The sequence below is a fragment of the Anomaloglossus baeobatrachus genome, chromosome 9 (assembly GCF_048569485.1).
Source record: "Anomaloglossus baeobatrachus isolate aAnoBae1 chromosome 9, aAnoBae1.hap1, whole genome shotgun sequence".
In the NCBI taxonomy this organism is placed as follows: domain Eukaryota; kingdom Metazoa; phylum Chordata; class Amphibia; order Anura; family Aromobatidae; genus Anomaloglossus; species Anomaloglossus baeobatrachus.
In genome coordinates, this window is record NC_134361.1 from 149,198,413 (window position 1) to 149,270,501 (window position 72,089).

Sequence of the window (72,089 nt, forward strand, 5' to 3'; positions counted from 1 at the left end):
TGTGTCCATACTGCAAGCACAGAAAGCATTGAATGCTCCCTGTCCTTTCCCATGGCGGAGCCGTGGTGCATACGTTCATCTTGCGATTTAACGTGTACAGGCACATGCTGCCTAATTTTGATGGACTTTTTATTGTGCAGTAGATCTTGTCTACACTGCTCAATAATCATGGTTGCATCCGTGAGCGATGGTTCCCTCGCTGCACTCAGCCGAATTGCGGTATCAAGGTATGGGAATTTCTCCACAAACATGCGGATCATGCCTTGTGGTATCCCGATTCCTTGATCCATTGTGACTTTCCTGTACATGGCTTCAAACCGACTACACAGAGGCAAAGGCTCATCGTTTATAGTTGGCTTGAACTTTGTCAGGATATCCGGAGTAACGTCCTGGTGTCCCGTAGTCAGTGTCATAAGTAAGGAAAGACGCTCTTCCTCATCATGGAACTGACCATTTCTGGGATGCGTTCTCCACGTTGCCTCATACCTCTGATTGAGATGTGTAGGCAACCACAATTTAAACAACTCCATGCGATATTCAGGGGACACCGAATATTTATTGCAATGACCCTCAAAGATATCGCATGAGGTAAACGGATCTACATTGGGATCGTATTTTGGGATCTCCTTGCAAATCCGTAACAGGAAGTTTATCCTTTCCATACTTTTATGGTTTGGATAAAGTTCCTCCTGTCTTTCAGAACGATTTGGCAGATTGGAAGTGGTGTGATTTGCATCCCACCTACTTACACATCTCCAACTGTCGTCCTGACCCTGGAATTGGCTGCTACGTCTGTCCTCCATTGATGTTGAAGTAAACTTGCTTGTTTGTGGGTCTTTCCGTCTTAAGTCTGGATTTGAGCAAGTGAAATGCATGCTCAATTGTGTTAAGATCTGGTGATTGACTTGGCCATTGCAGAATGTTCCACTTTTTTGCACTCATGAACTCCTGGGTAGCTTTGGCTGTATGTTTGGGGTCATTGTCCATCTGTACTATGAAGCGCCGTCCGATCAACTTTGCGGCATTTGGCTGAATCTGGGCTGAAAGTATATCCCGGTACACTTCAGAATTCATCCGGCTACTCTTGTCTGCTGTTATGTCATCAAGAAACACAAGTGACCCAGTGCCATTGAAAGCCATGCATGCCCATGCCATCACGTTGCCTCCACCATGTTTTACAGAGGATGTGGTGTGCCTTGGATCATGTGCCGTTCCCTTTCTTCTCCAAACTTTTTTCTTCCCATCATTCTGGTGCAGGTTGATCTTTGTCTCATCTGTCCATAGAATACTTTTCCAGAACTGAGCTGGCTTCATGAGGTGTTTTTCAGCAAATTTAACTCTGGCCTGTCTATTTTTGGAATTGATGAATGGTTTGCATCTAGATGTGAACCCTTTGTATTTACTTTCATGGAGTCTTCTCTTTACAGTTGACTTAAAGACAGATACACCTACTTTACTGAGAGTGTTCTGGACTTCAGTTGATGTTGTGAACGGGTTCTTCTTCACCAAAGAAAGTATGCGGCGATCATCCACCACTGTTGTCATCCGTGGACGCCCAGGCCTTTTTGAGTTCCCAAGCTCACCAGTCAATTCCCTTTTTCTCAGAATGTACCTGACTGTTGATTTTGCTACTCCAAGCATGTCTGCTATCTCTCTGATGGTTTTTTTCTTTTTTTTCAGCCTCAGGATGTTCTGCTTCACCTCAATTGAGAGTTCCTTAGACCGCATGTTGTCTGGTCACAGCAACAGCTTCCAAATGCAAAAGTCATTCACCAGATCTTAACCCAATTGAGCATGCATTTCACTTGCTCAAATCCAGACTTAAGACGGAAAGACCCACAAACAAGCAAGACCTGAAGGCTGCGGCTGTAAAGGCCTGGCAAAGCATTAAGAAGGAGGAAACCCAGCGTTCGGTGATGTCCATGGGTTCCAGACTTAAGGCAGTGATTGCCTCCAAAGGATTCGCAACAAAATATTGAAAATAAAAATATTTTGTTTGGGTTTGGTTTATTTGTCCAATTACTTTTGACCTCCTAAAATGTGGAGTGTTTGTAAAGAAATGTGTACAATTCCTACAATTTCTATCAGATATATGCACTTGAATTCTGTTGTAGAGGTTTCATTTCAAATCCAATGTGGTGGCATGCAGAGCCCAACTCGCGAAAATTGTGTCACTGTCCAAATATTTCTGGACCTAACTGTATATATATATATATAATGTATATATATATTTATATATTCAATACCGCTGTACATATAGTTATGTTCTTGTACATAGGGGCAGTATTATAGTAGTTATGTTGTTGTATAAAGGAGCAGTATTATAGTCTTTATATTATTGTAAATAGGAGCAGTATTATAGTAGTTATATTCTTGTACATCGGAGCAGTATTATAGTAGTTATATTCTTGTATATAGGGGGCAGTATTATAGTAGTTATATTCTTGTACATAGGGGCAGTATTATAGTAGTTATATTCTTGTACATAGGAGCAGTATTATAGTAGTTGTATTCTTGTTCTTGATGGTGGAGCAGGTGGAGGTGGGGGATCCGCATCAGATGCTGCACCAGGAGATGGTGGAGCAGGTGGAGGTGCCTGTGCAGCTGGAGGTGGTCCTAGGTATAGGAGAAAACTTTTATTGAGCGCATAACTCCAGGCCTCCATGGCTTACGCCTGCTTTAGACCAAACAATTCTGCAAGTTAAATTTGTTGACCGTGTCGCACCTATGCTTTGTTCCTGTCACAAGTACTTACCCTTCCATACGACCATCCATACGGAAGAAGCGGGATGCAGGTAAGTTGCAGTTCATCGTTCCCGGGGTGTCACACACTGCGATGTGTGCTGCCTCGGGAACATTGAACAACCAGATGTTCCCTTTTTAGTAATTGAAAGACGTGTATGCGATGAACGGTTATTCGTTCAATCGTAGTCGCATGTAGGTTTCACACACTACAATATCTGTAACGATGCCGGATGTGCATCACTTATAACGTGACCCCGCCGACACATCCGTAGATATATTGTAGCATGTAAAGCCCGTGTAAAGCCAGCTTTTTTATGTATGTTTGACAAACCTTTTTCTCGGGGTACCAGACACATGGGGACCACTTGCCTCAAAGCAGCAGACATGCTGCATTCATTGAAAAAACAAGGCACAAAAATCAATCACTTAAATTCTTCTATTTTATACTGTTCGGTAAATAGTACAACATATGGCTTGTACTCAAGGCTTCTAATGTCACTCTGATATGCACCGAGATAACAATGATAATCAGGTCAATGGACAATACTCCAAACGCGGTTACCCAGCATGGTTTGTTGCAAAATGGTTTTTGCAAAGACTTGCACAGTGTTGATCAAATGCTAATATATGCAAAGAGAAAATAATCCCATTATACCCCAGAAGCATTGAAGTTTTTAGGTATCCAAAATTTACGTATAATCAAGTTTGCATACCATTACAAAGGATAATTAGCTTTTTTTCGCCACCTTATCCCTCTCAAATGCACACTAGATATCTTGGTATAATGTGATTATTTTCTTTGGAATATATTGCATTTGAACTACACTGTGCTTTCCAAACAACCTTGCTCTAATCGCGTTTGGAGCGTTGTCCAGTCATCTGACTATCCTTCTTATCTCAGTGCATATCTGAGTGAGCAAGTTTAGAAGCCATATGTGTGTGTATATTTCTAGTGCATATCTTTCAGAAATAAACCCCCTCTCCTTTGGGTCCTCGCCAAACTACCTCATATTTTACACAATTGTATTATTATTGTTTGTACTTTTTTATATAAATTAAGAATTTTTTTTTTTATTTTAGTGATTGGTCATTGGCATTTTGTGCCATGTTTTTCAATTGTAATCACTGGGTCACCAGTGTCGGGGATGAATATCCCAGGTAATGTCCATGTTATGAAAGTTTGCATGCTGCATTCATTGCTGCATTTATGCATACGTGGGGAGTGGGTGACAGGTCCTCATTAACTCGTTCAGCACCCATGCGTTCTATTTTTTTTGTTTTCCTGTTTTTTTTTAATACCTTGAATTTTTACACCAGACAGAACGTTTCAGATTTTTCAGTCAATGTTCCCATATATTTTCTGCGGGAACCTCACACCACTTTTTATTGCTGTAAGCTGCGTCCAACACCATTAAGGCCAAAAAAGGGTGATCCTACAATATCCTACAATATATTTTTGGGGATATTATATTTAACATGTTCACTAAATGGTCGTGGGTGGAACCCTATTACAACCGCGACTACACATGTTAATTGTTGAAATTAGAGTATAAGGCTATGTGCGCACGTTGCGTAAATACATGCAGTTACGCTGCGCTTTGTAGCGCAGCGTAACTGCATGCGTCCTGCGTCCCCTGCACAGTCTATGGAGATTGTGCAGGGGCCGTGCGCACGTGGCGTCTTAGAGCGCAGCGCTTCGGCTGCTGCCCGAAGCGCTGTGTTCTAAGAAGTGACATGTCACTTCTACCGTGCGCTTTGCCGGCAGCTCCTGCTTTGTCTATGGCAGTAGCTGCAGTCAGAGCGCATGGAATCGGCTTTTTTTTTTTCTCTACGGACATTTTCTGCAGCGATTAGAAGCGCACGTGTGCTCTTCAGATCGCTGCAGAAATTTCTGCAGGGCTAGTACGCAACGTTACTGTATGGATCGCCACGTCATGCCCATGGCAGGAGATGGCGATTAAGCAAACAAGATCCATGACCATGATCCATAAAGTCATGGGTTGTTCATGGGTAAACAAAACCGAACCGGGCCAAAGCCGCTAAACAGCACTCACCACGACGCCTCTTGATGTCTGCTCGGATGCTGGCGAGGAGGTCACTGGACTTGTAGCGCAGGTCTGCCAGTTTCTTCCGGATTTGGGTTGTGGATCGCTCCACCCCAAATCTACGGGCCAGGCCTCTGCTAATTATCCTCAGCACAGCCTGCTTGTGAAGCATGGGATGCTCATGCTCTGCCTCACAAAAATAATCTTTTTTTAGCATCATCCGTATTAGATAATGCACCTCAACAGGCCCCCAGGGAGAACAGCGCCTCCTGGCCGCCATGTTCCCGCCTCTGAGCATAACAGAAGATCTACGCCGCCCAACAGACTTCAAAGGCGGCGTGAGCAATGTCATCACGTTGCATTATGAACAACGTCGCAGTAGCGATCCCGCTAGCGTTCTCATTGTCAACTAGCTAGAACCGCGTCACAGTAGCGTTCCCATTCGTGAAACTAGCGGTCTGAATATCACTTAACCCGCTTGCACAGAGACACAGTAGCGTTCCCGTCTGCGATCACGGCTGTAACCGAGTCACACAGCAAAAGGCATAACACCTAAATCATTGATTTATGTTTGTTTATTGGATTTTTTTGTTATGGAATTTGTGGTTGATATGCAGTCCCATATCATTATAGACTGTGGACTGTTCTATTTTTAAATGCCATTGTAATGACACCAAATAAAAGTTCCAGCATCATCACTTTTAACAATGTAGAGTGCATTGCTGAATTCTAAAAGCTCTATTTTTTTTTCATTTTAATGGGACTGTTTTATATATTCAATACAGCTGTGCATGCATACATGTTTGTACATAATAGTAGTTATATTCTTGTACATAGGGGCAGTATTATAGGAGTTAAATTCTTGTACATAGGGGCAGTATTATAGGAGTTACATTCTTGTACATAGGGGCAGTATTATAGTAGTTTTATTCTTGTACATAGGGGCAGTATTATTCCGCAGACATGTGGAATAAAAAGGGGGGCGTAGATGAACGGGCTAGGCCGTATTAAATTTGTGACGCCACGCAGGATGTGTAGTCCGGTGGGACACCACCGCTGCTGTTGTGGGGCACCCAGGGGAGAGGTAGTGGCAGCTGGATGTTAACCCCTCCGTGGGTAGGGATGGTTGTCCCCGGGCCCAATGCCTTTGTGCAGGGTATAGCGATGGCATAAAATGTCAGTGGTACCATTTTGATTTACAAATCTATTATGGGAAGGAGAGTAGAGCGGACATGAGATTATACTCGATGGGGTATCGGTACAGAGGACCTAAATGGTTGTTGGTACAAATGACAGTCAATATAATAAAAGTCATCAACCATAATAGTATATATCAAATTTTATTGAACAAATGCAAACATTATAATATTCCGAAAGATTAAAATAAAACGGAAAACAAAAATATATTATTAAAAAAACAGTATAGACAGCAAAGCGCTCAGTAGGCCTCTATAACATCTGTTGCTGCCAAGTTACAGCACCAGGACCGTTAAAATATCGGCAGTAGTTTTCTCGGCAGGCCTTCGCATCATCCTTGTTTCTGCCATGTATGACCGGTTGAAGGCCTGCGATTGCGGGAGTGTTAGCACGCCACTCACCAAGAACCACTTCCCCATTTGTTGGTTCCACAGAGTCCACGAAACCAGGCGGACTGTACGCATTTACATCTTGCCGACGAAGGAAGTTGTGCAGCGTGTAACAGGCCAAAACAACAGAGTCTATTGATTGAAGCTTTAGGTTAATCGGAGTGTGGAAAACTCGGAAGCGGTTGGCCATGATCCCGAAGGCATTTTCTACCACCCAACGTGCCCTTGACAAGCGGTAATTGAAAATGCGTCTTTCCTGCGTAAGAGTGTTTTGTGGAAACGGTTTCAGAAGATTGGCATGAAGCGGGAAGGCTTCATCGCCGACAAAAACAAAATTAAGGTTGCCTGTGGTCTCAGAGTTGGGTGGCAAGTGCAGGGCACCGTTCTGCAAATGCTCACCAAAGCTGTGTGCTCTAAAACCCCACCATCAGAAACCCTGCCATTCATGCCAACATTGACATTTATGAATTCGTAGTTTGCGTTAACAAGGGCCATCATGATGAGGCTGAAATAGCCCTTGTAATTGTAGAAATAGGATCCGCTGTTCCGTGGTTGCGAGATCCGCACATGTTTCCCATCCAAAGCCCCACCACAGTTTGGGAACTGCCAGAGCTGCTCAAAATCCTTGGCAATTTTTTTCCATGCCTCCACTGTTTTAGGAAACTGATTATCGCTGCGTAGACTGTGAACAATTGCATTACATGTCTCAGGAATTATTACGCTGAGCAGGGACCTTGAAACAGCAGCAGAAAAATGCAAGTCTTGGAGGGAGCGTCCGGTGGCCAGGAATCGCAGTGTGACTGCCAATCTTTCATCTGTGGGGACGGCAGCACGCATCCTTGTATCCTTCCGTTGAATGAGTGGCTTAACTCTTTCCAGTAACAGTTTGAAGGATTCCTCTGACATCCGCAGATAGTTGCGGAAATCATGAGGACCCTTCTCCTGCAGCTCTCTTATAAGTTGCATGTGTGAGAATTCGGACCTCCTCTGCAGCCACTCTCTGGTCCACATGCGACGCTTTCGCTTGGAACGCCTCTCTAGCATCCGTGCCTCATCTTGTCGCCGAGCTTCCTCCACCAGCAATGCAGCAACCACAACAGCACACTGCGTATCATCCATGATGTGCAAACTGCAAAAATAAAACGAAATAAGAGAATTTTCAACAATATGTATGTATATTCCTATATACCGGAATATAAAAAATATAATACTTCCAGCTATGTAAATAAATTAATATAACAACTATAATACTGCCCCCTATGTACAAGAATATAACTACTATAATACTGCCCCCTATATACAAGAATATAACTACTATAACACTGCCCCCTATATATAAGAATATAACTACTATAATACTGCCCCCTATAAACAAGAATATAACTACTATAATACTGCCCCTATGTACAAGAATATAACTACTATAACACTGCCCCCTATATACAAGAATATAACTACTATAATACTGCCCCCTATATACAACAATATAACTACTATAATACTGCCCCCTATATACAAGAATATAACTACTATAATACTGCCCCTATGTACAAGAATATAACTACTATAACACTGCCCCCTAAGAATATAACTACTATAATACTGCCCCCTATATACAACAATATAACTACTATAATACTGCCCCCTATATACAAGAATATAACTACTATAATACTGCCCCCTATGTACAAGAATATAACTACTATAACACTGCCCCCTATATACAAGAATATAACTACTATAGTACTGCTCCCTATATACAAGAATATAACTACTATAATACTGCCCCCTATATACAAGAATATAACTACTATAATACTGCCCTTATGTACAAGAATATAACTACTATAACACTGCCCCCTATATACAAGAATATAACTACTATAATACTGCCCCCTATATACAACAATATAACTACTATAATACTGCCCCTATATACAACAATATAACTACTATAATACTGCCCCTATGAACAAGAATAAAACTACTATAACACTGCCCCTATATACAACAATATAACTACTATAATACTGCACTCTATATACAACAATATAACTACTATAATACTGCCCCAGAATACAAATATAATATTGCCCCCTATATATAAGAATATAACTACTGCTCCCTATGTATAAGAATATAAATATTATAATATTGCTTCCCTGAGTACAAGAATTCAACTAGTACAATACTGTTCCCATATACAAAAGTACTATCCTATATACAACAATTTAAAAACACAAAGCATACCTACCTTTTCAATCACAAGGTCTGATGAAAGATCCAGAAAAAACGACACACTAGCGACACCAGACAGAGAATCTACTACGTAGAACAAAGAATGGAACTGAAAAAATGAAATCACTGTAACGCCTTCGGCAAGGTACCCAATCGGAACGCTGTTGTAACCACCAATCGGAGTCGTAGGGGCGTTGCAAAATACACCGCAAAACACGCCCTTGTCCTGCCTTCAGTCCTACGTCACTGTTTTCAGCGTCGTAGCGATCGTCGCTGCTGCGGTGTCAAACAAAAGGATGCAGCGCTTATCAGCATGGCGCAGCGGTATAGCAGCGATCAAAAAATGACCTGGAACATTCAGGAGCGAGCAACTATTTCGCAGCAGGGGTCTGATCGTTGTTATGTGTCACACACAGCGACGTCGCTGTTGAGGTCGTTGCTACGTCACAGAATATGGTGACGTAGCAGCGACGTCGTTGTCGTTATGTGTGACACCAGCTTAAGGCAGAAGGAATTTAATTTTTGCTTGAATATTACTGAAATGTATTTTTTATAGAAAATATCTTAATTAATTTCAAGCTTTGCTATCATTTTTAGCTTATACTCATGGTTTATATGTCTTGAGATTCTAAGTAAAACTATCATTACTTTTTTATGAAAGTTCATTTAGATACTGTTTAAAAGAACAGAGAGTCCTCAGTGGTTGATACCTTTTAATGGCTAACTGAAAAGATGGTAATAATTGCAAGCTTTCGAGACTACTCAGGTCTCTTCATCAGGCATGGTATAACACAAAATCTGAAGAGTCACGTATTTATACACAACAGGACTTAGAATAGTGCAGTAAAAAAAAAAAAAAAAAAAAAAAAAAAAAAAAAAAAAGAACAAGTTATATGAAACAGAACTATCTCTATGGCAGGGGGACAAGCTGTTCTAGCCATAAATACTGCTGCAGTTCAGTGTGAAAGTTTTATTGTCCTTTGATAAGGGTCTGGTCACAGCCCTGGACCAGACCCTTATCAAAGGACAATAAAACTTTCACACTGAACTGCAGCAGTATTTATGGCTAGAACAGCTTGTCCCCCTGCCATAGAGATAGTTCTGTTTCATATAACTTGTTCTTTTTTTTTTTTTTTTTTTTTTTTTTTTTTTTTTTTTACTGCACTATTCTAAGTCCTGTTGTGTATAAATACGTGACTCTTCAGATTTTGTGTTATACCATGCCTGATGAAGAGACCTGAGTAGTCTCGAAAGCTTGCAATTATTACCATCTTTTCAGTTAGCCATTAAAAGGTATCAACCACTGAGGACTCTCTGTTCTTTTAAACAATTTTTTTATCTCTACTGGCTAACACGGTACAAAGATATATTTTACTTGCATTTAGATACTGACATAATAAAGCCCTAATCACACATAGAGACAACTTGAATTTGCTCCACTTATCCAATAGCAAATCTGTGCATATTTAGGAGGGGTCAGTCTGACTGCAACATTATATTCTTTAGGCTCTCCGGACACTTCAACCCACTGGTGTCCTGAGAAAACCCCAATAACTTTCCTCTCCCAGCGGCCACCATGACGCATTCGTCCATAAACGCCTGAACCACTGGCACCGGGGCGTGCATCACAGTGCTGGTATAGCAAATGTATAGTTTGCTGCTGCACTCTGCATGACCGATAAACCAGCTCTCCTGGTCGGTCACTGTCGAAGCCTGAAAAGTGCACTCTTCTTCCAGCCAAGCTCTCCAGTGGTGGAGAGGCAGCAAGGTGCATATGAGGTTGTGATTGTGCCCGGCGTAGCTCCAGCAATGCATAGTCATAATCCATACTTAGTTCTGCTGGGGCTCCAATCCATCCTCGAGGTATCCGTGTTCTTTTAACACGTACCCAGCGCAGAGTGGGGTGGGCTCCTGGCCTTAGGAAACCAACTCGCAGCTTACGTGCTCCTTGAACATAATCATGACCATCATGAATACAGTGGGCAGCTGTTAAAACATGACGTTCAGTTACCAACACACCTGTGCAACCCGTGGATAACCGAACAGCAGCCGCAAAAGGGAAATCTGTAAGAAAGCGCTGACCTCTGATGGAAAAGCGGATATCTGGTCCATAGATTTGCCTTCGACCCCGCATGAATTTGACATTCTTCTGCTTTTTGGGCTTTCCATTACTCTGAGGTATTCTTACTGTTACTGTTGTCAGTGTGCGGCTGCCATTTAAATATGCAGTCTCATAGTCAAGGTGATGATCAGCTACGGTTTCAGGCTGAGACTCATGCCGGAGGCACTGCTCTGTGCAGACTGTAGAAAGCTCCGTAATACCACTGGCGGTAAATTGAGATGGAGTTAAAGTCAATGTCTGTTGAGGCACAAACTCAATGATTCGGAGATCAGAAGCAGTGAGTGAGATGTAAACCAGATACACAATTAAATTTAAGAAGTCTCCACCAGTCATCGTATTAATGTTACTGAAAAAGAAGGAAAAAATTAGTTTCATATAACAGTATAGTATATATAACATTATTAAGACAAAAGGTCCACATGGGCCAACACTGAGAAATTGTCCTTGTTGCCCATAATCAGCAGAGTACATTTTGTAATAGATTAACACTATCAGATTAGAGTGGACCGAGACCCGGACTCCCATCAATCAGCCAAATATAAACATCAATGAAGCTCAAAAGTTCGACCTCGTTCAGTGTGTAGACAAGTTGGACCTCTGGATCATGAGAACTATCTGTGTTTGCTGTTTTAGAAATTTACTAGCTTTTGGGCACATATTTTTGTTTATAGAAAGCCCCGTTAATAGCAAAAATAACGTTACTACAAAAAAACGATGAATTAAACATTGGGGGTTTGAAAAACGTAGGTTTTGCATCTGTTCTAGGTAATATTGTATGCCTTTTTGTGATTTTTGATTAACTATACATACATATATAATATATAATATATATATACTAGCTATCCTACCCAGCTTCTCCCGGGTTAATAACTGCCGGGTTAATTGTTGTTAACAAAATAGAATGCATTAACAAAAATGTATTCTGCACACAAAAACCACAAAACAAATACATAGAAATGTAATTATTAAAAGGCAAAAACTAAGCTAATAGAAGCATTTCACAACATATATTTCAACACCACAGATATTCCACACAGATTTAACTAAATTGGCCAAGTAATGTGCTCCGTCTGTCTCTTTCCCCGTCTGCCTGTCTCTGTCTGTCTCTTTTTTTGTCTGTCTCTATCTCTCTGTTTCTTTCCCCATCTGTCTTTTTCTAGGTCTGTCTCTTTCCCAGGTCTGTCTCTTTCCCCGTCTGTCTCTATTTCTCAGTCTCTTTCCCCGTCTGCCTCTTTCCCCGTCTGCCTCTTTCCCCGTCTGCCTCTTTCCCCGTCTGCCTCTTTCCCCGTCTGCCTCTTTCCCCGTCTGCCTCTTTCCCCGTCTGCCTCTTTCCCCGTCTGTCTCTTTCCCCGTCTGTCTCTTTCCCCGTCTGTCTCTTTCCCCGTCTGTCTCTTTCCCCGTCTGTCTCTTTCCCCGTCTGTCTCTTTCCCCGTCTGACTCTTTCCCCGTCTGTCTCTGTCTGTCTCTTTCCCCGTCTGTATCTGTCTCTTTCACCGTCTGTCTCTGTCTGTCTCTTTCCCTGTCTGTCTCTATCCGTCTCCCCACCGACATCTTATTACCTCACATATAAGCTTCTTATACTATGAATGTCTTTTGTTCCTATAGCAACCACTCACAGCTCCTACTAATAACCTGTAGTTCCAGGCTCAATTTACTTTAATGGAGGCATGTTTTTTGGAGACTAACTGTAAAGCGCAGGGTTAAATTTTACTGTCAAAACATAGTCTACAACGTTCCCTGGGTCACATGAGGTGTCTGTGCAAAATTTCGTGATTGTAAATGCGACGGTGCGGATACACTTTTCGTTTCACTTTTTCCCCATTATGTAGATAGGGGCAAAATTGATTGGTAAATTGGAACGCGCAGGGTTAAAATTTTGCCTCACAACATAGCCTATGACGCTCTCGGGGTCCAGACTTGTGAGTGTGCAAAATTTTGTGGCTGTAGCTGCGACGGTGCAGATGCCAAACCCGGACACACACACACACACACACACACAAACACACACACACACACACACACACACACACACCTTTATATATTAGATATATAACTATATATCTTTCATAACTTTGTGTTTTGTATTATGACACAGAATGGTGATGTGCTCATAAAAAAACGTCCGGCATACAGATGGTCTGTGTGCTTATGAAGAAAGGAAATTCCAGCATCCAGGCTCCAGATTATTTTAAAAAACGAATTTCTTTATTACAAAATGATTTAAAAGGTCATTCCATATGTATAAAAACAAGTGGCAATTTTCAAACAGGTATGCGTTTCGGAGGATCACCTCCTTAGTCTGAGACAGTCTCAGACTAAGGAGGTGATCCTCTGAAACGCGTACCTGTTTGAAAATTGCCACTTGTTTTTATACATATGGAATGACCTTTTAAATCATTTTGGAATAAAGAAATTAGTTTTTTAAAATAATCTGGAACCTGGATGCTGGAATTTCCTTTCTTCATATTCACACTTCAGTGGCTCCTGCTGATGTCCGTGCACCGGTCAGATTCTTATGGAACTCCCAAGTGGGTGAGCTGGTGTTTTCTTCTACTGCTATACTATACAGATGGTCTGTGTGCTGTCTGTTTTTTTCCTTGCACCCATAGACTTGCATTGGCGAGTCTCAGGAGTTTTACGTGTCCATTCACAACACGCTGCAATATTTTCCACTAGCCTAACGCAGCTGAGGAAAAAAAAAAATCACAGATCAGCACTGCCTCATTGAATAACATTGGTCTGAGGGAAATCCCTTATTTTTGTCAGATTGCACTTGGCGTATTTATACTCAGATGTGTAAGAACCCCAAGGGCTCACTCTCACTGGAGTATACTCTGACGAGTGAAATCCAATAAAAGACATTACATTCCTACCAATGTTACTCAGTGAGGCAGTGCTGATCTGTGATTTTTTTTTTCTCAGCTGTATTCGGCCTGAGGAAAATTTTCAGCATGTTGTGAATGGACACGAGTGTATAAACTGGACGAGTGGAATGTGATAAAAAAAAAAAAAAAAAAATCACATTCCACTCACACCACTGCTAGTCCGTGGTGCAGTGATTGCTGGAAAGAGACAGCGTGGGACCGCAGTGTGTGGGTGCGCATGCGCTAATTAACGTGCTCAGTTTGAACACCTGCTGGTGTTAGGGATGTGATTATCATTATTATGAGTATATAGGAGTTACATGGAGATATCCATAAAGAACAAGATTTAAGATGTTGTTTGAACTGTACCCCACATATCTCTTGGCATAAGACTCAGACAGACAGTCTGGGCTATTCTTGTGACAAGTGAATAATGCTGACATTGCTTAATATAAATGAGGAACCAAGCACATTACAGTAAATTGTATATCACAGAATAAGCTGTTCTACTTTATCCAATAGGAGACGTGTTACGTATTCTTGGCACCTAGCCAATAAGGTTATATATATTTGTAACACTTCCGGAAATAAATCAGTCTTACTTTCTATTCATATCCGAGTACGTCTCTCTGGTGTGTGTGAAAGTGTGGTCATGCATGCTACCACAAGTGACTCATAATTTGGACTGCAGACAGTTTAAGAGGGATGCATGACTAGATTGCATCAACCTAAATTACGTCCTTATCAGTTGGCGCCCAACGAACCTTAGGACGGAGCTCTGGATGGCGGACAGCCGTGCTGACACCTTCAGTCGGAAGGCAATTACGCGAGAGGTGGAGGTGCACACTCCAAACGCAGGTGAGAAAATTTGTATGATCTCACCTTGCAAACCTCATGCGTGTACTTGCATTTCGAAGGGGGGGTTGGGCTGTCCCAGTCTAGACACCTAATGACCGCCATCTCGCATGAGATAAGCCGTCCTAAGAGATCTCACACCAAGGTGGTCAGGTTCACCTTAAGCTGTCTGTATAAATTGTAAATCACATGAAATGTAATGTGGTTTTTGTCTGCTCTAGGAGAAAAGCAGAAGTTCTATGTTTTATTTTTCTCTGACTTAAAGGCAAGGGAAAATGAGGAAGTTGTTATATACGCTGCATATATGAATATATATGGTTATATCTGCAGGTGAGATCAGCCACCTGGATGGTGTATATAGTGTCCTTATTGTTATGTCATTGTGTTGACCTGTGTCTACCTGTTGAGATGTCTGTCTATTTGCAGCAGGTGGAGTACTTGCTGGTTACGAGAACCGTGAAGTTCTGTGTGCTTTGTTCGTATATACTGGTTTATGCAAAAAGAGGAAGTGTCACGTAATGTAGTGAGAGCTGTCTTTGAGTGAAGAAAAAAAAAACTCCGAAGATGTACTTTGAAGTATGCTGTCTGAGTATATAGAGTATACACGGGTGTGGTGTAACGTGTCCGGTTGATAGTCAGTAATTGATAAAGACTGAAGGCTAGGTACAGAGTTACGGTAAGAGACCCTGACTGTATCCTAGTGCGTCTTCCACAGAGAGGAGGCGATAGGGGGATTGGTTTTGGCCGGTACAGTGTCATGGTGAGACCCTGACTGTATTTGATGTTCTCCGCGATCCTAGGTAGGAGGAACATTGGCAGAATCCCGTGACTTTGGTTTTAAACAGTATTATTGATGTTCTGGATGGACCGTTAGAATAAGGTGTATATAGTGTGAACAGAGGTTACTAGTACATGAAGTAAGAGATAGTGAGGGTGAATTTGGTTTTTATCACCCACGTGACACACCTTCCTGGTAGGACAACCTGGTCTGTGGACTGAGATAGAAATGCTGTGTATACTGTGGATGTGTAAAATCGCTGGTCCAGAAGAGGAAGTGGATTACGGCATAGCAGACATCCAGATTGACGTGTTAGTTTTGGGTTGTATACCCTTGAAGCATGGGGTCTAATCAGTCCACACCTGTCAAGTTTTGTTAAATAAGCGAGGGATCTTGAAAGATAAAGATCTCCTTATGGATGCTGAGGCATGGTATAGAACGTCAAAAGATGATAGAAAATTGGCATAGTAGATATTTCTATATTGCACCAGCTCAGAAAATGGCTCCTCAGGAAGTGGCCAAGCCCATTAGAAAGCAATGCCCACCACCCTATATGTCATCCTCAGAGGGTTGGACTTGTGTAGTTTGTCCCCCTGCCCACCAAACGCCCTCCCTAGCCTGCCCAGACGTCATTTCAGGTTGGGCCGCACCTAGTTCCCTTTTCCGGCCATCTTAAGTCCCAAGGCCACTGGCCTATTTGTTGCTGGAGCAGCAGAAGACACCGAGGGGTGTCAGGAAGATGACAATGATTTAACAATGATCCACCCCACCACCAACACTGTCCCTAGTAGAGGTAAACCACAGGTGCTGTCCTATTTGAGGACGTCAGGCCACACATGGCATCGCACCATTATTCCGATAGTCCCAGACAAGAACGCCCTAAATATGTGACATGGAAGCCTCAAGAGGCTGCAGTCCTTGTGAAGGAACACTGAGATATATACACCTATGAGTGACGTGTGAATTATTGAGTAGTCGATAGACCGTTCTCATGGAGGTGAATGTATATCGTGAATTCTCTCTCTGACATAATATCTCATATATAGTTTTCCCTGAAAGATGTTTTCACCCAGATTAAAGCTGGGGATTCGTGTACCTTATCACCCAAGTGACACTGGAAGATGTTTTATGTATAATGTACGCAGTTTTTGGTGTGAAACACCGTAGGAGAGTTGAACAGAAAGAAAAGAAAAAAAAAAAACAGGGAAGTGTTAGTTTCCATTTCAGTCCTGTGAATGAAATTCGGTGAAGTTTAGTTGTAAATGACACACGTATGTTGAAATGGAGAATTCTAGATGTGAATTGATGAGTAATTCTGAATCTAGCAACTACACTATGTGTATTTTACCTGTCTGTGAAAATAAGAAATATAAGCTGATATATAGGGTGGACTTGTGTCCACGTAAGCCCACCCCATTATTTCCTGTTCTGAATGTAGATTTCTTTCTGTCACTCAGCCCTGGGTGGGGTATGGTATGGGGATAGTTATTGCAGGGGCTGACAGGAGATAGGGATACGCTGGAGGCTCGGCCCTGACCACCATCAGGTCTACCGTCGAGATGAGGGCGAGTACAGGGTCCCTAGTTACAGGGTCAGCCCAGGGGTCCCTATATAATCCATATTCCCGGTGACAGATTGAATACCTCCTGAATGTAGATGTCACAATACATGACATCTTTCTTTTCACTCCCTCCCAGGACTCTTCAGACGCCATTTTTGGCCAACACCTACTTCCTCTTTTAGCGGCTGTTTCTTATCGGTAATTCTCTTTAGTGGACGTTTTAACTCAGACACTACATAGTTCATCTTTAGACGCCATTTTAGTCCAGCCGCCACCCAGTTCCCCATTTTTGTTTTAGCAGCCAAAGTCCCTGCTCTGTTTATTGCTGACATAGCAGGGACTGCAGAGGGGGGAGACAGGGACCTGGAGCACACACACTCCATTTTTGGTCATATATGCAGTTTTTCCCACTAATGAACCTTAGCAGAGGTTATTGCTGATAGTCCTGTGGAAACCTTTTCCCTTCACTTTTGCATGTTTGTTTTTTGCTGGATGTTGTACAATTTAGTAGACCATATAGACTGCTCACTATTAGTCCCTGGTGGACAGTGAATATTTTTCTGCCTATGGCAGTTGTTACTTAGCCTGGTTTTGAGATATTTTCACTTGTATGTTATCCTGCCTGATATCTTGCACAAGAGTTCCCTGATAGAGAGGGTGGAGGTTCATGTGGTCCCAAGGGGACATTGATCATCAGGAGTTGACATATATTAGAGTTTTTCGTTGGCAGCACCCAGTAATCCTTTGTGTCTTAGTTTACAGGGTCTGACAGGAGAGAGGGATACGCTGGAGGCTCGACCCTGACCACCATCAGGTCTACCGTCGGGATGAGGGAGAGTGCAGGGCCCCGAGTTACAGGGTCAGCACAGGAGAGGTAGAGTAGATCCACTGCTTTTTCCTAGTTGTGTAGATGTAGTCTTTTCTCTTTCCCCGGGATTTTAGGGGATTTTAGTTTTTAGAATTTCAATGTTCTCCTGACCCCAAAGTTACACCCATTGCCCTTTCTTACAAACCTGGGTATAGTCCTTTGTATCAGGTCTCCGAGAGCCCATATGCAAACAACTACAGCTGGTAACACCTGAGTTACAGTCAGTCATCTGAGCTACAGTCACAGTCACCTGAGTTACAGTTACAGTCACCTGAAGAGTATAATCATGTCATCTCCAGCCCAGAAGTCATTCTACATGTTTGCAATGGAGGAAGATAGCAGTCCTTTGAACACTACTCAGCCAGATTGAACACCTACCTAAAGCACCAGTTGAAGATCAGTGCCCGTATGACATCACTGCTCCCTGACAAAGTCACCATCTCTCGGTGTGGGGTCCTTAATCCTGCTGAACTTCTCCCTCTTCCAAGGGGGGAGTGTCCCACCTTTGACACCTTGGTGGAAGAGGTAGTCGACTCTGGCATAGCTGAAACTCTGGATTCGATACCGTGACAGATACACCTTTGGACCTTGACTTAACATCTTTGCGGATGGATCAAGATGTGCATCAAGAAGACGGTTCCACATGGGTATGGTGCTGGTAGCAGAAGACGCTGTGCTGATAGAGCAGTCGCTACCCGCATGCCTGTCTGTGAAGAAGCAGATGTATGTGCTCTCGCTGAAGCCTGCAAGATGGCAGCCAGCATCTACTCTGTGGAGGGCAAGAGACTTGATCACTGCCAATGGAACTGTACGCCGCCATGAGGCCATAGAAGAACGGATGGAAGCCTTGCTATTGCCAGACAGAGTCGCGGTGAGCAGGGTTGAGGCCTACATTGGAGGAGTCAAGGGAAGCAGTAAGAAGTGCCCTCACTGACAGAACATCCAAAGAAGCCCCAAGACCACTTACGATAGAAACAGTCAGTCAATCTGTGCTTTTCGAATGACCCAGATGTGAAGAAGAAAGGAAGGATGGAAAGTCTTGAGAAAACGTTGTCCTGACCCTACAAGAGCAAGTCCCAGAAGAAGAAGAGGACTGAGATAGGGTGCAGCTGTGGGCTCCCGGAGACCATAGAAAGTGGCTAGTGACCTGCTTTCACTGCCAGCCAAAGAGATATGGCAGGCCTTAGACACAGAACTGACTCTACACACCCCATACCAGCCACAGAATAGAGGGAAGGTTGGGAGGATGGGGCAGTGTAGAAGGCAAGGGCATGAGAGTCTTCGCTTGCATTGTTCAGTGTCAGACACACCCCAGCAGGGATCACTAGGTTGAGACCCTATGAAATCCTGTTTAGAAGTACCCCCAGATACTTCAACTAAGCTTGTTGTTTGTTTAAACATGTGCCTAATACACGTTTTTGAGTTTTCTCCTCCAGATCCAGCCAGAGCTAGATTTCTTTTCTTTTCTCTTTCTCTCACTCCTCTTTTTCTCTCTCTTTTTCTCTCTCTCTTCCTCTCTTACCTCAAATCTTTCTCTCTCTTCCTCTCTTCTCAATCTTTCTCTCTCTCTCTTCTCTCACTCTTTTTCTTTCGGACGAAGATCCATGCATTCCACTACAAAGAGATGTCGGACCTGCCTGAGACCAGGAGATGGCTGTCTTCCCTCTTCTACCCGATACTTTGTGCCAGGATGATGATATCTAAGCATGTGGACTGGAAGACGACTCTACATCCCACCTTTGATGTCCCACCATTACCGCCTGAGGACTGAGGGGCATGAGACTCTGAGTGAACCCAACCCTGATAAATATTAGCCAATTAAAGGACTACTGCCACGTTCCCCCTTCCTGAATAACGTGGGCCAGCGGAACATAGCCATGAGGACAGTCTAGAGAATACGATCAGGATCTGGCTTCCTATGCATAGTCTGTTGGGTGGGGAGATTCATCCACAAGGGATGGGGTATCTCGTATGTGAGTGAGGTAACCATCAGCATTAGGACAGATCAATAGACCTGGAAACGTAAGGAAAGACTTTTTGGCTATCTCCAAAGGGGGGACTGTTAGGGATGTGATTATCATTATTATGAGTATATAGGAGTTACATGGAGATATCCATAAAGAACAAGATTTAAGATGTTGTTTGAACTGTACCCCACATATCTCTTGGCATAAGACTCAGACAGACAGTCTGGGCTATTCTTGTGACCAGTGAATCATGCTGACATTGCTTAATATAAATGAGGAACCAAGCACATTACAGTAAATTGTATATCACAGAATAAGCTGTTCTACTTTATCCAATAGGAGACGTGTTACGTATTCTTGGCACCTAGCCAATAAGGTTATATATATTTGTAACACTTCCGGAAATAAATCAGTCTTACTTTCTATTCATATCCGAGTACGTCTCTCTGGTGTGTGTGAAAGTGTGGTCATGCATGCTACCACAAGTGACTCATAATTTGGACTGCAGACAGTTTAAGAGGGATGCATGACTAGATTGCATCAACCTAAATTACGTCCTTATCACTGGGATCATACTTAGGATGGAGGGACACACAATCTTACATGGCCCCCCGAGGAAGCCCTACGCGAAATACGTGCCCATGGTTGTCATCCTCTCTCCCTCCCCCCTCGATCAGGACCAAAAGGGGTGAGTGACTTTGCGCTCCAGTGTGAGTATTCTCTGCCTGAGTTCTACTTCTCTGATTTACACTTGGTACTCTACAGCTAATGTGTGTGGATGGTGTTACTTTTAAAGAACGCACCCTCTGGCAGACTGGACACTGCGTTTATAAAATAAAATGCATCCACAACGCTTGCATTTTGGATGCTTTTTCCACGCGTTTTGCATGTGTTTTGGATGCATTTTTGACAGTGCGTTCCCTTGGCAATTCAGCTCTGCTACATGCCGGCTGAGAGCCGACACAGACAGTCGCGTGATGAGAATGAACTCGGGTGAACTTCACCAGACTTCATTGTCATCACGCGGCTCTGTCTGTGTGTGGCGTCCTGATGATCATCTTCACCGCACACATCCCGACATTACCGCCTACATGTTCCGCACACATTCCGACATTACCGCCTACATCACCGCACACATCCCAACATTACCGCCTACATCACCGCGCACATCCCGACATTACCGCCGACATCACCGCGCACATCTCGACATTACCATCGACATCCCCGCACACATCCCGACATTACCGTCGACATCCCCGCACACATCCCGACATTACCGTCGACATCCCCGCACACATCCCCGCACACATCCCGATATTACCGCCTACATCCCCGCACACATCCCGACATTACCGCCTACATCACCGCACACATCCCGACATTACCGCCTACATCACCGCACACATCCAGACACTATAGCCCTCAACATCCCCGCACACATCACACTATAGCCCTCATCATCCCTGCACACATCCCGACACTACAGCCCTCATCTTCACCACACACACACACACACACACACACCAGCATTACCTCAGTGACGTGCCCGCTGACAGCGCGATTCACTTCAGTTGCTGCGTGGAGCGGCAGTGTTCTACGGCCACTCCTGTCAGCTTCATGTAGCAGAGCTGGATGCGTCGCGGGACCTCGTGTGGATTACGCCGGACCTGGAGGGGTATTTGGGGATTTTAATAAAGTGGTGAAAGAGGGGTTTTTTTTGTCTTTTATTCCAAATAAAGGATTTTTTCGGGTGTATGTGTTTATTTACTTTCACTTACAGGTTAATTATGGAAGGTATCTCGGGGAGACGCCTGTCATGATTAACCTAGGACTTAGTGGCAGCTATGGGCTGCTGCCATTAACTCATTATTACCTCGATTGCCACCGCACCAGGGCAATTCGGGATGAGCCGGGTAGAGTTCCGGGACTGTCGCATCTAATGGATGCGGCAATTCCAGGCGGCTGCTGGCTTATATTGTTAGGCTGGGGGGCTCCCCATAACGTGGTGCTCCCCATCCTGAGAATACCAGCCTTCACCCGTGTGGCTTTACCTTGGCTGGTATCAAAATTGGGGGGCACCGCACGCCGTTTTTTTTAAAATTATTTATTTACTGTACTGCACGATATAGACTCGCCCACTGGCGGCTGTGATTGGTTGCAGTGAGACAGCTGTCACTCAGCGTGGGGGCAGGTCTGACTGCAACCAATCAAAGGCGCCGGTGGGGGGGAAAGCAGGGAATACCAGATTGAATAATGAGCGTCCGGCATTTTCAAAAGAAGAAAAGCCGCCGGAGCAGTGAGACAGCCGTGCAGCGCTGCACCCGTGATCGGGGATCGGTGAGTATGAGAGAGGGGGAGAGACTGACCGACAGACAGAGAGAGGGACATACAGACCGAGAGAGACAGACAGACAGACAGACAGACAGACCAACTGACAGAGAAAGAGATCGACCGACCGACAGACAGAGGGAGATTCACCGACATCCACAGACAGAAATTGACCGACATTGACAGAGACTGAAAAGACCTGCGTTTTGCTTATCAAAAAAGCATGCGGAACGCAACAAAAATGCAGTGCAAGTGTATTTTGGTTGCGTTGTGACCCACATCATTGATTTTAATGAGTGGAGAACGCAGCTACAACGCACAAAAGAAGTGACATGCTGCTTTTTTTTCCGCAGCGATTTTGGGCATCCAAAACGCTGCGTTTACAAAAGCAGCATGTGCATTGATTTTTCGGCTTTCTCATAGACTTTGCTGGGGAAGCTGAACGCATGCAATAATGCTGCAGTTCAAAACGCAGCGTTTCCGCGGAAAAAAACGCAACGTGTGCACATAGCCTTATGTTGGCTTTTGGTTACATGGCATGGGCCTGGTGGTCACATGGTGGAGCCAACTTATACCATAGGGTCACCTACACAATATACGTGTTATAGTTTGATATATAGAGTAGGGTTAGAATAATTTTTGTATCCTACCTATTAGTCACTTTTACCTCTGTCTTACTATGTGGTGGGAGAGTGTTATGACGCACTTACTGCCTAACCTTGCACTTTAGCTCCTTTGTTTTTATCTTGTATTATTATTATTTATTTATAGAGCACCATTGATTCCATGGTGCTGTACATGAGAAGGGGGTTACATACAAAATACATGTACAAGTTACAGTAGACAGACTAGTACAGAGGGAAGAGGGCCCTGCCCTTGCGGGCTTACATTCTATAGGATTATGGGGAGGAGACAGTAGGTGGGGTGTAGGTGGGGCGGCAGCTCCGCACGGTGGTGGGGCGGCAGCTCCGCACGGTGGTGGGGCGGCAGCTCCGCACGGTGGTGGGGCGGCAGCTTGTATTGTATCTTGTATTGTCTTCTATGTAGTTTTTTTGAAAAATAAACTTTTGTAATGTTTGAAAATATTTGTAATTACATATTTATTGACCTGTTGCTCCATAGTTCTTCATAGGATACATCACAACATGCTGCAATATTTTCCACAGGTTTAAAGCAGCTAAGGAAAAAAAATCACAGATCAGCACTGCCTCATTGAATAACATTGGTCTGAGGGAAATCCCTTTTTTTGTCAGATTGCACTCGGCATATTTTTACTCAGATGTGTAAAAACCCCAAGGGCTCACTCACACTGGAGTATAACTTGGACGAGTGCAATCCGATAAAAAGGGATTACACTCGCACCAATGGTAGTCTATGAGGCAGTGCTGATCTGTGAGTTTTTTCTCAGCTGTATTAGGCCTGAGGAAAAAAATCTTAGTATGTTGTGAGTGGACACGTCAGGGCTCTTGGACACGAGTGTATAAACTGGACAAGTGGAATCCGATAAAAATAACATTCCACTCACACCACTGCTATTTCGTGGGGCAGTTCCGATCTGGATTTTTTTTCTCAGCCCAAATCGGATCACACGCACCCATACAAATCTATGGTGCATGTGGGCCCCCTGCAGTAGATCATATCGAAACGTACGTCGGGGTTGGCTGCACCGCGACATCTGCGCTGAGCACCTTTTATATGATGGGTAAGTCTGGATGATGGAGGTTGTAGTTATGCATGGTATGGGTCAGACAGTCACACTGAATGGATTATGGGTGTTTTGACGCTACTTTAGCGCCACCTAGTGACTTAATGCAGACAATTCAGGTATTCAGTTTTGATTTCATAAAATTACACCACGTCCCAACTTTGTATATTTATAGACTTTAACCCTCTATGCTATATTCTGTGTGTTTAAGCTCAAGTGTGGGTGTGCTTTCCTATTTATAGGGCTTATTTTGGCTAATTTTCTTGCCTTTCTTACTGGTTTAATATATGATGTAATTGGTGTGTTCTTAATTGTAACCCCACATGGGATCATTTTAAATGTACTGAACTGTTTTTTGCTATTTCCTAAATAAAATTTATTGTTATTTATAGACAGTTTTTGGATTATTATTTCCTTTATATTGGTGGTAAGATATGTTGGCCATTTAAACTCCCTATTTATGGTCTTGATCAAAAATTATGTGTTTGCATGGGGAGTGACCTATTTAAAATGAATGTCCACCGTTTCCTTGATTTTGCTTCAATTAACTGATGACATCAAAGTGCTGTGCAAAATAAGCACAGAAAATGGAGAAGATGGAGAAATGAATCTCTCCCTCTTCTCTTCACCTGTGATCTGATTCTCGCATGGGAGTGGAATGGATCGGATCACAGTAGATGACACTGGGATCACGCTCGCAGCAGAGGGTCATTAGCATATCGCATCCCATGCTTTCTCATCTGATGCCATATGCTCGTCTGACCCCGACCTAATTTGAACAAGATCCACCTATTCAAGTTTATGGGTGCGAGAAAAAAAATCTGATGCCACACGCACCATCCTAGTGGCATTCGTTTTTTTACAGATACATTGCCATTCTGTAGCATATGACACTGTAAATGGTCCTGTAAATGAATTACAGGCTGCTGATAAGAAAAATGCATTACATACGTACAGCACAAGGATTAACTGTAAGAAAACAGTTGTCAAAATCATCCTATTTTTCTGAATAAAAATTGGACCTATTTCTTTATATGCTAATGTGAGCGTACCCTAAGGCTATGTTCACATGATGCCTTTTTGCTGCGGGTTTTTTTTGCAGCCTACAAAACCTGCTCCTCTTGACAGTAAAAAAGCTGCTCCAAAAAGCAAATTTTTGCTGCTTTTTTAACTGTGTTTTTTGTGTCATTTATCTGCAGTATGTTTAAATAAAGTTCGTTTTATTCTCCGCAAAAAACGCAGAAAAACCGGTGAAAGGATTGTCATGCTGCTGCTTACAAAAACACAACGGTTTTCCATTTCAGTCAGGAAATAAAAACAAGTGTGTGTGCAAGGGATTTCTGGAATCTCAGAGCTTTTGCTAATACTGGAAAAAGCTTTTAATTTGCATAAAACTCATGAAAAAACGCAGCTAAAGTTCAGCAAAAGCGCAACGTGTGAACATAGTTTAAGGGGTACTTCTCACGTTGCGACAAAGTGACGCACATCCGGCGCCAGTAACGACGTTGTAACGTGTAAAGCCTAGATGCACTGATAAACGATCGCAAAAGCGTCGAAAATCGGTGATCTGTGTAGTGTCGGTCATTTCCATAATTTCGCTGCAGCAACAGGTACGATGTTGTTCCTCGTTCCTGTGGCAGCACACATCGCGGTGTGTGAAGCCGCAGGAGCGAGGAACATCTCCTTACCTGCGTCCCGCCTGCAATGAGGAAGGAAGGAGGTGGGCGGGATGTTTACGTCCCGCTCATCTCCGCCCCTCCGCTTCTATTAGCCGCATGCCGTGTGACGTCGCTGTGACGCCGCACAACCCACCCCCTTAGGAAGGAGGCGGGTCGCTGGCCAGAGCGACGTCGCAGGGCAGGTAAGTGCGTGTTAAGCTGCCGTAGCGATAATGTTCGCTACGGCAGCTATCACAAGATATCGCATGTGCGATGGGGGCGGGGACTATCGCGCTCGGCGCTACAATCAGCTAGCGATGTGGCAGCGTGCAAAATACCCCTAAGAGTGTAAGTATAAAGAGGACAGCAGTCTCCAACTGGGTCTTATAGAGAAGGTTACTGTTACTTGTCTCCTGAATCTAAATGTCCCTATTACCCAGTACCTTGTTCTTTCTCACACTAAACAAAGGCTGAGGCCTAACAGTGGCTTCCATCTTTGTGCTCTTAAAGTCTACTATACAGATTTAAGTTGGCAAAACCTGCTGAAAATGTCAGGCTATTAACAGTCTTATGTGTTAACAACATCTGAACTGACAGAGGAGGAGATGGAGTGGAGGGTCACAGAAAGTCTGGGCCCAACATACACCTCTAAACAACACCAAGGACAATAAAATGGTGATAGGTAGTGACTCAGGAACAACTATAAGCCTATACAAAGAGTGAGTCAAAAATCCACCAAGGTTGAATGCAAAGTATAATTTATTAGACACATATTATATAATACAACAACAAATGGGTGCTCAGAGAGAAATCCAAGAAAAGGGGGACATCATAAAACAGGGCACACATACATCAATAGGGTGGGTATAAAGTGCACATGCAAATAGCAGCAACAAGGTATAGCAGCAGGATATAATATATACTGTGATAAAAAGTATTACCAGCCCACCGCTGAGAGTAAAGTGCACAAGAGAGGTAGAAATCAGCCGAAGAGCAAAAAATGCATCATGTGGCTGGAAGCTTACCCATAATTCCCTATGTGTCCTACGATATGAGTCCCTCCAAGACCCCTTGTGTCCTACTCATATCGTAGGACACATAGGGAATTATGGGTAAGCTTCCAGCCACATGATGCATTTTTTGCTCTTCGGCTGATTTCTACCTCTCTTGTGCACTTTACTCTCAGCGGTGGGCTGGTAATACTTTTTATCACAGTATATATTATATCCTGCTGCTATACCTTGTTGCTGCTATTTGCATGTGCACTTTATACCCACCCTATTGATGTATGTGTGCCCTGTTTTATGATGTCCCCCTTTTCTTGGATTTCTCTCTGAGCACCCATTTGTTGTTGTATTATATAATATGTGTCTAATAAATTATACTTTGCATTCAACCTTGGTGGATTTTTGACTCACTCTTTGTATAGGCTTATAGTTGTTCCTGAGTCACTACCTATCACCATTTTATTGTCCTTGGTGTTGTTTAGAGGTGTATGTTGGGCCCAGACTTTCTGTGACCCTCCACTCCATCTCCTCCTCTGTCAGTTCAGATGTTGTTAACATATTTAGTTCTCTGTGTTTTCACAGCTCTTCTATCTGAACATATGGACTATCGGGCACGCGAAAAAGCGTGGCTGACTCAACTAAATGGTGTGTTCGGGGAAGATCCAAGTGTGGTTTTAACTTCAGGAGAAAGGGATAATGGTCATCTCTCTGTTAAATATAAGAACCTAATGAGCAGAAGAACTCGTACATGGTGGAATAAGTCATTTTTGGAACGGTATATTTCTAGGGGATTAATTCCTAGGGGCCTACGTGTCCAAATTTTCCCCTCTTTTGAGATTCATGATCAGGAGATCAAGGATGAATGGGAGGATGTGGCAGCTAAATGTTCAGTAGGTTTTATGAAATTACTCATCAAATGTAATGAGAATACCTTGAGGGAGATTGATCAAGAGATTGAGGGTGTACAGGATGATATGAATAAAGACTTGACCCCTGAGGGCATATCTAAAATTAAGGGGGATTTGGACTTGGAATTTCAAAAATGGGAGAAAGAAATTGTGACGGCCAAATCCAAAAAATATCAACGGGATTTAAGTGACTTTCAGAAGAAGCAGGTCTATAAGTGTAGACGCTCCCGCCCTAGAGTGCGTGGCCCATCCATTAATCGTTCAGAATCACATACATCTATTTCATCTATTGATGATGATCCGGTGGTTAGGCCTAAGAACTCCAAGCAGTCTGGACCGGGGACTAAGCCCGTTGGAAGCATCTCATCCACCACAAGGAGTCACTCTAGAAATAAACGTATGATCACACCTCCCCCTAATGAACCAAAGCAGAATAGACTCGAGGTGATTAATTTATCTACAGTTCAAATATCTAAAATACAACATGATGTATTGAGTCTGGGTCTGACGTTTGTGCCTAGTAATAATTTCAACTTTTTTACAGCAATAAAGGACCTCCATTTATTTGCGAGAAAGTTGATTCTGAAAAAACTCCATTCCAGACCCTCTGAGGATGTTGGTCTAAACTCTACTATGGAGCAAAATGCTTTGCGTATTTTAGAGGATCTGGAGTATGAGTCGGAATCTAGTGCTCAAGGTAAATTTCCTTATACCAGTCCCAGATGTACGACTTTTCCCTCCTTGTCCTTATGCCCACAAGTTGACATTTTTACGAAGTTGGTAACTGAGGATTTAAAGAAATTAGATATGAAATCCAAAAAGGATAATCTTACACCCTTGCAGAGACGCGCTTTACGCGAACTTCAGTCTATGGAAGACATTGTCATTAAACCAGCGGACAAGGGGGGAAATGTCGTCATCTGGCCGACTGATAAGTATGAAAAAGAGGCACTAAAACAATTGCGTCAAAAAGACACGTACTCTTTACTACCATCTTGTCCCCTTGAGTCTTTTGCTGAGGAGCTTAGGGTAATTTTGGAGGCAGCGTTTGACTCTGGTATAATTACAAAAAAAGTGTTTGATGGGCTGACTACTAAATTCCAGTCTGTCCCTACTTTCTATCTATTGCCAAAGGTGCACAAGGATCGCCTCAACCCCCCGGGGCGTCCGATTGTCTCTGGCATAGGAGGGTTATGCGATCCACTATGTAAATTCATTGATTATTACTTGAAACCTCTTGTTGAGACGATCCCCTCCTATGTCAGAGACATCACCGACGTCCTGAGGCGGGTGGATGGGCTACACCTTGATCCTTGTGCACTTTTGGTAACGGCAGATGTGGAGTCGTTATATACGATCATTGGTCATACGGACGGCATAGCAGTTGCCGCTTTTTTCCTTAGGATGAGTAATATTGATGTGGCTCTCTGTGATCTTATCCTGGAACTTTTAGAGTTCATTTTGACTCACAATTTTTTTACGTTCCGCGATAGATATTACTTACAACGAAGGGGGACCGCAATGGGGGCGGCGTGCGCGCCTTCTTTTGCAAATCTTTTTTTAGGATACTGGGAACGTGAGATCTTCCAGGATGGCGCCCATGCCGTCTCCCATGTATCTGGATGGTTTCGTTATATTGACGATTTGTTCTTTATCTGGCAAGGCACGATCCCTGAATTACATGAATTTATGTTGGGTCTAAATAACAACAGGTTTAACATTAGATTAACATACAAGTTTGACCCCCTCTCTATTGAGTTTTTGGACATTAAATTTCATGTACAGGATAATGGATCAATCCAGACGGACGTGTTTTGCAAAGATACGTCGGTCAACTCTTTTCTTCATGCGTCATCGGCCCATACCAGATCAACCATCCGTGCGATCCCAATAGGACAATTTCTTAGAATGCGTCGCATCTGCTCCTCCGACTCTAATTTCAAAAGACAGGCTTCTGATTTGAGATCACGCTTTTTGGAACGAGGTTACAGTAAAAGGACCATTAAGCAAGGATATATGCGGGCCAAGCATTGTCACCGTAGTGACTTACTTAACCCCAATCTTAAACGCAAAAATGATGCTGGTGGTATTAGGTTCATTTCTACACTGAATCATCAATGGGATAACATGAGGAGTATTCTGTCCAGACACTGGTCGGTTCTAAAAACCGAGCCCTCCCTCTCTGATTCCCTCCCAGATACCCCATTGATGACAGCACGGAGGGGAAAGAACTTGAAGGATCTTTTAGTGAGGAGTCATTATGTTGTTAAACAACCAGGCATTTTTGAGGTTGGCAAACAAAGATGGGGATGTTACCCATGTGGGGACTGCCTGGGCTGCAAAAATATTGTTAGAGCTACCACATTTTTATCAGCTGATCGGTCACAGGAGTATAAAATTACAAACTACATATCATGTCGAACATCTTGCGTGATTTACTATGCTACATGTACATGTGATCTGATTTATATTGGTTTAACCTCTCGCGAATTACGTGTTCGTACACGCGAACACGTCCGCGATATTCTTGCAGCCCGTGACGCAGAAGACGTCACCTTGTTGAAAACCTTACCAAGGCACTTCCATAAATTTCATGATTGCAACCCCAAATTCCTCAAAATCAGGGGGATTGACCGTTTGCATTGTGGGATTCGGGGAGGTGATATACAGCGCCGTTTGGCGCAGTTAGAATGCAGATGGATTGTCACTGTGGGTTCAATGGCACCTAATGGCTTAAATGAGAAGCTTACTTTTTCATCATTTTTGTAGTATATTCAATGTAGGGTGCCTAGTGTCCTTAATGAGTTGCGCATGTGTATACATGTGTACATATGTGTGTGTATGTGTGCATATACGGACATATGTATATGCTCCGTGGTGATCCATTCCTGCTTCTGTCCCCGTCCCAAACGAGCCTCCTGATCTTCTGGTTCCTATGTAAACAACCCCCCCCCCCTCTTTTGACATATTTATTCCCTATTGTAGATATAATTGTGCCTTCTCTTCATACTATAGGTGTGTTTTTCATGTGTATATATGTGTGCATGCGTATGTGTGCATGTATGCGTATGTGTGCATGTATGCGTATGTGTGCATGTATGCGTATGTGTGCATGTATGCATATATATTTATATCCTTTTCTCCATTTTAATCTGTGTGTTTTTATTTGTTTTTAGTGCGTTTTCATGGTGCCGACCTTTTTGATCCTTGTTCCCATTATCCGGTCCCCCATTAAAGCCATCTCACAGTGGAAAACCTTTCTCTAACTTACACCGAATATGTAAATGTCTTAGTTTTGCTGTTATATATGTGTATTCTTGGAAGGCCCGCTGTGTTTTGCCACCAGGTGTTAATATATTCTGTGCATTATATGACGTGACGTTGACCTTCTTGACATGGCGCCTTGCAACGTCCACTTTGGTCGGATCTTTCCCCCCTCCTAGATGGCGTTTGCGTAATAGCCAAACCCACCTGTTGGAATGCGCTTGCGCGGCCCGTGATTGGCGGACGGATGCTGCTGACGCCTTTCTATAGCCACGGACTGTTATTGACGTCACAGGGGATTTCCCCTTCTCAGTTCCGTTGCTGGATGGCTGACGCGGCTTCCGCCCGCCGCGTATGTGCGGACTGCGCATGCGCTAATTCTTTAATGGCGGTATGGATGGACCTGTCGTACTGGGACTATTTAAACTCCACTAAACACACCAACTACACGACCCCCGGAAGAAGCCCACGCGAAACGCGCGTAGGGGTCTTGGAGAGACTCATATCGTAGGACACATAGGGAATTATGGGTAAGCTTCCAGCCACATGATGCATTTTTTGCTCTTCGGCTGATTTCTACCTCTTTTGTGCACTTTACTCTCAGCGGTGGGCTGGTAATACTTTTTATCACAGTATATATTATATCCTGCTGCTATACCTTGTTGCTGCTATTTGCATGTGCACTTTATACCCACCCTATTGATGTATGTGTGCCCTGTTTTATGATGTCCCCCTTTTCTTGGATTTCTCTCTGAGCACCCATTTGTTGTTGTATTATATAATATGTGTCTAATAAATTATACTTTGCATTCAACCTTGGTGGATTTTTGACTCACTCTTTGTATAGGCTTATATTAACAGTCTTATGTGTATGGGATCTCACAACTCTTCCTTGACATATGATGTAGAGGGAAAAAAGGAACCAGCATGTGGGATATACATAGCCAGTCCTTTTTTTCCCCTCTGAGATATATGTGTCTGTTAGAGGACTCTGGCGGTGGCTTTCATAGAGAACATTGATATACTTAGCCAAGACGAGTATTCTTGTGGAGAGAAAGGGCTGTTCCACAAACATTCGTCTGATAATAGAATGTGTATGGGGGCCTTAAAGACGTTGTCCGATCTAGAATGAAAAATCTGCAAGTGACTGCAGAATTGTGAATCCTCCCAGGCACTGTGCACGGCGAAGGTTACCGTAATTGGTGTCTGTGCCAGAAACGGCGATCAGCTATGCGATATGCATACCCTCGGTCAGAACCTGACCATACACTTTTATTGAGCGAGGCAGCGCCCACTAGTTAGTTGTGTATTATACAAAGAATCATGACTGCAGACTTCTGTCCCAAGCCTGGACAACCTCTTTAATAGGCTCCAATAGAAGAATTTATAATTATAAAATATATATTATAATACAAAACCATAGGCGGCAATTTTTCTTGAGTCCTACAGCTTCTTTAAACCCTTTCCACAAATGGATGTACTTGTACTTTTTGTGGTATATGCAGGCACAGGAGCTGTCCTTGTACACTTGCTGAAAGTACTGTAATTGATAGCTGAGCTCCTGCTGCAATAGCCTAGGCTATTTAACTTGACAAATAACGAATATCAATAGCGATTGCAGCATTTAGAGGGGCTCTTCTCTCTAATTCACTAACCACAAGGAGCCAATGGTAGTCATAGCAACCACAAGTGACCTATGACCTCAGTCAGCTATAGCAGCCCATTATATCCAGCCAGAAGGTGGGTCTAACAGGTGGTCTGTCATTGTGAAAATGACAGGTGTAATGCATTGCAATGCATTTGTGCTGCAATGTAATAAAATTGGGATCAAAGAAATTAAAGTACCTTAGAGGGACGAAGTATAAATAATTGTAAAAATATAACCCCCTCTGCCCTCCACAAATTAATGAACGGAAAAAAATTGTGAAAAAATATTACACCAATACATATGCATATTTATGGAAAAATAAAAATAGTATACATATTTAGTATTGACATGTCCAGAATGTCCCAGCCTGTAGAACTGTCACATTATTTAACCCCTACAGTAAATACCGTAGAAATTTTTTTTTTGCAAAAACTGTTTCTTCATTATACAGTTGAACAAAAAGTGGAGCAAAACGCAATCTAAAAGTCGTAGATGACAATAGCATCTACAGTATGAAAACGCCATCTTGTCCCATAAAAAAGCCCTTATTTAGCCCAGTCAGTGTAAAAATAAAAATGCTATAGCTCAAAGAATATGGGGATGCAAACCTTTTTTTGTATAAAATTGTTTTCATTATGGAAAATCAGCAAAATGTAAAAAAACAAAACATTAAATTTGATATCACTGTAATCATACTGGCCCGAAGAATGAAACAGACGTACAACTTTTACTGCATGGTGAATGGCATCTAAAAATATATTCTTCACAGCAAACATCAGAATAGAGTGTGATCAAAAAAGTTATATACCAAAATGTTACCAAAGAAAATGTCAGCGCATCATACAAAAAACAAGCCCTCACATGACATGTCAGCAGAAAAATATAAAAAACTATAGCTCTCAAAATATGATGCTGTGACGCCCTGGCGCCACCAGGTGGTCACAGAAGTACACAACACCCCACATAACACCTTCCCTCACAAGGTCCCATCAGCCACAAAATCCTAGCCACCCCCCTCAGGGTAAGAAGGACACACCAGTGGGCAGGACCAGGCAGATTGGGAGCGCTCACCTAGGGGTCTTGAGGATCTGGGGGCAGGAACACAGTAGATTCATTTAAAAGTTTGAAGTTGGAGGTCAAGTTGAGAGGAGTGACAGTGACAGACTGTCAGAGAAAAGCTGAGCCAAGTGGAGAGTAGACAGGGTAGTGGCCCTGGTCTACTAGCTAGGTGGCAAGCAGTGGACCGTGTCCAAAGGCGACGGGAATACAGTCGCGGGAGATCCAGAGTGGACCGGGACAGGGTTGGAGCCCGCCGGTACCGACAGCGGAGATCTGGTCTCGAAACCGTGCACAGGCGGGGTACCTGGACCCTAGTTAGAAGACGGTTGCAAGCCCATTCTCTAATTTACCAGGCCGGGAGCAGGTTGCAGGCCTAGCTCCAGAAGTGTTAGCCCAGATAGAGCGAAACAGCTGCCCACCGCGGGGGATAGGTTATCTGCAAACACCCCCTGAAATCCCAAGGGTCAGTTTTCGCGGGCACGTCTCCCAACCAGAATATACCAGGAGTAGACTTCCCTGTTCCAGACGGAGTCGTCCAAAAGTGAGGAAAATTACAGAGTGCCGGAGGAAGGGACATTGGTACACCAGCCGGGTGTGGGACCCGAGTACACCTGGACGCGGCAGCTGGCCACTGACAACTTGGTTTACCAACGGACTTGTGTGCAATCATTCCACAGTGAGTACACCAACACTCCCCAGTCCAGCCCGGCGCGCCACCTCCGGCCTACATCACTCCCCGTGTTCTGGACATTGAGCCCCGGGGCAACCATTCCTACCCACGGAGGGGTTAACATCCAGCTGCTATCCCATCGCCCCCGGGTGCTCCCCAACGGCAGCGGTGGTACCACATCTTGCCACACACCGTGGGTGGTGAGACGAAGTATTTACAGCAATCCCCGTACATATACGTCCCCTATTTGAGTGTACGCGCAACCCCCGGGTCCGGAAATCCCTAGAGCCACTGCAGATTCGGATACGAGCAGCCTGACTGCTGACGTGGGGGCGGCACACCTCCACAAAAAAACTTTTTTTCCTTAAAAAAAATAAGGGAGTATTTACATGTAGTCACTTCTATTGTACAGTAGGCAGAGCGCAAACAATAAATGCAATTATTGAACTGCTATTGATTTATCCAAAGGTCACAAGGACCTATTCAGACGTCCGTGTTGTATGTATGTGTTGTATCTGTGTTTTTCACGCATATAGCAAAATAACCATTATAATCTATGATGCTATTCACATGTCCGTTTTTTTTCTAGCAGCACTGGATGACAAGGGTCAATACAAGTCTATGGGTCCATGAAAAGCAAGTACAGCACACGGGCGGCATTAGTTTACAGTGTGCTCTACGTGTTTAACATTGCAAAGTATAGGAGAAGATTTGTCATTTAGTTTTAAGTTTTCCAATCTTGGACCATAGGAAAAACGAGGATGGAGCTTTAAAAAAATACCGTATTTTTCATTTTAGAAGAAGCACTGGGTTACAAGACGCACCCAAACTCAAATCAATAAAAGGTAAAAAAAAAGGATCCATCTTGTAATGTGTGGTGTCTTACCAGAGGGGGCAATAGCGATGGTGGAGGAGGCTGTGCTGGTGCAGCGGCGGAGGCTGGGGCTCTGATGGAAACTGGGTGTGCGGCGGAGACTGGGGCTGCGGTGGAGATTTGGGCTCGAGCTGTGGTGGAGGCTGATGCTGCTGTGCTTGGGCTCGGGCTGAAGCAGAGGCTGGGGCTGGTGCTGCCGTTCTGTGGCTCGGGCTGTGGCTGCTGCAGACTGTGAAGGCTTCAAAGAAATGGCACCCGGAGTTGGCGCAGATTGAGCTCTAGGCTCAATGGCAAGCTGAGATCTCATCTGGGCAAGTGCCACCTCAGGGTGCCATTTTCCTGAAGTTCACTGTAGGGGATCAATGGGTCGGAGGCGGCGCCTGAACAGATGAGAGCTTGAGCCGAGAGCTCCAAATGCGCACGCGCCGACCCTGGGCGGCATTATTTGAAGCCCTCACTGCCCAACCCGCAGCGCCAGTAAAGCTACCGAAGACCCCACACAGCAGACCCAGCACCAGCCCTTGGAGACCACGCGAAGACCCCGCAAAAACGCTGCAGCTGCTGACTCTGCACAGCCGCCCGAGCACCAGCCTCCGCAGACCCCGTACCAGCTCAGCCACCACAGACCCTGCACAGCCGCCGCAGCATTCCCCCGGCCCCTTGTGACCCCTCTCCACCACCCTGGTAAGCTACATTCTAATTATAAGATGTACCCCTCGCTTTCCTCCCAAATGTTTGGGAGGAAAAGTGCGTCTTATAATCCGAAAAATACGGTAATCCAAAATGTCATGTGCCCCAAAATGCTATTAATAAAAGCTTCAACTAAAATCACAATGACATGGCTTCTCCCAAAAGAGATATGGTGAAATCCTGCACTCTGCAATCTAAATACTCTTCTTCACTTCCCTATTCTAGGAAAATCTGTCAAATGGCACTCCTTCCCTTCCACGCCCTTTGTATGAGACCATACAGAACTGTACATCCACATGTGGGGTAATGCCACATTGAGGAGAAATTGTGTAACAAATTATGGGGTCATTTTTAATTATTTTCCTTGGGCAAATGTAAAATCTGGGACTAAAACAATATTTTAATGGTAAAAATTACAGTAAATGATTTTATCTTCATCACCCAAATTTTTGTAAAATACGTGGTGTCAATATGATCACCACAGCTAGATGAAATCATTCAGCGGTGCAGTTTATAACATGGGGTCACTTGAGGGGTTGTTTCTGCTGTTCTGACACTTAGGGGCTCTGTATATGCAGTCTGTAAACTATTGCAGGATAATCTGTGCTCCAAATGTCAAATAGCGTTTCTTCCCTTCTGAGCCCTGTGGTGCAGCCAAACAGTACTGTATAGTCACATTTGGGGTATTGCCTCATTCAGGAAAAATTGTGTAACATTATAGGGACATTTTTACCTATTTCCCTTGTGAAAATGGAAAATTTGGGGCTAAAATATCATTTTATTGGTCAAAATGTATTTATGCTTTCTTCAGCACCCAATAATATCAAATTTGTGGAACGCTTGTAGTGTCAATATACTCACTGCACCTCTAGAATAATTAACTGAGAGGTGTACTTTCTAAAATCGGGTCATTTATGGGAGGTATCTACTCTTCAGGGGCTCTGGCAATGTGACACGACACCCAAAAACCATCCCAGCAAAATCTGCACTATAATATGGCGCTCATTCATTTCTCAGCTTTGTAGTGTGTCTGAATAGTAGGTTCTGACCACATATTGGGTATCGGTTAACTCAAGAGAAATTGTGTAACACATTATGTGATCCATTTTCTCCTATTAGCCCTTTTGAAAATAAAAAAAAAATTTCCATAAGCAAATGTTGTACAATTCCGTAAATCACTTGTGGGTTTAAATTCCTCAGTACATTCCTAGGTGAATTCCTCAAAGAGATGTAGTTTCCAAAATAATGGGGTCACTTGTGGAGAGTTTCTGCTGTTATGGTTACTCAGGGGCTCTGCCAATGTGACATGGTGCCTGCAATCTATTGTTGCAAATATTGCACTCAAAAACAAACAGTTGTTTCTGATCACAAATTGGTTATCAACATATGTGGGGTCTGGTTTCTCCTGTTACCATTGTGAAAAGAAGAAATTTTGGGCTAAAGCAACATTTTCATGGAAAAAATATATTTTTTAATTTTCACGGCTCAATGTTATTAAATTCTGCAAATCACCTGTTAGTTTACAATGCTCACTACACTTCTAGAAGAGTGCAGTTTCCAAAATAAAGTGACTTAGGATAAGTTCACACAGGGCATCTTTTAATGCATCTTTGGTGCGTTTTTGACATCACAAAGATGCATCAAAATGTATGCATTTCTTTCCTCCAGCAAAGTCTGAGATTTCTATTTTGCGTATAAGATCTGCGAGTGCAATGCGAGAAAAAAAAAAATCACATTGCATTCGCACTAATGTTAAACAGTAGAGCAGAGCACATCTGCTAGTTTTCCCTCTGAAAAATTCTGCATACTGGGCAAATTGCAGCATGCTGCGAGTGGCTTCATACCTCGGCAATGCAAGTCAATGGGTGTGAGAAAAAGACGCGGCACACGGACCGCACATGGATGACACGACCAACACACGGTCAGAACACGAACCGCACATGGATGACATAACCGACACACAAGACGACACGACCAACACAAAGACAACACAATTAGACTAGGCGAGGGGGGAAAAAACTCTCGCATAGCACTTGCATGACATATGGAATGACACTTGCATCTCACTCCAAGACACTTCAGGAGCAATTGTACTGCCCCGGTATAAGTCAGGCTGCTTGGATCCGGGATCGTGACTCGAGGGGGTCCGGACCTGGCTTGGCGGACACTTTGATCCGTAAAAAGGGGGTATTTACAGGGGATAAGTTCGTGACGCCACCTGTGGGTTGCGGTAATGGCATCCAGATGTTAGTCCCTCCACATGTAGGGAAGGCCCCGGACTCAGGGTGTTGGGGGTTATTTGGGACAGCAGGCTGCAGGGGACCAGGGTACTCACTGTGGATAGTCATGGTGTCTGATCAGGATTATAAAGGAGACACACGCTGCAGGTAAACCAAATTCTCTGTGTGCCGCTGCGGGGAGCCCGTCCAAGTACCTGGTCCCACCAGTGTCACATAGTAATCCGTAGCCTGCCTCCTTGCACAGTTTCGTGTCCGTGTGGGTCCCTATAGCTTGAAGCTGTAAGGTCCCATTGTTCAGTTTTTATAAGTGAAGACTTGCTCCCAAGAGATGGCACTTGGGACTTTAGTGGGTTGCTTTCTCTGGAAAACCCTGTCCCTCGCGGTGTGCTGATGCCCTCAGTCTCTGAGCATGTCCCTGAAGGTCCCCTTCCTCCCTTCCTCTGCAGGTCAATTGTCAGGACGTTGAATCGGCTCCTGACCTAGGGTCCTGTACCCCGTCGTGCTCGGTACTGGTCAGTTCTTTTGGGCTTTCTGGTGCCGACAGTCCTCCAAGACTATGTTCGCCGCACCCTTATCCAATGTCACTGCTACTGGTCCCCGACTCCTTTGGTCCCAGACCACTTTCTGCGACCCTACCTTGGTCCTTCTAGCTCCCCGGGAGCTCACACTCCCCAGCTCCTCTCACTTTGAGGGCTTTCACTAGACTCTGCTTCCTCACACCAGTCTGCCTGACCCCTAGGTGGGTGGCCCTGTTCCAGCTAGACCAACCCACTGGTGTGTCTGACAGGTCATGATATGAGGTGTTGATTGGGACTTGTGGTGCTAATGGAGGCGACACCGGTTTCTGAGAACTTGGAACCATGGGGGAGTAGGTCCTGCACCCTGGGAAAAGAACGCAGTTCCCTGTGGCACCCTGATGTACTCAGGGGCACCACATTCCACCTTGGTTAAACATAGCTCGTCCGCGAGCTACAGGGCACACAGTTTTATTTAACTGGTAATAAAAGTTAACATATTAAATATTCTTCCCACACAGGGGAGGCAATACACTTAAACGTTACAAACTTGTGGAGTCCAACACTGGAACACTTCGGAACGCTACCGGTTGTAGTGGTAGTCGGAGACTTAGCCTACTCTGCTGCAGCTCCTTCCTGCGAGTCCATTCCCATTGTCCCTTTCCCTTCAACCCGCCACCCAAAACACCTGAACCCCTGGTGCCACCGCTAGCCATGGTGTCGCACCACCCCGAGTTCCTTGCATTGTCCATGGTGACGAATTGAATTCTGGATGGTTCAGAGGACCGTTACCGTTGGCTCACTCGTAGGGAACGCACAACTGGTGCAGTCATTTTCAGCCATTATGCGAAACTCTTCAATACTTTTGCACTCTCAGTAAACCACCGGGGTAATCTGGCAGTCATTACCCTTGCGCCACCCTCCACCAAGGGTCTCTGGCACCACCTCCTAGTGGCGCACCACCCAGGACCTTGATGGCCTTTTATCTGTAACGGAGCAATATAAAAAGGTTCAACAAGGATGGCACATACACATTTTAAACAGTAACTTCCTTGCCGCCCTCCACCGGGGACCTCTGGGACCATCTTGCATCACCCAGATCCCTGCTGGCCTTTTTACTTAAACAGAACACTGTAGAAAGGTTCAACAAGAGAGACAAGACAAAGATGAAACGTTCCAACCTTAAGCTTCTTAACGACTCGATGGTAGTGATTCAGGTAAAGCTACCACTGCTGCTCTTGAGAACCGGTTCTGGCTCCCTGGTGTCAGGCGTTCCCTGAACACACCCGGGCAAAGTATCCTGGCAGGCTGCAGCGGCGACAGATTGGTACCAGAACTTCAAGGGTGCCAGCTGGAGACTCTTCATCTAATGTGGACTCTTCCTCACACTCCATCACCAGCATCTCCGACACCGATCGAGCTGATGGGAAGGCCGGTAGCAGTTTCCTCCGAAGCGTGGAACCTAGGCTTCCTCCGTAGTGCTGTAGCCTGAATCGGTCTCCGCTGATGCCGAATTAGTGGGAACAGGAACAACTTGGTCATCTGCGGCCGATTCCTCCGGGCCTGGACAGCTCACTGCCGGGTGCTCCGCATCAGGGTTTGGGCCCGGTGATGTGGCCAGGTCCGATCTGGCCGGGATTGTGGACGCCTCGTTGTCTTTCCCCAACGGGGAAGGTGATGGGGCCGCTTCTGGCCTTGCGGTGGAAGAAGGTGGCATCGCGGCCTGGTCAGAGGCCTGGGGCACGGAGCCCGCAGCTGGGGGAAGCGCTACTACGTTCCCATCATCCGGCACCAACATCTTCCTGTTCCCCCTTGTTTTCGTCACCAACCTTTCTGGAACAGGGGATCACTGGGAACTTCCGGGTACGGCCACTACCGGTTTCCGGCAGCGCTCTGTGGACAAGGGGCGGGGCTTCGGCTTTGCGCCCTTTTGCTGGCGATGATGGCGCAGTTGTTGTTTTTTAGGCGCCAAAATGGCGGCAATCCAAACGGACAGTCACAGCACAGTTTGGAACAGTTCTGTAAGGCGCACGTCACCCAGGTTAGTGGGTCCAGTCCTCATCCTGCTCGTGACGCCAGGTAAGATTCAAGGTGTACCACCCCGGTGTTAGTCGGGCTGCTCGGATCCGGGATCGTAGCTCGAGTGGGTCTGGACCCGTCTTGGTGGACACTTTGATCCGTAAAAAGGAGGTATTTACATGGGATAACTTTGTGACACCACCTGTGGGTTGCGATAATGGGAGTACCACTGCTGCTGTAGGGAGTACCGGGGCAGATGGAGTTAAGCAGCCAGATGTTAGTCCCTCCACAGGTAGGGAAGGCCCCGGACTCAGGGTGTTGGTGGTTATTTGGGAGAGCAGGGTGCAGGGAACCAGGGTACTCACTGTGGGTTGTCGTGGTGCTGGATGAGGATTATAAAGGAGATAGACACGCTGCAGGTAAACAAAATTCTCTGTGTGCCGCTGCGGGGAGCCCGTCTAAGTACCTGGTCCCACTGGTGTCACATAGTAATCCGGAGCCTGCCTCCATGCACAGTTTCGTGTCCGTGTGGATCCCTATAGCTTGAAGCTATAAGGTCCCGTTCTTCAGTTTTTAAGTGAAGACTTGCTCCCAAGGGCTTGCACTTTGGACTTTAGTGGGTTGCTTTCTCTGGAAAACCCTGTCCCCCACGTTGTGCTGATGCCCTCAGTCTCTGAGCTGTCTGGGAAGGTCCCTTTCCTCTGAAGGTCGATTGTCAGGACGTTGAATTCGCTCCTGACCTAGGGTCCTGTACCCAGTTGTGCTCGGTACCGGTCAGTTCTTTTGGGCTTTCTGGTGACGACAGTCCTCCAAGACTATGACAGTCGCACCCTTATCCAATGTCACTGCTACCAGTCTCCGACTCCTCTGGTCCCGGACCACTGTTTGCGACCCAACCTCGGTCCTAGCTCCCCGGGAGCTCACACTCCCCAGCTCCTCTCACTTCACTCTGCTTTCTCCCTCCCACCAGTCTGCCTGACCCCTGCCTGAAAGTATATAATTTTTACAACCCAATATTCTAAAATTCTGCAAAGCACCTGTAAGTTTAGGATGGTCATCACACCAGTCTATGAATTCCTTTAGTAATTTGTGGGGCGGCGGGTTCTGCTGTTTGGGGACCTCGAGGGCACTGCCAATGGTGTCCACAATCTATTCCAGCCAAATTTGCGCTCCAATAATCATACAGTGCTTCTTCCCTTCCAAGCCGTGGCGCATAACCTGTAATTGTATCACATGAAGTTGCTTCCTACTGTGCCACGGAAAATCTTCTAACACTATAGTTGGCTTTTTTTATTGTCTTTTGTTCTCATACATTTGAACATGGATTGTTCTCCTACCTCTATGACAGGTTGCAGCGTCAGTAAGTTTTGACCTTCATAATCCAGGTGTGAGAGAATGAAATGTACTTTGCTATGAAACAAGCAAGAAGCAACGTGTTATCCAGTGTAATCCTAAAACGGGCTTTACATGCAACGACATCGCTAACGAGATGTTCTTGGGATCACGGAATTAGTGACGCACATCCGGCCTTGTTAGCGACGTCGTTGCGTGTGAAACGCACGAACGACTGTTAAATGATCAAAATTACTCACCTAATCATTGATCATTGTCCAATCGTTCTAATCCCGATTATCGTTGACGCAGGTTGTTTGTCGTTCCTGCGGCAGCACAGATCGCTATGTGTGACACAGCAGGAACGAGGAACTACATCGTATCTGCGGCCGCCGGCAATGAGGAAGGAAGGAGGTGGGCGGGATGTTCCGCCCGCTCATCTCCGCCCCTCTGCTTCTATTGGGCGGCCGCTTAGTGACGCCGCTGTGACGCCGAATGATCCGCCCCCTTTAGAAAGGAGGCGGTTCGCCGGCCACAGCGACGTCACTAGGCAGGTAAGTCCGTGTGATGGGTGTTAGCGATGCTGTGATCCACGGGCAGCGATTTGCCCATGACGCACAACCGACGGGGGGGCGTGCTATCGCTCGCGACATCGCTAGCGATGTCACAGCGTGTAAAGCCCGCTTAAGACTTGCGGGAGCAATAGTCTATGTAGAAATTCATTAATACGATTAGACATCAATGACACTGACTGTAACATCAAAATATCCAATATCCTTGGTTAAAGGGAACTTGTTGCCATCTCTTTACATGTGGAAATATTGGTCTGGCTGTACAGGTGCTTGTTCTCCAATAAAAATGATACATTTAAAAAAAAAAAATAAAAATAATAAAATAAATAAAAATGCGATGTGCCAGTCAGTGTTAAAGCCACACAAATCCGTGTGGAAGTTCTGTCTGTTGTCTCCTAATGGAAAGTAAAAGTACGAGAAGCTACTACATTTAACTTATGTACTTATCTTAAAGAAGCTGTCCAGGGAAAATTTGCTGACGTGCGATGTTCGATCTATACGGATCAGCAGAACAGGGAATTCTTATTGCCCTTACAAGATCGCACAGCAGGGCGGAGACACAGCAGATCAGACACACAGCTCAGGAAAAGGAGAGTGCCGCACTCAGCAGCCCAAAAGGAATGAATGGAGAGCAGGTCGGAGATAGCAGATCGGACGCACGGCTCGGGGAAAAAGGAGGCTGCAACGCTCAGCAGCCCATAGGGAACGAAGGGAGAGCAGGTCGGATAAATAGAAGATTGGATGCATGGCTCAGGAAAAAGGGAGAGTGCAGCACTCATCAGCCCACAGGGAATGAATGGAGAGCTGGTCGCACGTGCGCATTGCTGCTCTATTATAATGCAACTAAAAGTTTCCGATAGGTGCAGTCCCCAGTGATTGGACCTCCACCAATCAACAAGTTATCAGTCACCAAACCTCATTAAAGCGTAACCATTATTTTAATTTTTACTTCATAAATCAATAGTACACATGAAAATAAGCAACTTTATAATACTTATCAGGGAAATCTGCTTTTTTTCTTCTCCTGGACTGATGATCTCAATTCAAGGATACAATTCTCAATTATTCAAGAATAAAATTTGTATATTCGTTGAAAATATATTTTTCCATTATTGAGATTGAAGACAGTTGGTGTTTTTAAAATTCTATGGAGGAGCCAGCGACAGACAGGTATTCTACTGCACGTTTTCCTGAAACGAAAGCTACAGTTCTCCATAGAGGCATATGAGCACCAACTGCCATCTATTTCAGTGCCAACATCTGTCTTCACTGAATACAGATTTTACCTGTGAATTGAGAATGAGTATGAAAGATCAGTGAAGGAGAATGAAATGGACTTCTCTGATTAGATATATTACAAATATTGATTTACGAAATAGAAATTAAAACAACGGGTACTCTAGAAAGCAGCACTCCAGCATTTTTTTTCCACTCCTGGAATGGTGCTTTTCATCGAAGATTCCTGACACATCTCATATACTTACCTGCTGCCATATTCATCTTCTATCACTGCTGCTCCCCAGCTGTTTGTGACCTGCCGGATGCTCCAGTGTTTCAAGGAGCCGGAGGTCAATCTTCAATGCAAGTCTATAGGAATCATTGAGAACTTGTGATGTTACTTCTGACGTTTGGCCAGTTAGAAGTTGCGGTCACAAGATGGGAGATGCGGGACCGGAGCAGTGTTGAAAAAAGGTGAAGACGCCAGAGTGAGAGTATATGAAAGGGGACAAGGGACTTAGATTAAGAGCTACACTCCAGTGCTGGTGAAAATAAATACAAAAACTATATATAAATGATGGAAGAAAGCATGTTAGAGCTAATGATTGCCACATGACACAGCGGCCAGCAATAATCACAGGCTCCATTAAAACACAGCCATTGTATCCATGCACCGGCAGTAGAACAGAGCAGACTCTTGTTCTTGCACATGTAAACTAGATTTCACTGGTTTCCTTATTCCCTTGCTCCTTTAATATGATTACCCTGTGTTGGCCCAAGAAATGTGTCCCACGTCCATTGAAATCTAATCAGACTGCTGTGTTGACGTGAAGCTATCAAATTGAGAACATACTGCTGCCGTGCTGAGGACAGGAGATGATTATGGCCGTGTTCTGGTTCTCATTGTATAAAGACATTCGATTTCTGCCACATTCACCGAGTAACAGAATAGCTTTAGTTCAGGGGAAGTGAAACGAGATCTGTTGGTATGTATAGAAAAAAGGAAAGGTCCAGCACCAAAATTTCCCATAAAAAATTCTGTCTTCTTTATTGAGAAATCACATCTAATATATAAGTGTGTGTGTGTGTGTGTGTGTGTGTGTGTGTGTGTCTGTGCGTGCGTGTCTGTGCGCGCGCGTGTCTGCGCGTGTTTTCTAAAGAAATCCGCACAGTTGCATTTACAATCACAAAATTTTGCAGACACCCCATGCGACTCAGGGAACGTCATAGACTATGTTTTGATGAGAAAATGTAACCCTGCGCTTTAGTTACTCTCCAAAAAACCTGCTTCCATTAAAGTCAATGGAGCTGCGCGTTATAGGTTATTAATAACAGCTGTGATTGGTTGCTATAGGAACAAAATAAATTGTTAGTATATGAAGCTTATGGGTGAGGTAATAAGAGGTCGGTGGTGAAACGGATAGAGAGAAAGAGATAGAAAGAGAGACAGAGTAAGAGGCAGACAGGGAAAGAGACAGAGAGGAAGACAGTCAAAGAGACAGAAGCAGACAGACAGGAAGAGAGACAAAAACATGAAAAGAGACGGAAAGAGACAGACGGGGAAAGAGAGAGAGACAGACAGACAGGGATAGAGACAGACACACAGACAGACACACAGAGCCTGGGAGAGACAGAGACACAGTTACTATCCCGGGCAATGCCAGGTACACTACAGCTAGTACATGATAAAATCAAATATGTCCCATGATTTGGAACTAATAAGGCTCCCGCCTTAGGCGTTTTGAAGATACCTCCTTACTCATAGGCAAACATAAAGTATGTTTATCCTTGGACCATTTCAGTCGCTCACATATTTGTATTCATTTTTGTCTCCTTTCCTATCAGAGTACCTCTTGTAGGACAAAGAATGGAGATGAGGCACAACACTCAATATATTAAGTACACTGTATTTTTTTGGAGTACAGATCTCCAAGGAAATCTTCATTAAATATTTCACGGATTTATTAATTAGAGGGAATCTGTCACCAGGTTTTTGCTACCCCTTCCTGAGAGCAGCATAAAGTAAGGGCATGACCCCGATTCCAGTGATGTCATGTGCTGGGCTACTTGCTGTCATTTTTTATAAAATCACAATTTTAGCTGTGGCATCTCTACCAGTTCTCTGAATGCTGAGCTCTGTATAAACCCGCCCTTACCACGGATTGGCAGCTTTCTGCCTATGCACTGTGTAGACAGAAACATGCCAATCAAGGGTGGGGTTTTCCAGACCTCATGATTATGCTTGACTACCTGGCAGCAAATTTACTAGTCCTCCAGTTCATAATTTTCTGCTGATAAAACCGTAATTTTTATCAATTCAACAGCAAGCAGCCCGGTGGCACATCACTGGAATCAGGGTCTGTAAAGTGTGCTTCTCAGATTAGGTAACAAAACCCTGGTGACAGATTCCCTTTAAAACCGAATATACAAGGGTCTCACCTCTACATGCAGCCAGCGTCTCACATCACTCTGTTCCCAAGCATTCTCCACCAACCGGATCATGCAGCTTACCTACCCCTGAGTTTGCTCCTTGGGTGAAGTTTCATTCACTGAGCGTCTTGAAGAGAAAGTGGGCCACAACCATTTTCTTTGTCTCGTGTCACCTACCTCCCGCCCCTCGCACACCTTCTAGTCTGTGTGCACGTGGGAGGAGGGGGGCAAGCTTCTGCATGTTTGGAATGTAGCAGACTGGGAAATGGGGAGAGGGAGATCATCCACCTGTAGAACAAATCCCAATTGTCTGACATACAAGGTAAAAGGATTTGTAAATGTGCTCAATATTCTAATCACATTATTGCTTAAAAAATAAAATAAACCAATGTTGGTGTTTAGTACACAATAGTAATTTGACTACATGTAGCCAATAGTAGGAGAAGCCTGGATGACAAATCATGGCACAAGACCACCAATATACAGTTAAAGGGGTTGTCCGGAACTTAAGACATTGATGACTAATCCTAAGGATAGGTCATCAGTGTTAATCAGTGGACACCAGGTACCCCGCCAATCAGCTGTTCTCAGTGCCGCCACTCAGGACTGCTCGGTTGCGGAGCTGCACTGCACAGCACAGCTCCATTAACTGTATAGTGGCCACCACTGGGTACTGCATATCCCTCCCTATTTGAATCAAAAGGGGGCAGATGTGAGGTACGGGCCGCAGCCACTATTCCATCAAACAGAGCAGTGCTCTGCAGCTGAGGAGTTCCGGCTGGCGGCCCTGGGACCAGTTGATTGGCGGGGTACCTGGTGTCCACCGATTAGACATTGAAGTGTCGTAAAGGTATTTTCTGGGGTTGTTGTTTCTGTATATCAGTAACATAACATTCTGCACCAATTCAATGGAAAGCCTTCAGATGCTATCCAAGATGCTATCCAAGATGGAAGTCACACATGGATTTTCCACAGTCTGCCCCATTATCTTTTTGACCTGATGGCTGCAACAATTTCGTCCGCCTTTGTATGCTCAATGCCATTACAGAATAAGGTCTCGTTCACACGTCAGTTTTTCATGTGTGACTGCTACACGTTTATCATGGATAGCATACATAGCTAAGATAAAGACTATTCACAGGTCTGATTTTTCACTTGGAATGAGCGGTCTATATAAAATCGCAGAGACGTCCGATATTAATCGAAGTGCATTATGTTCATTTTATGGGGCACCTTTTTAGGAGGAATCTGTATGAAAAAGACATTGTGTGCACGTAGCCTGGGATTGTTCTAGGAACAGAAAATTCAAGTACAATCAAGGTGTAGCCATACATTTTCCCATAGGTTTTCATTCAGCTTCTGCAGTGATGTAAATCACAAGTGGCGAGTGTCTATACCAGACATTGCTATCCAGGACAACCAAGTAATGGGCAACTTTCATTTTCTGAAGGCTCTCACACATGGAGGAGAAATCTGCTTAGTTGCCATTTATTCCAGTTTGTCTCAGTATTAAATTATTTCCCAAATATTGAAACGTAGTAGAAAATAGTGCTGCAGCTGATTGTTGATTGTAATTGCCTGGCACAGATTGTAGCAAGGGAACCTGAAATGCTGAAAATGGCATCTGTTCTGCAGGCAGGATGTTATGGAGGATGAGCTGAGCAGACTGACGTACAGTATTCTGCGAAGTTTCCGTTAACCTTGCATTTTAATCATTGAAACCCCCTGGTGTCTGTATGTGCATGAGGAGTCCAGTGGGTGGTCCTATCAGTGACAGACTGTTCTCTCTGCAGATTCATACAAGGAAGACTGACATGAATAGGACCGCCCACTGGACTGGTATCCATACAACTAAAGAAATTCAATAAAATATCAATTCTACTGATTATTAATAAGGGCAAATGTGCTAGGCACTCAATCGAGCATCGGGGTACTCCACTGCGTATCGTGGGTGCTTAAATGTGTAGTCCATGAAACAAAATCGAACACAAAGCTCAGACCTGCGTCACTGCATGATGTGGGCAGGCACCCCAGTGAGCCGCTTGCAGTCTCTGAATGGCTCTCATGGGAAGGGGGGGGGGTGTGTAAAAACAAAGTTTTCGCATATAGTGTGACAGGTGCCCTTTTATAGTCCAAGTAGTAATGTCTCTCTTTGGGCAGCTTGATATACTACCAGTGTAAGGAGTCTTGTAGGCTCTGCAATGCTCCTCTGGAAAGTTAAATAAGCAAATTTCCTCTTCAGATAAGAGGAGGACTTGAACTCTAGTGCCAGCTACTGGAAGTAGCAATTCTGAAACATTACAAAATACGTGACAGCAAATACAGATTCTGGCTTGGCTTTTATCCAAGCCATGTGGCAAGACTCATTAAAGGGTCAATACTGACTTTTAGGATTGCTACTTCCAGTAGGTGACACAAGAGATCAAGTCCTTTTCCTTTCTGACTTTCATTTAGGTCTGCAAATTGCCTCTTCAGAGTAAACAGTGATATCCGAACCTGCTACTGGACTCTTGGACCAAGCTCAACTGCCTTATGTAGCTCTATGAGGCTTTTGAGTTCAGGTCTGAAGACTCAGTCACTCTGGACATCATGATCCGTACTCTGTCTGAGTTTGGGCATAGAAAGGTGTGGACTGGAGGGTCATTTGAAAGGAACTGGCAGTGAATGCGATTTGGCCAACTATAGCTGGGGATCTTTCTTGTCCTGTACAAACATGGTGCCAGCACACTAAAGGCCGCTTTACACGCTGCGACATCGCTCAAGCCATCTCGTTGGGGTCACGGAATTTGTGACGCACATCCGGTCACTTTAGCGATGCCGTTGCGTGTGACACCTTTGAGCGATTTTGCATCGTTGCAAAAACGTGCAAAATCGCTCATCGGTGACATGGGGGTCCATTCTCTAATATCGTTGCTGCAGCAGTAATGCAGTTGTTCCTCGTTCCTGCGGCAGCACACATCGTTCCATGTGACACCGCAGGAACGAGGAACCTCTCCTTACCTGCCTCCCGCCCGCAATGCGGAAGGAAGGAGGTGGGCGGGCTGTTCGTCCCGCTCATCTCCGCCCCTCCGCTTCTATTGGGTGGCTGTTCAGTGACGCAGCTGTGACGTCGCACGAACCGCCCCCTTAGAAAGGAGGCGTTTCGCCGGTCACAGCGACGTCGCAGGGCAGGTAAGTAGTGTGACGGGTCTGGGCGACGTTGTGCGCCACAGGCAGCGATTTGCCCATGTCGCACAACCGATGGGGGCGGGTACGCACGCTAGTGATATAGGTCATGATATTGCAGCGTGTAAAGCGGCCTTCTCTCCCCATTACAATCAAGGAAAAATTTCAGTGCAATACACAACACAATTCACACTTAAGGGCGCTTTACACGCTGCGACATCGCTAGCGATCGCACCCGCCCTTGTCATGCGTGTGTCATGGGCAAATCGCTGCCCATGGCGAACAATATCGCAGGTACGCGTCACACGTACTTACCTTCCTAACGACGACGCTGTGGGCGGCGAACAACCTCTTTAAGGGGGAGGTTTGTTTGCTGTGATGTCACTTAGCGGGCCACAAATAGAAGCAGAGGGGCGGAGAGCAGCCACATGAACGTCACTCCCACCTCGTTGCCGGAGGACGCAGGAACGCTGTTGTTAGTTGTTCCCGGGGTGTCACACGTAGCGATGTGTGCTGCCTCAGGAACAACGAACAACCTGCGTCCAAAACTAGCAACAATATTTGGAAAATGAACGACGTGTCAACAATCAACGATTTTGTGAGTATTTGGGATCGTTAGCGGTCGCTCGTGTCTCACGCAACGTCGTCGCTAACGAGGCAGAATATGCGTCACGAATTCCGTGACCCCAGCGATATCTCGTTAGCGATGTCGCTGCGTGTAAAGCGGCCGTAAGTTTGGGAGATTCGGGCAAACCTTTCATTCTGCAACAGTCCCAATCTGCAATGGTCACAGGCTTTGCATATAACTTCCACGCATCTTCTCACGCTTTGCTCGTGTAAATTTATTGGTGAAGCAATAATGGTATAAAACCTTGTGAGAATTGATTGGATATCTATTTTATATTATTGCACTTGTCATTTTGATTTGAAAAGTACATATCCTTTCACACAAGCCTTTTTTAAAAAAAAAGCAGAAAGATGTTCATGTTCTGTAACATTCAATCCAGGGATATGCAGATTAAACTCATTTGAGCTAAATAGACAAATGGGACGGTCAGCACAGGATGAATGTTCAACCCGGTACAGACGCTAGCTATATCATGGCGGGGCTAAATATGTAAACACACCTTCCCACCTGCTTGTTTTTCCTAAATCTTCTTCCCCCTTCTCCTTTAATTTACAACTCTGGTTTCATAGAAAAAGAGAAGAGTGGAGATGCATGGAAAACAAGCCGGTGGGATGGTGCATTAACACTAGAACTACTGGACTCGTGACACCTATATAGAAATACATAGTGCAAAGTAGTCAAAATGACTACCTCAGTAGTTCTAGTGTTAAAAGGTTTGGCCCGCCTGATGTAGTGGCAGAGAGTAGGATTTCAGCGATGTGTTACTTACTAGGCTGTGTTGGTTTTTCAAGAAAATTAGTGTTTATCAGAAGATTATCAGTACAGTACCTGATGATTTGTACCTCACAGTCCCTCTGCTCTGTATAACCCCGCACCACTACAGATTTGCAGCATCCTATAAACGGATAGTGCACACAGAAAGCTGCCAATCAGTGCTATGGGCGGAGTTCTACAAGGCTCAACATTCTGTGCACTGCATGATCTGCAGCAGAGAAAACAAAATGGACAGCATGCAGACCAGCAAGTGACCCTAGAACCAGGATTAGAGTTGAGCGAGTACCTAACTATTCGTACTCGCTATACTCATAACGAGTACTCTCTACTACTCGCATATTGAATCCGAATAGTGTGTGCAATGCAAATCAATGGGTAAAACTCACAATGAGTAACCTGAATTCTAAGCACTATTCACTACTTGCAGGAATAGTATGGCATTTTGGTTACTTGTAAGGCTATGTGCGCACGTTGCGTACTAGCCCTGCAGAAATTTCTGCAGCGATCTGAAGAGCACACGTGCGCTTCAAATCGCTGCAGAAAATGTCCGTAGAAAAAAAAAAAAAAAAAAAGCAGATTCCATGCGCTCTGCCTGCAGCTCCTGCCATAGACAGAGCAGGAGCTGCCGGCAAAGCGCACGGAAGAAGTGACATGTCACTTCTTGAACGCAGCGCTTCGGGCAGCAGCCGAAGCGCTGCGCTCTAAGACGCCACGTGCGCATGGCCCCTGCACAATCTCCATAGATTATGCAGGGGACGCAGGACGCATGCAGTTACGCTGCAGTGTAACTGCATGAATTACGCACACGTGCGCACATAGCCTTACATTGCGAGTATTCCCCCATTGACTTGCCTTGCCCACGCTGTTCAGAATGAATACACGAGTATTAGACAGTACTTGTTATGAGTATAGAGAGTACAAATAGTTAGGTACTCGCTCAACTCTAGCCAGAATCTCACCCCTACATTATGCTGCACTCAGAATAAAGGGAATCTGTCAGCAGGTTTTTGCTAAGCGTACATTCACTATTCAACTATTTGGTGGGAAAACAAAAAAAAAAATGATCAAGGATAAAAAGCACAAAAAAAGTTTGCTTTTTATTTTCTACAAAAATACATCCAAATAAACGTTTTGATGACATTATTGTGCATACAAATAAAAAAAAAAAAGACACGATAATACAACAAAGAATAGGAAGTTACAAATATTTATCTTTAATATAAAAATGTATAGTCTAAATATAGGAAAATGTATAACAATGGAGGCCTGACACCACATCAAACACTATAAAAACAATGTTTACTGCCTGATTTTAAAAAGTTCACCTACAATATGTGGTCAAATGAAAAGTAACAAAATATTTAACGCCTAATAAAAGCAAAAAAATAGATTTTCAGAATTGTTAAAAACCGGTGGCACTCAGACCGGAGTTTATATAGTAAAAATACTCAGTCGACCAACAGCAGCCGATTACTGCAACGCTCTTGTGCTACCTTCACCTAATTCCTGCATGACTACAATAGGAAAAAGAAAAGACCTCATATATTAGGCCTTCATCTACCGTCTACAGAGGAGCACACAGATTTGAGATACCAAAGTCTAAGCTCTAGTCCGGCCCAGGAGATCCCGGCTGCCAAAGTGAAGTTTGGGCGCAACGGAGGACAAGATGTCAGAACCAGTTTACGGCAATTCTATTTGCTCTTCTCTATGGTGGTCACATTAATGCAGAGGAAGCCACGGAACTTTAGGAACATCCACTTTTATTACATTTATTTTTACGAACCACAATATAGATTCACTATGTGTAACCAGAGTACTGGTATGTTCAGTCTCTCGATGGATGGCCACCTCAACCACTGGACCAATAGTGATCTATAAACGTAAAATGGATTTCTAAAATATATCTGCTTTCAAACCCCGACACATTCAGACCACATAGAAATAAGAAAATATAAATTGGTCAACATAAATATAAAATACTGCTTGCGCATCATGTGCTAGAAAAAAAAAAATATTCATGGAGGGGCGTATAAAAAGTAATAAAAATACAATAAATATTTACTCTGTAAACATAAGATTCAAGCATTCAAGTATTAGGATTTCTAAATCCTGCCCATCGGAGTACTTTCCTGAATTCTTTACTTTACATTCAGCCACTTAAAAAGGAAACTTCCATTCAAAAACACAAAATTCAATATATAAAACACACATGTTGGCACAGCTCAACCGGAATAGATCCTACATCTCAATGCATCACAGTAATGAAGCGACGGCTGAACACAAGATTATATTCTTTTCACTACAGCTGACAATAGCAGTTGATTTGAAAATACAGAATAAGAACAAGAATATATTGAAGAAACAAAAAACGTAAAAAAACAAGTTCATGTTGGATGTAGCAGGACCATTACTATTTGCCAATTAGCAGGAAACACGACGCTATGTAGATTACGGCCGGCAATAACCCGGCTGACCATGGAGTGATCAAGAGAAAACAGATTTTTAACCGTTTTGCAATTCTGATGGATTTTTTTTTTTCTAATGCTCCATGATCACAAAGGCTGAAACGACCCAGATCTACGAATATAGAAATGAGACATTGGAAAATGTGCCTCATGTAGAATTTTAGCTTCAATATTTCAAACAAATAGCCACATGGTCATAGCTTGGAGTCTCATGTGGGTCACACCGGATAGGGCATGATTGAAACCTCCCAGTGTGGCCCCGAGACAGCACACTCCAAAAAACATGTAATAAACAAGAGCACTAGGAGTTCTGATGCAAATAGTATGAATTTTATTTTAATTAATAAATAACAAATAGAAAAATAGTAGGACGTTTGCAAGCACAGGTTAGGGAATTAAAAATCTGGATCCCATGGACCACAATATGAAATACAGTGATAGGTAGGTATAATAAATTGTAGGCTCGAGCCACTCACAGAATAGCATAAATGAGAATTAGACCAAATCCTATGAATTCACACTGAGCTTCACTGATCAAGTTATATTGTAATATATTATTTTACCCATTCATGGTAGTGGTGCAGGGAAGCCAGGTCCAGGGGACTAGGTCACCAAGATTCTGAGTCACATGGGCCACGACCATGAACTAAGTGGTTCATATGTATGTATAACAACAAAGTGATGCCCGTATGGATACACAGGAGTATGATGTTTAAGTTGTCTACTTAAAGACAGGTATAAAAAAAGAGGGGGAGGGCTTGAGCCTACATAGTGTCAGTGGATAAGGGCTAAGTATAAACAATTTCACATAGTAAGACAGTAATTAGTAGCAGTTCTATAGCCCAGATCCACAGTATAGCATGACGCTTACCTATTCAATGGTGGTACAGGGGAACCAGATCAGCCCAGAGGGGACCTCCGACGGCCGTTTCGCGGGATATACCCGCTTCTTCCGGGAGGAGTGAGTGTGGTGTATGGAGCCGCACCTCCCTCAAAAATGTAAATACAACACATATTAAAAACACTTGTATGGATGAGAGGATCATAGATCTCCCGCGTATCCCTGCTCCCAGCTAAAGACCTCCTCAGAAGGGTTACTTATTCCCCAATCCCAATAACAGAGGGAGGAGTCAAATCTAGAGACAAATACATAAAGGTTCAAGAGCCAGAAAAGTCAAGAGCTGAGAAACGATAGGGAGACCATACACCGCACTCACTCCTCCCGGAAGAAGCGGGTATATCCCGCGAAACGGCCGTCGGAGGTCCCCTCTGGGCTGATCTGGCTCCCCTGTACCACCATTGAATAGGTAAGCGTCATGCTATACTGTGGATCTGGGCTATAGAACTGCTACTAATTACTGTCTTACTATGTGAAATTGTTTATACTTAGCCCTTTTCCACTGACACTATGTAGGCTCAAGCCCTCCCCCTCTTTTTTATACCTGTCTTTAAGTAGACAACTTAAAACATCATACTCCTGTGTATCCATACGGGCATCACTTTGTTGTTATACATACATATGAACCACTTAGTTCATGGTCGTGGCCCATGTGACTCAAAATCCTGGTGACCTAGTCCCCTGGACCTGGCTCCCCTGCACCACTACCATGAATGGGTAAAATAATATATTACAATATAACTTGATCAGTGAAGCTCAGTGTGAATTCATAGGATTTGGTCTAATTCTCATTTATGCTATTCTGTGAGTGGCTCGAGACTACAATTTATTATACCTACCTATCACTGTATTTCATATTTTGGTCCATGGGATCCAGATTTTTAATTCCCTAACCTGTGCTTGCAAACGTCCTACTATTTTTCTATTTGTTATTTATTAATTAAAATAAAATTCATACTATTTGCATCAGAACTCCTAGTGCTCTTGTTTATTACATGAGGCACATTTTACCTGCATGGCCACAACATAAAATGATCTAAGTGCGTGAGTAAAACAGAACGCTTATTACACAACGGTGGCCGAATCCTTCACAGCCGGACTGGACAAGATGGGGGTTTTCGGATTGTCCTTTCCTTTAGAGCCATGTTCCTCAGTACTGTTCCAGATACCATAACCGAAGTAGATAAGGAAACCTAAAACACAAACCCAGATCACACAAAGGTTATGTTCAAACATTTTGTTTTTTTATGCAAATACTCAGGTGTTGGCAATAAATACCGTATTTTTCGGACTATAAGACGTACTTTCTTTCCCCCAAATGTTGGGGGAAAGTGGGGGGTGAGTCTTATAGTCTGAATGTAGGGCTGCGGGGAATGATGGTGCTGCGGTGGAGCAGGTCATCGGCGGCATGAGCAGGCTGTCGTGGGCTCGCTCATTTCATATGCATGCACCCCCCCATTATCTCTCAGCACTGAAGCTGGCACTGACAGGTGGGCGGGATGATGCGCACATACTAAACAGCCGGTCCGCATGATCACCCCTGGCAACGATGGCCTGGAGTGATCATGTGCAGCTATATTCACTGCCCACCGCGCATCATCATCAGCGTAGGGTGCAGTGATGTGACAGCCACGGCCGGCACAGACGGGAGGACGAGCGATGCTGCGGGGATCGTGGCCGGCTCCACACAGGTTAGCGGCGCTGCTGTTGGCACAGACTGGAGGAGGAGCCATGCTGCGTGGAGCGAGGAAAGGAGAGTATGAAAGGTTATTTTTTTTGTGTGCCACAGGATACAGGCCATATACCAGGATGGGGATATTTAGCAGGATGCAGCTATATGCAAGGATGGGTATTTTGCATAATCCGGCCATAGGCCAGGATGGGGGTATATAGCAGGATGCGGCCATATACCAGGATGGGGGTATATAGCAGGATGCGGCCATATGCGAAAATGGGGTATATAGCAGGATGGGGGCTATACCAGGATGAGGGACATATATATACAAAGCAGGAGGATCATTACCAGGATGGGGTACCTTAGTAGAGAATTTGGGGACATTACCCCCATAACAGTGTCAGCAGCAGATCCTCACCCCATAACACTGTCATGACCACAATTTTTTGCTTAAAATGTTATTTTCCTTCTCTAAAACCAGGATGCGTCTTATGGTCCGCACCTTATAGTCCGAAAAATACGGTACTCTGAAAAGTTTGTGAAGGTTTGTTTTATTAACACTTCTTCATTCCCATTGATTTGCATTGAGTGAATTGACATACTGCAGGTTTGAAAAAACTGCAAGGAAAAAAAAAAATGAAAAAAGAAGGGAATTTTGTTTACTTACCGTAAATTCCTTTTCTTCTAGCTCTAATTGGGAGACCCCGACAATTGGGTGTATAGGCTATGCCTCCGGAGGCCGCACAAAGTATTACACTCAAAAGTGTTAAGCCCCTCCCCTTCTGCCTATACACCCCCCGTGCTCCCACGGGCTCCTCAGTTTTGGTGCAAAAGCAAGAAGGAGGAAAAAGAATTATAAACTGGTTTAAAGTAACTTCAATCCGAAGGAATATCGGAGAACTGAAACCATTCAACATGAACAACATGTGTACACAAAAAAACAGGGGCGGGTGCTGGGTCTCCCAATTAGAGCTAGAAGAAAAGGAATTTACGGTAAGTAAACAAAATTCCCTTCTTCTTTGTCGCTCCATTGGGAGACCCAGACAATTGGGACGTCCAAAAGCAGTCCCTGGGTGGGTAAAATAATACCTCGTAAGAAAGCCGTAAAACGGCCTCTTCCTACAGGTGGGCAACCGCCGCCTGAAGGACTCGTCTACCTAGGCTGGCATCCGCCGAAGCATAGGTATGCACCTGATAGTGCTTCGTGAAAGTGTGCAGGCTCGACCAGGTAGCCGCCTGACACACCTGCTGAGCCGTAGCCTGGTGCCTCAAAGCCCAGGACGCGCCCACGGCTCTGGTAGAATGGGCCTTCAGCCCTGAGGGAACCGGAAGCCCAGCCGAACGGTAAGCTTCGATAATTGGCTCCTTGATCCACCGAGCCAGGGTTGATTTGGAAGCCTGTGACCCTTTACGCTGGCCAGCGACAAGGACAAAGAGTGCATCCGAGCGGCGCAGGGGCGCCGTACGAGAAATGTAGATTCTGAGTGCTCTCACCAGATCTAACAAGTGCAAATCCTTTTCACATTGGTGAACTGGATGAGGACAAAAAGAAGGTAAGGAGATATCCTGATTGAGATGAAAGGGGGATACCACCTTAGGGAGAAATTCCGGAACCGGACGCAGAACCACCTTGTCCTGGTGAAACACCAGGAAAGGGGTTTTGCACGAAAGCGCTGCTAGCTCAGACAGACACTCTCCGAAGTGAAGTGACTGCTACTAGAAAAACCACTTTCTGCGAAAGGCGTGAGAGAGAAATATCCCTCATTGGCTCGAATGGTGGTTTCTGAAGAACCATCAGCACCCTGTTCAGATCCCAGGGTTCTAACGGCCGCTTGTAAGGAGGGACGATGTGACAAACCCCCTGCAGGAACGTGCGTACCTGTGGAAGTCTGGCTAGGCGCTTCTGGAAAAACACAGAGAGCGCTGAGACTTGTCCCTTAAGGGAGCCGAGCGACAAACCCTTTTCCAGTCCAGACTGAAGGAAGGACAGAAAAGTGGGCAAGGCAAAAGGCCAGGGAGAAAAACCCTGAGCAGAGCACCACGACAGGAAAATTTTCCACGTCCTGTGGTAGATCTTAGCGGACGTTGGTTTCCTAGCTTGTCTCATAGTGGCAATGACGTCTTGAGATAACCCTGAAGACGCTAGGATCCAGGACTCAATGGCCACACAGTCAGGTTGAGGGCCGCAGAATTCAGATGGAAAAACGGCCATTGAGATAGCAAGTCTGGTCGGTCTGGTAGTGCCCACGGTTGGCCGACCGTGAGATGCCACAGATCCAGGTACCACGACCGCCTCGGCCAGTCTGGAGCGACGAGGATGACGCGGCGGCAGTCGGCCCTGATCTTGCGTAACACTCTGGGCAACAGTGCCAGCGGAGGGAACACATAAGGGAGCTGAAACTGCGACCAATCCTGAACTAAGGCGTCTGCCGCCAGAGCTCTGGGATCTTGAGACCGTGCCATGAACGCCGGTACCTTGTTGTTGTGCCGGGACGCCATGAGGTCGACGTCCGGCACCCCCCAGCGGCAACAGATCTCCTGAAACACGTCCGGGTGAAGGGACCATTCCCCTGCGTCCATGCCCTGGCGACTGAGATAATCTGCTTCCCAGTTTTCCACGCCCGGGATGTGAACTGCGGATATGGTGGAGGCCGTGGCTTCCACCCACATCAAAATCCGCCGGACTTCCTGGAAGGCTTGCCGGCTGCGTGTGCCGCCTTGGTGGTTGATGTATGCCACCGCTGTGGAATTGTCCGACTGAATTCGGATCTGCTTGCCCTCCAGCCACTGCTGGAACGCTTTCAGGGCAAGATACACTGCCCGTATTTCCAGAACATTGATCTGAAGCGAGGACTCTTGCTGGGTCCACGTACCCTGAGCCCTGTGGTGGAGAAAAACCGCTCCCCACCCTGACAGACTCGCGTCCGTCGTGACTACTTCCCAGGATGGGGGTAGGAAGGATTTCCCCTTCGATAATGAAGTGGGAAGAAGCCACCACCGAAGGGAAGCTTTGGTCGCCTGAGAGAGGGAGACTGTCCTGTCGAGGGACGTCGGCTTCCTGTCCCATTTGCGTAAGATGTCCCATTGAAGGGGACGCAGGTGAAACTGCGCGAAAGGGACTGCCTCCATTGCTGCCACCATCTTCCCCAGGAAGTGCATGAGGCGCCTCAAGGGGTGTGACTGGCCTTGAAGGAGAGATTGTACCCCCTTCTGTAGTGACTGCTGCTTGATCAGCGGAAGCTTCACTATCGCTGAGAGGATATGAAACTCCATGCCAAGATATGTCAGCGATTGGGCCGGTGTCAGATTTGACTTTGGAAAATTGATGATCCACCCGAAACCCTGGAGAGTCTCCAGGGTAGCGTCGAGGCTGCGTTGGCATGCCTCTTGAGGGTGCCTTGATCAGCAGATCGTCCAAATACGGGATCACCGAGTGACCCTGCGAGTGTAGGAGCGCTACTACAGTAGCCATAACCTTGGTAAAAACCCGTGGGGCTGTTGCCAGGCCGAACGGCAGTGCCACGAATTGCAGGTGTTAGTTTCCTATGGCGAAGCGCAAGAAGCGCTGGTGCTCTGGAGCAATCGGTACGTGGAGATAAGCATCTTTGATATCGATCGATGCAAGGAAATCTCCTTGGGACATTGAGGCGATGACGGAGCGGAGGGATTCCATCCTGAACCGTCGGGTTTTTACGTGTTTGTTGAGCAGTTTCAGGTCCAGGACCGGGCGGAAAGACCCGTCCTTCTTTGGGACCACAAACAAGTTGGAGTAAAAACCGTGACCCTGTTGCTGAAGAGGAACAGGGACCACCACTCCTTCTGCCTTCAGAGTGCCCAGCGCCTGCAGAAGAGCCTCGGCTCGCTCGGGAGGCGGGGATGACCTGAAGAATCGAGTCGGGGGACGAGAGGTGAACTCTATCTTGTAACCGTGAGACAGAATGTCTCTCACCCACCGGTCTTTTATTTGTGGCAGCCAGGTGTCGCAAAAGCGGGAGAGCCTGCCACTGACCGAGGATGCTACTAGAGGAGGTCGAAAGTCATGAGGAAGCCGCTTTGTTAGCGGCGCCTACGGTGGTCTTTTTAGGACGTGACTTAGACCGCCATGCATCAGAGTTCCTTTGTTCTTTCTGAGACCTTTTGGACGAGGAGAATTGGGACCTGCCCGCGCCCCGAAAGGACCGAAACCTCGACTGCCCTCTCCTCTGTTGGGATATGTTCTGTTTGGGCTGGGGTAAGGATGTATCCTTTCCCTTGGATTGTTTGATGATTTCATCCAGACGCTCGCCAAACAGCCTGTCGCCAGAAATTGGCAAACTGGTTAAGCGCTTTTTGGAAGCAGAATCTGCCTTCCATTCCCGTAGCCACAAGGCCCTGCGGAGTACCACCGAATTGGCGGCCGCAACCGCCGTACGGCTCGCAGAGTCCAGGACAGCATTAATAGCGTAAGACGCAATTGCCGAGGTCTGGGTGGTAATGGATGCCACTTGTGGCGCGGCCGTGCATGTGGCTGCTTCAATTTGCGCTTGACCTGCTGAGATAGCTTCTAGCGCCCATACGGCTGCGAATGCTGGGGCAAAAGAAGCTCCGATAGCTTCATAGATGGATTTCAACCAGAGCTCCATCTGCCTGTCAGTGGCATCTTTGAGCGAGGCCCCATCTTCCACTGCAAGTATGGATCTAGCCGCCAGTCTGGAGATTGGAGGATCCACTTTGGGACACTGAGTCCAACCTTTAACCACGTCAGGGGGAAAAGGATAACGTGTATCCTTAAGGCGCTTAGAAAAACACTTATCTGGACAAGCATGGTGATTCTGGACTGCCTCTCTGAAATCAGAGTGGTCTAGAAACATACTCTGTGTACGCTTGGGGAACCTGAAACGGAATTTCTCCTGCTGAGACGCTGACTCCTCCGCCGGAGGAGCTGAGGGAGAAATATCCAGCATTTGATTGATGGACGCAATAAGATCGTTCACTATGGCGTCCCCGTCTGGAGTATTAAGATTGAGAGCGCCCTCAGGATCAGAATCCTGATCAGCTGTCTCCGCATCATCAACCAGAGATTCCCCCCACTGAGACCCTAAACAATATAATGTCGAGGGAAAATCTAAGCGAGCCCGCTTATTCGGTCTGGGGCTGGGGTCTAAGTCAGAACCCTCAGCCTGGGATGTATGAGATACCCCGGGAGGACATTGTTGGACCAATTGAGGGGGGCCAGGGAACAATGATTCGACAGAGTCCCTTTGCTGAGATACCGGCCTGGACTGCAAGGCTTCTAGTATCTTAGCCATAGTCTCAGAGTTTTGCAAACTCAGTCCCCGTCACCTGGACAGTGTCAACAGGTGGCTCCCCCTGGGCCCCTCTTAGCAGAGGCTCCGGCTGAAGAAGTGTCACAGGGGCCGAACATTGCACACAATGAGGGTCAGTGGAACCTGCCGGTAGCGGGGTCGTACATGCGGCGTAGGCAGCATAATAAGCCTGTGTTTTGGCACCCCTGCCTTTTGTGGGCGCCATGCTATTGTTTTCCCTGAGTAACACAATAGGGTATATAGCCAGAATGAACTGTGCTCATACAGTGTAGAGTATATACTATAAACAAATAATGTACCAATACACTACAGCACCATGGGGCTAGCACCACAGGTGCTGCTTACCAGCCGCCTAAAGCGGTTGTGAGGCCACCAGAGACCGTGTCTGGGTCTCCCAGGGTTTGTCCCTCTCTGCAGCGTCGGAGGAGCTGACAGGAATGGCTGCGGCGTCCTGACGAGAGGAGGGAGCCGTGGGCGTGGCCGAGAAAGTGCGGGAACTGGTGCTCACACTGTGCACAGTGAGGGGGGTGGAGTATGCAAATCATACTCCAGCCCTCAGTGCTGCTCGTTCCGTGCAGCGTCCCGCCCTTCCCCTGCCTGTCAGGGCTGGGGGCGGGAGAAAAGGAAACTAGGCCGCAAGAAAGCCGGGGACTCGAGTATAAGCGTTGGCCGCCGTAAAAGCGCGGCCGGCGCCGAAGTCCCCGGCGAACTACAAGTCCCAGCCGCGCCGCAGTTTCCCATGGCAGCGGCGGTTAGCGCGGTAGCCCCTACATATAAACACACTCAGCGACGCTGAGTGTGTAATGGCACAGTTTAACCCGGTCAGCGCCGCGGCCCCCGGTGCACTAGCACACCCAGCAAAGCTGAGGTGTTGCCGTGCGCGGTCCCCACAGGGATACAGAGTACCTTCAAGTAGCAGGGCCATGTCCCTGAACGGTACCCGGCTCCTATCCAGCAGTCTCCACAGGAGTTGTGGATGAAGCACGGTCTCAGTGCCTGGAGACCGATAGGATCCCACTTCACCCAGAGCCCTGAGGGGGATGGGGAAGGAAAGCAGCATGTGGGCTCCAGCCTCCGTACCCGCAATGGATACCTCAACCTTAACCACACCGCCGACAAGAGTGGGGTGAGAAGGGAGCATGCTGGGGGCCCTATATGGGCCCACTTTTCTTCCATCCGACATGGTCAGCAGCTGCTGCTGACCAATCTGTGGAGCTGTGCGTGCGTGTCTGACCTCCTTCGCACAAAGCAAAAAACTGAGGAGCCCGTGGGAGCACGGGGGGGTGTATAGGCAGAAGGGGAGGGGCTTAACACTTTTGAGTGTAATACTTTGTGCGGCCTCCGGAGGCATAGCCTATACACCCAATTGTCTGGGTCTCCCAATGGAGCGACAAAGAAACTGCATGTGCACGAGATTTCAGAAATTTCAATCACTTTACTGGACCTGTAAAATGCAGTGGCATTAACCCTTGAAAAGCGCATTGTGTGAACAAGCCAAGCCCAAAGAACCTGATTAAACTAAACGACAAAAGGATGAAGATGCTGATTAAAACAAAAATTCTGTAAATCTTGATGGATAGCGCTCCAGAATTAAAGGAACCAAAAAACAACCCGATTTCACATGACTGCTCCCCTCTATACTGAGTGCGGAGCAGGCTGTCTGTGCAATGCATGGATATACTAGGTCATCCAGCCTAAGGCTATGTGCCCAAGTGTGCACTCTGCACCGCAGCTAAAAGGTGCGCTTCAGAGCGCAGCTGAACAGCTGCGTTCTGAAGCGCATGGTGCCTGCAGAGAACGTGCGTTCTGCATTCTGCCTCTCCTTATAGACAGCATGCAAACCACACGGAAGAAGTGACATGTCACTTCTTAGAACGCGCGCTTCGGGCAGCAGCCGAAGCTCTGCGCTCTAATACGCCACGTGGGCACGGCTCCTGCACAATCTCCATAGATTGTGCTGGGGACGCAGGACGCATACAGTTATGCTGCGGGGCAGATCACAGCGTAACTGCATGTAAACACGCAACGTGGGCACATAGCCCAAAGGCACTGTTCTCTCCATACATATCAGGTAGCTGGGGCCAGACGATTGCTCTGCCAAGCCGCCATCTCTCCCAACTCTCACCAGATAAGGATCATCTGGCAGAGGCAAATTTCCAGGTAGAAGTAAAGTAAAAATTCAACAGGCCTGATCCTTCTCTCCCCCAACAAAGGAATGAAAGAGTCAGAAGGCCTCATACATATAAAACTGTAGGATGATGCCACTGATGTGTGTATGGGGGACTTATCTGCCATTTCTGGCTAGCAAATGTAGGGTTCTGATCAAGGGACCTCATTCTATTTAACAAAAAAAAAAAAATATCACAGAGAAAAAAAAAAAAAAAAAAAAGCAGCTTTACCAGGTCAAATGACCAATGCACAAGCAGGATCCAGGAGACCCTCATGTTAGTGTAGGGACCCTTGACATGGGTTGTGTGCTTTGTGTATTTTGGCCAAAATATGGACAAGAGCTCATGTATTTTATACATTATTTCTTTATGCCACATTTTTTCTGGCTGGATGCACTGACCTCCTCCATGACTTGGTAGCTTGTGAGTGGCTGTTTCCATCAGCATTTTGCACCTGTGCTGCCACCCGCTTTTATCATTGGGGTCTCCTGCATCTGCTAGTGCACCGGTAATCTGACAAGCTGGTGGTGTTAAGGTCTTTTTTGCCCTTTCTTTTAAAAATCTTACACGTCTTACACATTTTGAGCCCCTGTAGTGGTTCTTAATCATAGATTAGATGATTAAGAACCACAACAGGGGTCTGAAATGCGCAAGTCGCAGATTTTAACATTTTTTGGATGTCCTACCAAAATGCTTGTTGGCTTTTCATATGAAGAAATAAATTGTGTTTTTTTTGAGATGTGATGTTGGAATAACTTTTTTCTGCTACTGGAATTGTGCTTCCTTGAGCAAGGAGCCGACCTCCTTGCACGTCTATTGATACACAATCTGGATAAAGAAATTTTTGGAGGGTGAGCTGAAATTTTCTATTTTTTTAGTATTTGACTATTTTTTTTTCTAAAATCTCTCTTTAAATTTTGTTTATAAAAGAATAAATGCACAAAAACAATCCTTGTAAAAAAATGCAATAGTTGGTGACAAAGCTACAGAATATGTTGGCAATAGGACAGCAACAACGGACTTACCTAAAGCCATCCAAATAGCAAATCGAATCCACGTCCCAAGGGTAAACTGGACCATGAAATAAAGGTTGACAAACACGCTGAACAGGGGCAACAGAGGGAGAGCCGGCACCTACGGCACAAATGCAAACAACATTATGACGTGGATTTTTCTTATTTTATAACTACTTTGTAGCATTATGAAAACGTTCCTGACATGTATTGATCAGGAGGAAACTCACTTTAAATGACAGAGGAGTTTTACACTCTGGTTGTTTCCAGATCACAAATGTAACAACAGCGGCCCCCACAGACAGAAGGGTAAAGACAGCGATCCAGTGGGGGCTCCCTGCAAGGATGTCATGCAGCTTCTGCCCCAGTATCGCAGACATCACAATGAATAAGACAGCTGGAAAGCAATAAGAATAATGAAGGGTAAATAAGTGAGCAGATCCGATGATGGAGGAGTCCATTACTGCTAATGAAACTGATGTACTTACAAATGACTGAGACACAGCCATAAACTATGCATCCTGACGTTTTGGTGGGGACATCGCTACTGGGAGACACAAGATGCCGAATGGTGAACGTATCACACTGCGTTAAGGTGACCTGAACATCTGCGAGTGCCTTCTCATTGTCTGCCTTATTCAGCTTCTCCGTCTCTGTGGTCTTAATCGAGCAGTTCAGCATCTCTGGTTGGTACCTGCAAACCCAAAACCAACGATTTATTGGGGCTTGGTTTTACAACAACACTTAGCAACAGCCTCAAAAAGGTTAAATGTTTCCTCTGGATTAATGATGCAAGACAAAAAGTATAAATAGATGGGTCTGGGTATTGTCATACATGGATATAGACTACAGAGATAATACTGTGCAACTTGCCTCAGAATAACGACACAGGCAGCCACCAGGGAGTAAGCAAGTAAGGTACCAATGGACATCAGATCCACAAGGACCTTCAGATCAAGAAAAAATGCCATGATTGCTGCAAGTAAATAATAATAGTAATAATAATAATAATAATAATAATAATAATAATAATAATAATAATAATAATAATATTACAGGGGAACCAGACAAGAGACCACAAAAATATGACCAATACATAAAGGTTTGTAAAATATCTACTGATTTAAAAGCAGATGCCCCATTACCAATTCTTTCCAATGTGCATACATGCGAATAAGCAGGTTATAGCTAATCTACTACATGTATTCTTGCGCTCCCTCCTTCAAATAAATTGCTGCATCGGTGGTGCAGAGCCTAGAGAAGGGCTTTCCACTGGGTCTATTAAGCCGGGGTCCCACTGGCATATAGCATCTAATGCAAGATATGGGATGTGATATACTAATGACACCGGTCTCTCACTGCTGTGAGCGTGGTCCGAGTGTGGTTAACGTGGCCATACGGTGACTGCACAGCAGATTAGCACAATGTCGTCTAAGCAAATGCCCAATACAGTGGTACCTCGTATAACGAGTAACCCTCTTAACGAGAATTTCGCTTAACAAGCAAAGCTTTCTGTAAATTTGTAACCCGCTTTACGAGAAAGCTTTGCTCTACGAGCGAAATTCTCACTGCACACTTTCGGTTTCGTCCATCCACCACACTCTGACCCGCACTTGCAGTCTACACAAACACACACATGTACGCACAAACACACATAAACACACACACACACACAGTATTATGCTCACCTTACCTTCCGTTCCACCGCCGGTCTCATGGTTCTTGTAGTTCCCGGGTACATTGCGACGTCCTCATGGCGAACTACAAGACCCAGGAGGCATGCGATGGAACGGAAGGTAAGGTGAGCATATAATATAACATAATATGTTTACATTTCGTTTCATCGCCGGCCTCCTGGGTTCTGTAGTACGCCACTCCGCTCGAGTCCACGCTGTGTATCTGCATCCATAGCGACGAGGGAGGAACTTCCTGTCATCGTTAATGAAAGGCAGAGCGCTGGCCAATCAGAGGCAAGCGGCTCTGCCTTTGACGTCAGCGCTTTGGCCGGGAACTTCCTGCCTCGTCGTTATGGTAACGCGTTACACAGCCCGGCCCCTTATCAGAGAACAGCAAGTCCCAAAAGACCGGCGATGGAAGGTAAGGTGAGCATATAATATGTGCGTATGTGCGTGTGCGCATGTGTGCGTGTGTGCGTGTGTGCGTGTGTGTGTGCGTGTGTGCGTGGAATGATAGAATAGGGGACCAGGATGGGACATTTTAGAAGTTGTGGAACGGATCGTCAGCATTGCAATGATTTCCTATGGGAAATCTTGCTCTGCTGAACGAGTACCTTGATTAACAAGCACAGTCCCAGAACGGATTGTTCTCGTTAAGCAAGGTACCACTGTAAATGCTTTATGAGGACACATTCTCACCTGCCATAATTCCAGACACAATGGTTGCAATCATTGGAGTCTTGGTCTTCTTATTGATACTAGCTAGGAACTTAAAGAGCAGTCCATCTTCAGCCATAGCATAGATAACACGCGGCATCGGAAACATGGAACCCAATAAACTGTGGAAACAGTGAAATCAAAATACATTTAACATACTAGGCGCATTTCTTGCTCATTAGTGGTGATCTCCGGTGATGTAGGAATGGTTTCTATACAACTGGTTACCATGTTCTATTGATACTGAAGGTATGTTTAAGTAAATAAATAAAAAAAAAAAAAAGATATATAAAGATCTATTGATTGATTGATACCACTAATTCCAAGAGGATCCCTCGGGCAGATGTGCTTCGCCGGTTGCTATTATCAACACTTCCACAATTTAAAAGATGCTGTGAGTAGTGCTTATCGATACGCATGTCAGAGGTGACACACAGCCATTTTTGCAGCAGGTGCAGCCGCCAACATCCGGATCTATAAGACAAGCCACGGCCACCGGTGATTTAACTAGAACTGCATGTGCGGCTAAACTGTTCCAAAAGGATCGGGGAAGGGGGGGCGCACATGCAGTTCTAGTTAAAATCACCGGCAGCCATGGCTCATCTTATAGATCAGGAGGCAGCCGCCGGTAATTTGTGTTTTGTACCTTTAATCAGGGTCCTGAGTGAGGCGTGCTTACCCACTACACAGTAAGCAACATGCCTCTCTCTAGCCCAGGGGTCTCAAATACATGACCCTCCGGCCACATGCGGCCCCTGAGCTTCTTGTGGCCCGCAGGGTCCATGACGATCACGGCCCTATGCCAGGGGCCACAGCCATCTGCGCTTTACTTCAGATTCTTGATATCCGCCATGTCACCTGCTGGCCTCCGATTGGCTGGCTGCTGCAGATATAAAAAAAAACAAAAATCTGAAGTAAAAGTGTAGATGGCTGCGGCCCCTGGCTATGGGCTGCGATCATCAGGGGGCCTGCAGGCCACAAGAAGCAGGAAAGAGGACACCAAGTGAATGGAGGACAGGTGAGAAGAATTATTATTCTTTTTAATGTTTGTATGTGAAAACCGCATAATGTGGCATAATAGGGAACAAGGACGGGTACATTACTACAAGGGTGACAAGGATGGGGTACATTACTACAGGATGGGGACAAAGGACGGGCACATTACTACAAAAGACATGACTGCTAGAGAGAAGATAATGTCTGCTGGTGGGGATGGGGAGAGGAGATAATCATTATTTCCTCTTTTCCTCAGCAGTCAGATAACAAAATTATGGATTTTCGAGAAGTGAGACACCACCTAAGTTATTCTTCATTTTTTTTTTACGAATTTTGATACCAAGCTCAAAAGGTTGCCATCACTGCCCTACATGAATTCATTGGGGTCTGTAAAATGAGGTCACGAGGGGATTTTTGCTGGTCAGACACCTCAAGGGCTCTGCCAATGTGACATGTCACCTGCAACCATTCCAATTAAATGTTCAAGCAAGTATGGCGCTCCTTCTCATCTTCACTTTGCCCTGGCCTCAAAAGTAGTTTTCGACCACATATTGGGTACTGATGTACCCAGGAGAAATTGCACAACAAATTGTATTGTTTATTATCTCCAGTTACCTCTTATGAAAACCTTCGGGTTAAAAGCAATATTTTCTTGTGGTTAAAAATGTAGTTTTCATTTCACAGCTCAACGTTAAAAAATTCTGTGAAGCAAACATCTAGATAAATTGGTTGAGGAATCTAGTTTCCAAAATGGGGCACTTGTGGGAGAGCTCCATTGTTTAGGCACCTCAGGAGCTCTCCAAACAAGACAGGACATCCGCTATCTATTTCAGACAATTTTGCGTTCTAAAATTCACATGGCGCTCATCCCCTTCCAACCCGTCCTGCACCCATACAGTAAACCTCTATCACATATGGGGTATCTGTAAGCAAAAAACATTTCACAACAAATTGTATGGTGCATTTTCTCTTGTTACACTTCTGAAAATGCTAAATTTGGGGCTAAAGTAACATTTTCATTTTTTCCCTTTCACATTGCTTAGGTTTCTGTGAAGCACCTAAAGGTTAAAAAAAAAAAACAAACTTCGAGTGTCATTTCTTTGTACTTTGAGGGCTGCAGTTTTTAATATTGGTGTCACTTTTGGTTATTTTCTGTCACCTAGGTACCTCAGTCACTTCAAATGTGATGTGGTCCCTTAAATAGTTTTGCAAATTTTATTAGAAAAACGAGAAATTGCTGATAAACTTTGAACTCTAAAGCGGGGTTTACACGCTGCGACATCGCTAGCATCGGCTAGCAATGTCGAGCGCGATAGCACCTGCCCCCGTCGTACGTGCGATATTGTGTGATCGCTGCCGTAGCGAACATTATCGCTACGGCAGCGTCGTCGCTATGACCGTCGAACAATCCCTCCCGCAAGGGGGAGATGCGTTCGGCGTCATAGCGACGTCACTGAGGCGTCACTAAGCATCCGTCCAATAGAAGCGGAGGGGCGGAGATGAGCGGGACATAACATCCCGCCCACCTCCTTCCTTCCTTCCGCATTGCCAGTGGAGGCAGGTAAGGAGATGTTCATCGCTCCTGCGGTGTCACATAGCGATGTGTGCTGCCGTAGGAACGACTAACAACATCGCTAATATGCAAGTAACGATTTTTTGATTCAGGACGACCTCTCCGTGGCGAATGATTTTGGCCACTTTTGCGATCGACTAAGGTCGCTCGTACGTGTCACACACTGCGATGTCGTTAACGTCGCCGGATGTGCGTCACAAACACAGTGACCCCGACAATAATACGTTAATGATATCGTAGTGTGTAAAGCCCACTTCCTAACAAAGAAAAGAAAAAAGCGCATTTTTAAAAACTACGCTGATGTAAAGTAGACAAGTGGGAAATGTTAACCATTTTTTGACATAGCTCTCTGGTTTAAGAGCATTAAAATTCAAAGTTTGAAAATTGTGACAAAAAAAAAAAAAAAAAAAAAAAAAAAAAAAAGGTTGCCAAATTTCTGATATTCCCACAAATAAATGCAAAAATATACTAAATTTGCCACCATCAAGGTATAAGATGTCATGAAAAAAAAAAAAAAAATCTGAGAATCGCTGGGGTCCGTTAAAGCGTTCCAGAGTTATAATGTCAAAGTGACATTGATCAGAATTGGAAAAAAATGGCCTGGGCATGAAGGTGAAAACAGGCTGGGAGATGAAGGGGTTAACGTGGTAGCTATGAATAAAATAAAGTGAGGCACACGTCTTCCTGATAAGGTCATTGTATGTCCTGAGGGGGGAATCATTTTTCACAGTAGGCTGTACAGTACATTTACACAATTTTGCATGTGGGGAATAAAATTATGGGAGGAACAGACAATAGTACACAACTAAAAGAAGATGGAGTTTTTTCACATTAAAGAAACATTACCTTGTTGAGAGGGCACATAAACTTCCAACAGAAACAACGTAACGAGCAGGCTCCCATTGCACGTATCCAAATGCAGCAGGGATGGGACTGTTTTCATTCAGTAGGTAGTATGGCATCATTAGTGTAAGTGCAGCCGATACTCCGAAGTATGCCACAAAGCAAATTAGAAGGGAAACAATGATACCAATGGGAATAGAACGCTGAGGGTTTTTGGCTTCTTCACCTGGAATGAAATATTTACCAGTCATGTATACTAATATTAACGTGGATATTAAACAGGAGCAGTCAGTGTTTCAATATCCAAGTCCTCTTTATATTCTAGAGCCTGCTTAGAATTCTGCATTGAGCCTTTCCGGTTATTCCTGGAAAAGTGTAAATACGTTCACAATTCGACATTACCTTTGCCTCTGTCAATGTTTTCATATTGAGTGTCAAGGTAGTGCCAGACTATGTAGCAACATATCCAATGTAGTCATTGGTTTCCAGAATGAACATGAGTAGAAATGCACCAACACTTCTGAGAAAGGTCCAGAAATACGTCTTGGGGAATGCGACTTTTCATTTGGCAGAAAGCAGACAGGTACTCTATAGAGCAGTGATGGCGAACCTATGGCATTGGAATTAATGTAATTGTAATTTATATATATATATATATATATATATATTCCCCCCCCCCCCCAGGACTACTCCTCCTATTATACTCCTCTCCCCCCCAGGACTACTCCAACACACACACACACACACAAACCGCGCAACACACAACGCTACAGACACACAGCGCTCCACAAACACACACAACAGAACACACACACAACGCAACAAACACCGCTCACACCCCCCCACACCCACACAACACCCAGAACATTTACAGCGCCATACACAACACTTGGCAACTACACACAACAACATCTATATCTATATAACAAAACTCATACATCAACTACGCAATAAATTCTAGAATACCCGATGCGTTAGAATCGGGCCACCTTCTAGTAGATCATATTTTTATTGGGTCAATAGAAAAAAACAATTTTAAAATCACTTAAAATGGACAGACAATCACAAAAAGACCTCCATTTGTAATACAATAGCTCCAGGATAATAATCCAATTGATACAGATCACTAAGAGTACTAATAAGTGGATTCAAAATATCAAAAATATGTATCAATAAATTATCCAATTATAATTATGATAAGTGGGCTCTCTCCACAGCCTCCTCTACAGCATATTTGCTTTTCAGCTACTCTATTCTCCCTTTTTGTTGCATGCATATCCTTTGGCCACATCCTTGCTCACATCTCTACACCTGTGAGATCATGGCCATCTGTATGATTCCCCTGAGTTTGGACTCATAATTTAATCTGCTTTTGTCTGCACCTATCTATATACGCAATCACTGTTTTTGTAACCCCTTTTTTTTTCTCTAGTACTACACTGACCTAGCTTTTGTTAGCCTTGTAATTGTGTATAAGGGGTTCCTCTTACTACATGATCTCTAATATTGTGATGACCATATATTTCCATCTGCTGTCTGTCTGACCTAGGTCATACTCTCAATGAATATGGTTATGATTTCATGTGTCCATGTATTAACCTTTGTTAAGTGTTCCCCTTCTTCCTGTTCTGCTGGGAATTAACTCTTTAGGCGCTGACTGCATATTATTGCCTGAATCCATCTTTGCAGGCCACTTATAATTGGAGAATTTATTGATACATATTTTGGATATTTTTAATCTACTTATTAGTACTCTTACTGATCTGTATGAATTGATTATCCTGGAGCTATTGTATTACAAATTGAGGTCTTTTTGTGATTGTATGTCCATTTTAAGTGATTTTAAAATTGTTTTTCTATTGACCCAATATATTATTATATATTACATTAATTCTTACTGTTACTCTTGGTGTGCGCCCGAGTTATGTGTGCCTTTTCTACCCTTGTGCACAATTCTGTCTTCACACATAGGGCAGCACTCATTTAACTATTTCAGGCAGTACACCCCTCCTCCCCTTTACCTACATTTCTCCTCGCTCTGACACTCCCCCTCTACCAGGCCGCAGGACTGTTGCCTGAGAGACGGAGGAGCGTCAGTAGGCGGCGCCGGCGTCTTGTGGCTGCGCGGGAACTGAACTGACTGAGGACCCAGCGGCGCACAGCGGTGGAGCGAGTGCTGGAAGGGGAGTTTTTTTTATTTTTATAAAGCTGTGGGGGACCGTGCCAGCACGGGGGCAAACATGAAGAGCACGGGGGCAAACATGGCGGCAAGGATGAAGGAAACCTGCAAAGATGGAGAGAAACGTGCAAAGATGGGGAAACATGGCTAAGAGGATGGGGGAAAGATGGCTGCAAGGATGGGGTGGGAAACATGCCAGGATGGGGTACATTTAGCAGGAAGGGGTACATTTACCAGGATAGGGGGG

General features: G+C 45.0%; 2 protein-coding genes across 3 annotated transcripts in view; both read right to left on the reverse strand.

Annotated features, from left to right (window-relative positions):
- Window positions 1-9,920: 9,920 nt before the first annotated feature.
- On the reverse strand, window positions 9,921-46,029 carry LOC142250581 (serine protease 23-like). The gene is made up of 2 exons (XM_075322764.1): window positions 45,852-46,029; window positions 9,921-11,082 (listed from the first exon to the last, which is right to left on the reverse strand). Exon 2 carries the CDS (start codon window positions 11,067-11,069, stop codon window positions 10,023-10,025), a length of 1,047 nt encoding a protein of 348 aa, XP_075178879.1. The 5' UTR covers window positions 11,070-11,082; window positions 45,852-46,029; the 3' UTR covers window positions 9,921-10,022.
- An 8,604-nt stretch (window positions 46,030-54,633) lies between these two features.
- Window positions 54,634-72,089, reverse strand: part of SLC7A3 (solute carrier family 7 member 3) — a 127,261-nt gene continuing 109,805 nt past the window's right edge. For both annotated transcript variants that reach the window (XM_075324008.1, XM_075324009.1), the window contains exons 6-12: window positions 69,667-69,889; window positions 66,234-66,373; window positions 64,732-64,834; window positions 64,347-64,552; window positions 64,089-64,255; window positions 63,871-63,979; window positions 54,634-54,889 (exon numbers count right to left, since the gene is read on the reverse strand). In XM_075324008.1, coding sequence (XP_075180123.1) covers window positions 54,762-54,889; window positions 63,871-63,979; window positions 64,089-64,255; window positions 64,347-64,552; window positions 64,732-64,834; window positions 66,234-66,373; window positions 69,667-69,889 — 1,076 coding nt within the window. In that variant the 3' untranslated portion in view covers window positions 54,634-54,761. The remainder of the gene's footprint in view (window positions 54,890-63,870; window positions 63,980-64,088; window positions 64,256-64,346; window positions 64,553-64,731; window positions 64,835-66,233; window positions 66,374-69,666; window positions 69,890-72,089) is intronic.

Excerpts from the sequence above, each read along its gene's own strand:
- LOC142250581 (XM_075322764.1), bottom strand. The coding sequence starts at position 11,069 with ATGACTGGTGGAGACTTCTTAAATTTAATTGTGTATCTGGTTTACATC.